General features: G+C 44.3%; 1 protein-coding gene across 4 annotated transcripts; it reads right to left on the bottom strand.

Annotated features, from left to right (window-relative positions):
* Positions 1-6425: 6425 nt before the first annotated feature.
* LOC147897219 (uncharacterized) lies at positions 6426-55328 on the bottom strand. 4 transcript variants are annotated; one of them, XM_087381443.1, is made up of 11 exons: positions 55108-55328; positions 54587-54863; positions 39950-39993; positions 20380-20518; positions 20072-20210; positions 10935-11698; positions 10324-10714; positions 9037-9322; positions 8776-8934; positions 7690-8166; positions 6426-7610 (listed from the first exon to the last, which is right to left on the bottom strand). In XM_087381443.1, exons 2-11 carry the CDS (start codon positions 54756-54758, stop codon positions 7293-7295), a joined length of 2889 nt encoding a protein of 962 aa, XP_087237569.1. In that variant the 5' UTR covers positions 54759-54863; positions 55108-55328; the 3' UTR covers positions 6426-7292. The 4 variants fall into 4 exon arrangements, with proteins under 4 accessions (XP_087237569.1, XP_087237570.1, XP_087237568.1 ...); XM_087381444.1 differs by having other exon boundaries at positions 6427-7610; positions 10324-10699; positions 10935-11701; XM_087381442.1 differs by having other exon boundaries at positions 6427-7607; positions 10935-11701.
* Between the last annotated feature and the right edge of the window lie 16761 nt (positions 55329-72089).

Here is a 72089-nt window from a genome sequence, read left to right on the forward strand (position 1 = left end):
AACAACCTTATAAACCCACTTGCCAATTGCATTCTTGTCTTTAGGCAAAGGCACCAATTCCCATGTAGCATTTGCTTCCAAGGCATCCAATTCTTCATCCATGGCTTTCTCCCATTTTTCTTTTCCCATGGCTTACTCAAACGAAGTGGGTTCTGGTTCATGTATCACTTTGACCATATAGGCATAGTAAATGGATGTAAATCCATCATATTTCAGCCTATCCACAGGATATCAAGCTCTGGTATACCTGCGCAAAATAGATTCACTACCAGGTGCTCTCAAAACATCCCTTGTCTTCCTTACTCCAGGTGTAACAACAGAAGGAATACCCAACTCATCATCAAGGCTTTGTTCTGAGCCACTGGATTCACCATCCACATAAGAGTGACCTGCATTCACATCAACCATGGGTATGATCTACTTCCTCTTTTCCTTTTCATGATACTTTCATACCACTATCTGGATTGCTTTGAGCAGATCCTCCTGATCTCAATCTGCCTGTCCATGGCGAAGTATGTGAACCACTGCTAGAGGACACTATAGGTCCACTAATATTTTGTGATTGTTGCTATGAATTCTATGCAGTTTTATCATTTTGGGCGTCTACATCGTCAATCACATTTACTGGTTTATACCAGCTGCTCATCTCATCAAAAACAACATCTCTACTCCCTGTAAACTTACGAGTAGAAGGGTTATCGCATCTATACCCTTTCTGCTACAGAAATAACCAATAAAGATGCACTTCTCAGCTTTTGGATTCAACTTGGATCTCAACTCATCTCGCACATGAACATAGGCAATGCAACCAAAAACTTTCAAATGAGAAATATCTGGTTTCCTACCAGTATACCTCTCCTCTGGTGTCATGCCATGTATTGCTGCAGTGGGAGTCCTGTTCATTATGTAGACTGCTGTAGCAACTGCTTCAACCCAATAATAACCTGACAGGTCCTTTTCGTTGAGCATGGCACGAGATACCTCTCCAATATGTCTGTTTTTCTTTTCTGCAAGTCCATTTTGCTGTGGGGTATGGCTGCATGAATATTGTTGCTTTATGCCATGCTCCTATAAGAACCTTGCAAACTCATTTGAGAGGTACTCTCCCCCTCCATCTGACCTTAGGCATTTTATTTGCAGACCTGTTTGTTTTTCAACCATAGCTTTAAAAGCCTTGAAATGCCCAAATACTTCACTTTTCTTTTTCATAAAATACACCCAAACTTTTTAGCTGTAGTCATTAATAAAAGTAACAAAATAATGACAGCCTCTAATAGATGTAGCTTTAGTAGTCTACACATGAGAGTGGATTAATTCCAATGGCCTCTTACTCTCTTGAACATGTTTAGGAACGGCAATGGATCTCCGGAGCTGTGCATAATCCTTTCCTAGACCATTCAAGGTCACAGAAACTAAATCATCATCTTTCACTGGTGACCCAATGGAAGCAAGTGCATCTACAATCTTCTTCACCTTCATGTGGTATTCATTGATGCTCATATTTTCTCTCTGCACATTATGCAACTCCTGCTTGAGCTTGCTTGAGCTGCATTTTCCTGGCTTGCGTATTTGTGCTATACATTTTTTTCAAAGTATCCCATGCCTCCTTCGGCGTGCTTGCATCCTGAATATGCACAATCATAGAATCTGAAATATTGATAAACAGCCAGTACATAACTTTTCTGGCTCTCTCATGCCATTCTTTAAATGCCTGCAACTCCTGTTGATTGGGAACATTAGGAATAACCGGTTCTTGTTCAGCTCCAATAATGAACTCCCAAAAGCATTTTTCCTTAAGGAAATTCATCATTCTAAACTTCCATGCTTGGAAGTTGTTCTTGTCAAGCTTTTCAAATACTATCTGTGAAAGAGCATTAGACACCATTACAGAACACTGCAAAAATATTCTGTCACTGCAAAAAACACATCTTCTGTCTCACAAAGGCAAATCTGCAAAACTGACGAAAGTGGTATTTGACCACACAGTCACTTTCTAGTAACGATTTTGCATCAACAGGGAATAAGAATGATTCTATCACTCCCAATATCTCTGCGCACAGGCATATGATGCAATTTCTGCGACAAGTTTTTACCGACCTACAGAACAGTGGTCGCACAGCAAAAACAGGGTACTTTTCTTAGTGCTTGTGGAAAACTTTTGTCACCAAAACGGGCCGCGAAATGATCTCGAATCAAAAAAATAATATCACCGAGAGCGTCGCCCTCGCTCATAGCATGTACTGCCCTCTCACCACGAAGGGCGTCCGAATCTGAGACAGTGCACTCTTGCACTTTTCGGCTATGCTACTTGGAGAGATTTACTCCCAAACTCACGAACCGAGCTCTGATATCATGTGAAGAGAGTGGGAGAGAAGGAAGAAGTCTCACTTGCAGCTTTCTCACGTACACAATGGGGGAATATACACAAAGGTGGAGGCTGAAAACAATTGTCCTCTTCTTAGTTATGAAAGTCAAAAGAACTCTAAGTACAAAAGAATAGATGAACCCGATATGTGGATCTCAAACCAAACTCAACTAACTAAGGTGGCATACTAACTGAGCCACTAACTAGAGTACATAAATATAGCTGTCATCCAGCTATTATTCATGGACAATGTACCAATCGCATCTGCAACTAACAAGCCGGTGACATAAATGCACAACGGTCACCCTGGCATATCACAAGTGGAGCTCGATATCTCAACAAAACTGTCGTTCTTGTGGTCTTCTTCAAGTGCTTAACATTGGAAGAACATTGAGAGCTTAGCATCTTGATAAGAGATTTATCCCAACTGAACTTCAAACTGAAATTGCATTCTCTCATCTATAGCTTAGCACCACTTCATACCTCAAACATCATCTTAGCATTTACTCTAGCATCAAATTTTTAAAAACTGTCAAAAATGCTTGCAAGGAAACAAAGTGACTTGGAGGCTTGAATTCTCACTCCACATATCTTCAGATTTGGGGGTTTGTAAGCTGAAATGAAGTCTTTATCCGAAAGCCTTTAGCAAGTGCATGTCTCATATTTGAGAATGTGTCAAGTTTGAATTAACAGATAGGAGATGGTTAACATGGACCACCTGGGTATTGCGATTGCATTAGTCTCAATGATGCACAAACCCATTTTGTAGCTTCAATGATGCAAGAAGAATATGAAAAACTTAAGGATATTGTGTATAATATGTGTGAAAAGCTAAGACAAGGACGAATAACATAGAGATGCTTTGCATGACATGCACGGAAGGCTAACATGAGAACAAATAGTGTGTTTGTTACCCTTGATACCACACATCACAAATTGTCAAGTTGAGATATATAAATGTCTAATGCTAACAAAAGGATAGAGGAGCAATTTATCATGTGGCACATACATGGGTACCACCTCAAACTCTCTTCTATGAGCGTTAGGAACATTCAAGGCATGTTTGAGAGATTTGAAACACTTTACAGAACGAGAAAAGAAGACCGATGAAACATATTCTCGGTTACAAGCAGTTTGCAAGCAACTCCAAGTGGACCATGATCGAGTTCTACATCAGTATAACGAGCAATGAGCAATTTAAAGGTGGCCCAAGACACCATTGCTTCGTAATGACAAACTCATGGTTCAACAAGAGGAGCAAATCAAGACCTTGAAGAACATGGAAACCGAGTTGTAATAAGCCCGTGGGAGAACGTGATTTTGACGCAGAGGATCACTAAGCTACGACAAATCCACACCCTGCTGCAAGAGCTTGACCAACCAATGGAACACACCGACAATCTGAGTCGAGACAATAGGTGGCAACAAAAGTGTAGCTATAACGGTTCCAGTGTCACCCCCGCAACAAGTTCGTTGAAGGGCACTCTGCACCCTAGCTATAGTCCTGGAAGATCTCAAACTCTTTTGCTATTGGATCTCGAGTCCCAAGTGGGAGAGGCAACATCATCAGCTCGTCGCGTCCGACGACGACTAGTAGTCAAACATCCAACCCTAGACTCATGCTACTCAAGAACTCTTTTCATGTCTTCATACAATTTGCTTGTTCGGTGTGTCACCCCTGCATGAGTACTCCGACATCTCTCTCTATTTGCTTCCATACAGATTCATAGCCCTACATAGCAACCCATGGATTGCAAGAGTGAGCATCTTCGTCTATGAACTCGTGTGCATCGAACTCTATCAAGGGTGACTAGTCAATCAATGAAAAAGACCAGCAACAAGGTCTTCAATTGACAATTTATAGAACCCTTCAAGAGTGTCCAACCACATGGGACTCCCCTCTTGGCTTACACTCTTAGCAAAGCTTTGCCCTTCTTGCCAATAGTTTTACAACCCCAATCGTCTTGCCTTTTGTAGATCTCCACCACATTATTATCAAACTCTTTAGCAATATCCATTAGTTGGAGTGGAGATGTGTCACCATGCTTAGCCTCAACCAACTTTCACTAGTAGGTAGCTAGTCAACACTAACCCCCTACTCACTAATTTTCAAGGGTTGGTATCTCCAAAGCAACAAGAAGCTCCTCACACATCTTACAAGGACAACTATGAACCTCTCTTTTTAGACTAACAAGTATCCAAAATCTGAGTGAGCCACACATTCTATATGTGAACCAGCCCGTTGAACAATCTAACCTCCAATTGTCCAACAAATCTAGGCTCGACCCCACAAGATTTAGCTTCATCCCAGCATATAGCCTAGAGCCAAGTAGCTTCATGAGTGACATTTAGTTATCGCACTTGGTAGCAAAAATGATTTTGTGTTGTTTTAAAATAAGTGGGCACACATAAAATTTTGAAGCTAAAGACATGCTTTGAAAGGGTTTGCTATGAAATTTCCCAGAAATCTATTGCCCTCAAAAAGCAAGAAGATGAGATCAAATTTAAAGGCAATTGCAAAAAAAACTATTGTTGTCCAACTCACCAAGGACTTCAGTTCATATAGAGCCTGCGTTGTTCTCAAGTCCCATGTCTTGCTTCTATGCCGACCTTAAATTTAGAATGCCCTTTGTCCATCATTTAAACACAGCAGAAATCATGTCTTCTTAACATTCTTAGGAACACGTTTCATATCTCACACTTCCATGCTCACCTTACAAATTAGTATGTTTGCGTCCAACACTTGCACAAGGCAGAAAACAATTGTTCAAAACTTGTACAAAAACCGGAGTCCCCTCGAGTTGAAACTCATAAGGATTCATCATAGATATGTATCCTTCTGTGCTTCATGAAGCTGGCAATCACTATTGGAATGCAGGTATTGGCTAGCTAGGTTCATCAATTTCAATCGCCAAAAAAAGGACTTATGTAATGCAACAGATGAAGATAGTACTTTCCTTTAACAAAAGATACCATATCAGCAGGTTTTCCACCTTGGTTTGCCAAAAGATATCATTTCAGCAGCTTCTTCACTCCACTTTGATAAAGTGCACTTAGATTGCAGTTCAATTTTTTAGTAGCAGCCACAAATGGTTACAAGCATGCCCATAGCCTACATTGAGGAAAGGTCTTGGAATTAGAGTCAGGATGAGCACCCAGTGAAGTATTTTGCAGCTGTAGTTGACATTGAATGTTTTGTCTCATCGGTTCATAAGTCGTCAACCCTGTTCCAATAGATTTCTAATTTCCTTACATGTGGGGGACGAGTTCTGAAAGAGAACTAGGGTCTAAACTTGTGCAGAATTCAGAAAATTAAAACGTGAAGATTACCAAATGTATGGTAGTGGGTGTAGAAAAATAAAGCCACAGCCACTCCAAAATCATTCAGAAAACCAGCATATACCATAAAGCTGCTGAAATTATGGGCAGCCTTTGTTGCCTTATAAAATCCTTCGTTGCTCTATTGCACTGCATCAAATTGCATCGCCTGAGACTTGGCCTTTCTCTAGTTTAGAATGCCCGAATAGGACTGTCCTCCGGTCCAGTCCTATTCATGGGGATGGACAAAGACGAACAATCATGAACTTTTACAGAAACTACACTTCCTAAACAGTAGAAACACCACCAGGTGAACTGACATGCCACATCACTGGGACACTCAAAAAAAGAACTGAAAAAAAGCTTTTGAAACTATGATTTCTTCAATAAAAAGGCATAAAATAATAAACCTGGAAGCCAATGAGAGCAGACAGATATCCAAAAGTGTTAGAAGGAAACAACGGGAGACACTCTAATCATGCTCAATCAATATGACAGACAAATCAGTATCAAAACACTGACTTGTTCTGTCACCACTGACTGCACACATGACATACTTTGGTTCAGCAAAATAAGAGAAGCGCACAAAAGGAAACAAGTCTATCATGGTCAAATTATATGACAGACAAATAACTATTAAAACAGACTTGTTCTGTCACCACCAACCTGCACATGGCATAATAATTAACCATATGCTAGTAATAAAATTAGTGCAGCTCAAATCTGCACCTTGCCTCACACTCAATCCATCCTGCTAACATTTGACTGCTAATCTCACATTACAATTCCAGAAATTCACTTTAAAAAAACTTGAGCATCAGCGCCATGCCTCAGTTCAACAATACAACATCTTATCGCTGAAGGCATTGGTTCAGCAAGATAAGGGAAGTGCACAACACAGAATTATCCTTGAGAGATCCCTTTAAGATGCATTCAATCTTACAGCAGTGACATCCCTGATTTGAGAACAGACAGAACACTTAAGGCTAGTTCTGAAGTCAATACTAAAATCAGTAACTTTGCTCAGCAGATCGATCTCCTTTCAGGAGGCCTCCCAAATATTTGTATTCATTCCAGAAAATCACTCTCTTAACCAAAACATCAGCATTCCAAGAGCAATTGGCAGATTCTAGACAAATCATGCTTCCAACATCTCTTGCAAGAGACTGTTTTTTAAAGAGGACGCAACGACTGGGAGAAACTATGATATTTACTTTGACCAATAAATTAAGAACTCAGCTTGGTTTGGTGAGATGATGGAACACGTTAAAACTAATCAGGATAAGTTACCAAACATCATTTGCAACAATGGCTTGTCTCCCAAAGAGACCATACAGACCACTTAAGTTATGCATTCAATCCCAACATCGTCACTCCCAACTTAACCTTGCACAACAGGAAAAACCAGCTCTGCAACAGAGAGAGAACGCCATGGAATACACCACATTCTTGACAGTGGAGACATCATGAAGTATGTCTAGACTTTCCTTTTATGTTCCCTGTCACCTTGTACACTCTCTTAAGCCTGCTATTGATAAAATCTGTCAGAACCTAGACACAAGATCTCAGGATTACCACATGGACCATGGAACATGCTTGTCTATGAGATCTAGAACCCATTTGTCCAATTCTGGTGACCTCGTTGGCCTTGCTGATATGATTCAACTTGTGTCCCTGAAACACCCCCAGAACCCATGACTTGAGGCTGTTGAAGTGATTGGTGTGAGCTTGGGCTAAGTCCTGACTGTTGTGGATGGTACAAACTACCATATGCAGCTCCAAGGTGAGAATGGGTATGCAGAGATTGTGTTTGAGAATATCGTGTTTGTTGATTTTGGCCAGGTATGTTATGGTAAGTGTTACCTTGCACTCCCGGCATCTCTCGAGACAACTGTCCCTGAAGCCACATGGCAGAACCTTCCACCTGCTAAGAGATGACAATCTCCAATTCAGATATTTCATATAAATGAAAAAGAAAAATAATTAAACACTTACAAAGTATGCACCTGTTGAGCTTGCATATACAAATTGGTATCTTTGTACTGAGATGCAATATCATCAAAGCCTGCTGCATTTGCTACTGTTGCAGAAGGATTGAGAGCATAGCTTCCTGTTTGAGAATTGCTGAAACCCCCATAACCAATAGTACCAGTCGCAACAGCATTATGCATTCCATCACCTAAAGTTCCACCTGGCTTATACTGAGGCACAGGATATTTCACAGTAGCAGCACCCACAGGGGGGACCTGTTGATAGCCTCCAGTTCCAGTGTAATTATGTTGATATGGACTTTGCAAATATGAAAATCCCGGAGGCACATACTGGTAGCTGAAAACATTTGCAAAAGGCCCCATTGGCAGGGCAGAAGGTTGAGCTGCATAAGCATGGACAGGAAGAGAACGCTGAGGAACTGTCACAGCTGTCGGCGACTGTAACGTTTGGCCAAGAGGATTGGAGCTTGAAAGTATCGTGGTATTTGCACTCTGAAGGCAAAGAACCTAATGACATTAGCACCAGACTCTATATACCTTTGTAAGACTAGAATATATCCAATCATACAAATTTAGATTTTTGTTCTAAAGTCCAAATTTCTACAAAGAAAATAAAAGATAAAACAAAAATTAGAAAAATGAGGTAACGAACTTTTTTAAAAACAAAAGGTAGACATACTTGGCAAGCAAAGCAACACTTATGTCGTCATCAGTGCCCAAGCATAAGCATCTATACTGGGTTTCTAAAGACCCACGGAGTCTCTTGGGCAAACCCAATGGTTGCTAAAATATGTCAAATAAACAAAAGAGAAAGAAAACAAGAAATAAAGAACGAAAGGAAGAAGGTGACTAAGCAAAAATAAACAAACAAATCCAGAAACAAAATCGACCAAAAAACAGGAATAAAATCTCTCTCTCTCTCTCTCTCTCTCTCTCTCTCTCTCTCTCATGTAGGAATGAAAGAAAGAATCGACATAATGAATGAATTATTTAAAACATAAAAACTAAATGAACCTCTTACACTGCTTCCTACGAAGATGCAAAATTAGCACCAGACGAATCACACAGTTGCAATAATGGAATATTGGTGAAAGCATTCACCTCTTGCAAAGCTGCATTCTGACCGGTTCCAACAGATCCACCTGCAATATATCTTCCGCCTACAGATGATGGCAAAAAGGTTGAATAACGAGTTGCTATTTCTGGGCCTGAGCGAAACACTCCACTATAATAAGTAGCCGTAGGATCTGAATAAGGTTGCTGCATAAACAACAGCAGTTGAGACTTGCATCAATAAAACTGCAGACTTAGCAACCTTGGACATCTGACAACATGAAACATCAAAAATTTTAATAGCCCTACCAAAACACTTGGCAGACGACTTGTGTCTTGAGGGCGAGATGCACTTTCAATTGCATATTGCCCTGAGTGATTCGGAGGAACAAGATTCACCCCCCGGTAGCTTGAAGTAGCGGTAAACTGCAAGCTGTGCTGAGATGTGGCCTCGGGCTTTGTAAGTTCAGATTGTGATACCAAAACCATGGGATTGCTTGACACAGTACTGTCATCACTTCTGTCCACAATCTCCACAGAGGCCGACTGATGACGTTGATGGTAATCCAAAGTGCTTGAATTTGTACTTGGCATACTGAAAAGAAAAATAAAGTCAGAAATTGCACATGTTTATCACAAGGTATTACGTTGATGCTTCTTTGATGTTTAAAGCAGAATTCTGTGATTTAAATGCAAGCTATGACACAATGCTGAGAACCACTGGTGGCCAAAAATGCCTTGATATCTCAGAAAGCCAAAGCTGAAATACAGAATGGTGAAAGTGTGGCCCTTCCGGATTTTTGAGAAAGTCACAGGTCAGCAACCTATTACTAGGTCCGGCCAAACCTTTGAACGTATGCACGTAAAATATTCAAGACATATAACCTGCAACTCTCAAAAGAACACTCCTGAGCTATGTCCATTAAGTGAGCATAATATGACAAACCATCGTAACACACACTCCCAGTGTTATGTGTGTCTGAAAGGATGGGAAACACCTTGAAGGTCGAGGGACAATCTTGTACAAGGCACACATAATGCAAAGATAGAAAATTGCATTCCAAGAATCAAGAAGTTTTGAGATAGAGTGCTAAGTTTATCATGAAGTTACAGGGTGCCTCTAACTTCATCATTAATTTACAGACATCCCTCTGGCTACCTCATATGCCAGATCCTGCTATCAAAGAAACTGAAACTTTGGAAGGACATGCACAGAGCTATTTTCAGATCCATTTATGGGAACAACCTTGAAAGTTGCAGAACAATCTAACAAGGCATATAGAATGGAAAATAGACAAATACATTCCAAGAATCAAAAAGTTTTGAGATAGAGTGTTAAGTTTATCATGAAGCTATGGGGTGCCTCTAACTTCCATCATTCAGTTACAGATATCCCTCTCACTACCTCATATGCCAGATCCTGCTATCTAAGAAACTGAAACTTTCGAAGGACATGCACAGAGATACTTTCATGTCCATTTATATGTTTCATGTGATAAGAAACTTGCTACCCTTTGCATCACAAATGCTTTGAAGGATGGGAGGGAGGCCTAAACATATGGAAAGCATGAATTATGAATATAATCAAAAAGGGACCTTAAGGTGCTTGGTTGAGCAGAAACTGCTGCCTCGTTCTCAACTGTGCTACTACCAACTTTGACCGAAGTGCTTTTCGTTTCCAATGTTAAGCTTGACGGAAAAGTCTCAAATCCTGAATCAAAGCTTCCAAAGCTCAACCTTGTACAATCTGTTTCAGAAACTCTTAAATGATCAGGTATAATGACTGGTTGGTCATCTCTCATTATCAGCTCTTGCAATTTTGTAGCAGTTGCAGATATCATCCCTGCATCTCCTGAAGGTGAAGGAGGGCATGAAGACGCTCCATTCAAGACCACACTAGCTGAAGGTGCTTCATGAGTTTCCAAGAAAGAAACATCATGATCTGTTGTTGGCTCTGAATTCCAATCCATGACTGCTGACACAAAAGCTGAATATTGGAGTTAGCAACCTCCTAAACCAAAGCATATGATGTACAGTGAGGCTATTTAGCCAAAACATTGCTGATATTCAAATAATGAATTCAAGAAAAGGGAGTCAACAAATACATTGCAAAACTAGACATTTTGGGCAGCATTCAAGAAGGACAGAGCAGACCAGCGACAGAGGTTTCAATCAGAAAAAAAGACGAAACAGGCATAATAAATGACCTGTCTGGTTTCCAGCAAATTGCTGTGCTTGGTACATAGGGATTGTAGTAAATTGGCTCCCCAGTACTCCAGCCTGTGAGGGAGACTCTGTTGACATCCTAGATGATTCAACCAGCCCCAGTGAATGACCTTGAGTCCCAGGAAAAGCACCCAAGCTCTGAACACCTTCCAACTGCTCTTTCAAAGATGGTGTTGGAGAAACAGAAGAGTTTGTGGACTGCAATATTCGTACATCCCCATTACCATCTAGTGCAGAAATAACACTGGTATTGTTTGTTTGAGGAAGCTGTGAATAGTGAGAATGGGTAGACAAGTCCACATTTCCTTCCAGAAGATCAAATGATGACAGCCTATCACCAGTGGATCTTTGATTTCCAACAGTTCCAACTTCTCGCTTGACCACACCTGCAGAGCTTCGTGCACGAGGATCCAATGAGGGACTAAGCACAGGATCTGAAGCAGCCAAGTAGACACCCGGTACTGGAGGTACCGGGTGGAGTTGCTGGGTGCTCGTAGAAGCTGCCACTGAACCAGAGACACTAACACTTGGTTGTGTGGATACCAAAGGATTTGCTGAACATGCACCACTTGATTTCAGCACATCAGCCATTGTAGGATGCCCAGAACCTGCAAGCCAAGCTCCCTGAAGAATCGTCGGAGTAGACGATCCTGAACCTGCAAGCCATGCTCCTTGGAGATTTGATGGAGGTGCTGAGTGCGACAAGTCTCCATTTAAGTGTGATGAGGATGAAGGTAAAGGACTGCTGCTGCCGTTTCCCATAAAAAATTAAAATAATAAGCAAGCCATGGATGCAATAGAAACATTGACACATCTGTGTACAAATAGCCGAGTTTCCAGTGACCAGTGAAAAGCCAAAAGGGAGAAACAATCAAAACTAAAAGAATGAAATCCCAGGTTTGTAACAAAGTTAGCACCATAAACATACAGAAAACATATGTGGCCTTCACTACACCAGAGAAACACTCATAAAGATTCAAACTAGAAACTCCATTGCATGCAACACGGACTGCCCGTACCCAAAAATACAGCAAACAAATAAAGGATTTTGTAAAGGGAATCTTATGCAACTATAATAACTAAATATTTTTTGAATATTTTGGGTAGAGTCACTGCCTGCAGTAGCCAAACAAGAGAAAATAGCACACAACCTTGCCTGTGACTGGTTAATTATTAATAGAGGAAAGGCCAGAAAACACAGATGACATACAAGCCCAAAGATGAGAGAGGAAAGGGAGAAATATAAAGACAGACAAAAATATAGATGTTCTAATGACCCATCAGGATTTATTATTTAAGGACAGCAAAAAGTTGATTTTCATCATAGGACATTAACATGCACTTCTAATTGAGTACATGTGGAACACACTTTAAGATTTGGTTTGTGACGTTCATTACAGTTTGGAGGTCCTAATGCAAAAAAATAACCCGATAAAAATCAAACCAAATGTCATCTCTTTAAAAACACACGTTTTTTATTCAGGCACTCTACAGGATTATGACCATAATTTATATCCCGGTAAGACAGAGCCCATTCAAATATTAAAATAAAACTCAGCTTTTTGCAATTGCTAGATTTACACTTTTCTTACAATGCCATGACTGCAAAGATTGTCATCCTTAAAGTCCAGATTGTCATCCTTAAAGTTCAAGGTGTCATTGAGGAGGCCACAACATGGAGACCGAGGGACCAGGGTATATTGCTGCTTTGTGGATTTCTGCAAGGCGACACACTGCTACGGGCCCATCTTAGCAAACGTCTACGAGAGATTATTTGGGCAGTTCTGACACATTATAGAGGGTTTCAGGTAGGGTTGAGACAACTATAGTCTATTAGGTGGACAGAGGAGGTCTGAAGCACTGTCCGTTGACACAAACTTTATTGGGCCTCTAGATACTAGGAGGTGCAAGGTCATCTCTTGCTGGCTCCTTGGTTTAGATTCTCAATTACATCAGGATGGACTTCAAACCTTTTGTGAGATACATGATTTGAAGCCAAGCTTGGTAAAACCAAGCTTATGATCTGCATCATATACGAGGCAATCACGCATAGAGTTTCGACGGATTGCCAATAGAGATCGTTGTGTCTTATATGTTGATAAACTGAAAAGAAAGCATGGAGTGAACACAAACTCAGAATTCTTGCTTATAGAATGAAGAAAGATGAGGTCCTTAAGTAGGCACCTCTTACATGATCACTGACATCACTGATGACCTCTGAGCTCCACAATCATCTCCTCAATTTGCTCCTAGATTCTCTCAATCATCCTATGTGGCTTCTATCACCACCTAACTGTGCTTATGGGCACCTAACTGTGCCTCTAGCACACACACATAGAAACCAAGGTGTGCCTGAGGCATACACCTTGAGATATCCCAACAAAAGCCCCCCTCAAGGGAATACCTCAGGCTATGTCAAGGATACAGCTGGCACAAGGTGTCACATGCCATCTCATGGTGGTCATGGATCTATCAATGGCTAGAATCTCAAGCTAGCAAGGGTTCCCATGGGTGTAAGGTAAACAAAAGGGATACAAAAGACCTTCCAATGGTTATCTCTCCTGCATGTACATGCACACAATGTCTGCAGGAGATACCATGGAGCAAAAACACATACACATGGCCTACATCATATGGTGACCAGAGATGTTTACAAAACACTATAGTTTATTTCATTCATTTTGGAGGACTCTCCAAGCTGAGTACCTTGACTCAACAAAAAGAGAGATCTGGGGCATACATGGAGATGATTCAAAAAGCATAATCTTCAAAGGATGCCTCATCTTGTGGAGGCACATCAACTGAAAGTAGATTGGCATTTTCTGTCTTTGAAGTTGCTTCCTTTTTGGCTCTACAAAACTTTTCATGATGATTGTTTTTGCCACAGTGTTTGCATGGATTGATCTTGAAGCAGTCTTTTGAGAGGTGATTAGTCTTCCCACAATGATTGCAAGGTGAAAACTTGCCCTTCTGGATTTTTATGGCATAGGCAGAATCATTGCCTTTCCGGAGTTCCATGTGCCTTTCGTCTTCTTGAAGAGCAGAGATAAGACCTTCAAGATTAGGATTAGGAAGATTTTTCACAGTGGTAACAACATGATCATATTCTTCAGGCATACTCTTGAGCAACACTGCCATAGCATCATCTGTAGTGATAGGAGAGTTGATAGAAGCAAGTTGAGTCATGAGACTCCGCGTGTCATTGACATGGGCAGCCAAAGGAGTGCCACTAACCATCTTCAATTCAAAGAAAGCAATCTTAAGTGATAATTTTGAGATGTGAGAGCTAGCACCAAAAATAATGTCAAGCTTCTGCTAAGCTTCTGAAGGAGACTCTAAGTCAAAGATGTGATGAATATAGTCATCTCAATGATGCCATATGCTTTCTCCTCTCTAGCAAGATCTCTTGCCGGGCGTGTCAGAGCTGAGGATTCTCTAGCATTGGAGGCTGTTGAAGAAGAAGTTGAAACCGGTTTGACAAGCCCCCAGAGGTTTTCCCTCATTAATGCAAACTTGACCTTCATCTGCCATGTGTGGAAGCCCTTACCATTGAACTTATCTATATTCAATATGGTAGCCATGAGAGGGTCTAACCCAGGAATTGGGCAATGTCTTCTCTCTTACAAGGCTAGAATAACAACTGAAAAGCTTCAAAGTATAAGCATTTAATGTAGCAAAGACTTGTGACCAAATTTCAATCAATGATGCTTTCACTTATATGCTTCACAGAGGTGGCTAAATGAAAGTTTTCCAAGCAAATCTAGGTGTAACAACTCAAAGCAACGTTGTAGCCACAGTTGTACTGATGCTATTTAACACTTTAAAACATTAGAAATGCTAAAGTAGCATCTAATGTAGCATCAAACTCACAACCTTGTCAAAACTGTCCAAAACAGAGGCCTGAACTTGGAGGGCTTGTATCTCACTCTCCAAAGCAAAGAGAAAGGGGCTTTCTGAAGCAAAAGAAAGCTCATATACCAGAGAAGATCCACTGAGGAGAAGAGGCGCAAATCCGCGTCACGTCGCCATAGCTAGCTTCTTCAAATTCGACTGGTTTTTCTCTGTTTTCTCCTTGAATATGCAGCCATTGCTGCTCAGATTTCAACACAAGATAGCCCAAGGTATGGAGAAGCTTCCCCTGAAAGGAATTAGAGAAAGAAGGAGCAAGCACAGAGAAAACGTAGAACAGAGATTCGACGATCTGCGCAAAATGGCGACCAGCAGAGATGATGATACTTCAATTCCTTGCAAGTGAAGGTTCGCCCCTTTGAGAGGTATCTCCAGCAGGAAGGGCTTGGAGAATGGAGGAGAAACGGAGGAGAACAAGCTTTAGCAAGATTTGGGAAGAAGGGGAAGAAATGGTGAAGATGAAGAAGAAGAAGATCATGTGGCACAAATGGGCTCAAGGGGGATCAAAGGGCTCTGATACCATGTTGGTAAACTGAAAAGAAAGCATGGAGTGAACACAAACTCAGAATTCTTGCTTATAGAATGAAGAAAGATGAGGTCCTTAAGTAGGCACCTCTTACATGATCACTGACATCACTGATGACCTTTGAGCTCCACAATCATCTCCTCAATCTGCTCCTAGATTCTCTCAATCATCCTATGTGGCTTCTATCACCACCTAACTGTGCTTATGGGCACCTAACTGTGCCTCTAGCACACACACATAGAAACCAAGGTGTGCCTGAGGCATACACCTTGAGATATCCCAACATTATACATATCTAGGCGTGCTCTTCTCCATTCACGATAAGGCCAGCTATGTTGATTAGATTGAAAGCAAAGGGTGTGTCGCACTTGCCAGACTCAAGCACCAGTGCTTCACTCTCATGCATTGCAGCTAATGCTTGTCATTGCTAGGGCCTGGATCTATCAGAGGCAGATTGGGCTCAAGTGGAGAGGCTCCAAGCTCTACTACTTGCACGGATGATCTAGAGTAAGCAATTAGTCCCACACTGATCATCTTGGATGAGTTCAAGGTTGCCCAGCTTCAACAAATGATCACATATCTCCATCGACTCATTTTGGCTCCACGCAATTGCAAGTGGCCTTATCCGCATCCATGATAGCAATCAAGGGAGATCAGAGATGTGATATGCTCAGACATGCAATGGTTTGTGAGTCTTGGACTTCACATGAATAGATTGTCGCCTTTTCAATATAGTCTTGAGGACCCCTCAGTTCCACTCATTTATTACATTCGAGAAGATATCATACAACTACACACGTACAAGACTTGGTTAGCACCTAGAGAGCTTCCCATGAAGCTCATCTTTTATAGAAAGCACTATCAATAGATATATCAGAGGAGGTTTTATCAAGTCAGAGGAGCACTTTGCTCTTAGATGTCCCATGTACTACGAGATCAAGAATCGTTATCACTGCCTCTTCAAGGATGGATTTAGACCCCTACCCAATCTCCTCTCCTACCCAGATCAGAAATGCTTAGCAACCTTCATTCATGAGGTCATTCATGAGGTCATCCGACACAGGCAATCTTTGCTCTGGACATATAGGTTCGATCAGGGTACCAAGTCAAACTCCTCTCAAAGCATGATCACTAAGTTTTTCCAACAAGATAGCAACTATCAGTAGGAGAGGCAACGAACGCGAGGACCCGAGCCAGAGATACAACAAACTCACCAGCAGATTGAGGCACAAATCATATTAGGGGATCTTCCCTCTATGCTCACTAGACCGGAGACACGACCCACATGCGTGGCAGTGGTGCTTGTTCGCCGCCGCAAGGCCACAACCAGGAGACCACAACGGGCCACGCATGCCGACAAAGCCAACGCTCCATCACATGCTTTATGCCACTGCAAAAGCCTCACACAGCAACGCTCCTTTCTCAGGATTGATGCCTCGCCTCAGAGAGTTTTCCTCTCTGTGTATTGATGCAATACTAGTAATGTTCATGGCTATGATCATGATTACGGGCTTGGTTCTTTTTTGTATTCATCACGGGTGTTGATGCTCGCCCAACGGCTCCACCCCTCAAAGTGTATCAGGTTTCTTTTAGTCTCATAGACCTTTGGTCTTCCGAAGACTTCTAAGAAATTCTCTTTATTGCTAAATTGTCTTTCTTTCTTCATCCTCATGGTCCATCCAAATCAAAGACGGGTATCGATTTTCCTTCAAGAGGTGGTACGATGCAAAGAAGATACGGAAACGAGATCATGACGCTCAATCGAAGTCCAACCAAAAGATGATTACTGTATTCTTTTAGACCATTTACAAGGAGGCAAGAACCTCAATTACAGGCAACATATGTAAAAGAAGAATGGAACAAACGCCACTTGAGTCTTCACCAAGATATTGCAAGCCATTCTCTCTGTCATCTAGCCAAAGCTGAAAGCCTAAGAATATAGAGAGAATGGAGAGACCGAGAAACTTCCCTCATAGGCATAGAGGGAAGAAGGTAAAGTATTTCTTTTGTAATGATCAAGATAGGATGTGATTGACATAATTGAGCTAGCCATAGCAAGTGCGCATGTAGTTAGAGGGACTTTACCCTTGACATAGAGGGACTCAATAGGCAAAGTTGGACGAATCATATACCTAGATGAATCCAAGAACATTCCCAAACTCATCCTCTAAAAACACAACATAGTGCAGTTTCAATCTCACGATAGTCACTCATAAGATTGAAAACCATAAACTCCATCACGCATAGCAAGGACTAGCTACTATGACATCCCCACTGACGTCATCAGCGCCCAACAGTGGGTGTAGACCATAGTATAAAAGTATGCTCTCACACATACAAATCCACACACCCACACATACTTGAGCATCCATTTATACAAAGTCTTTGTACTGAGTTTCTGTCGGCACTCCGGAGGTGAAGGGCAAACTCAGCCATGACGAAGGCTAGCACTAAAGGAAAAGGCTAATCAAAAGGCAGTCCAAATCTCTTCATTCAAGCTACAACTACTTGTGAAGTCTAAACGATTTCATTTTAGTCTCTCCCAAACGAGCATCTAAATCTAAATCTAGCTGATAGGGCAACGCACCATTTAAGATAGAAAGAATTATCGCAATACCAACAGGCCGCAACTTGGACAAAAACTTCACAATGTGAAATTTGCATGTCCGCTAATACGGCAGAAGCATATACCTAGATAAATCCAGGAACATTCCCAAACTCATCCTCTAAAAACACAACATAGTAGTTTCAATGTCACGATAGTCACTCATAAGATTGAAAACCATAAACTCCATCACACATAGCAGGGACTAGCTACTATGACATATTGATGTAATTGTTTAGATTGTGAAAAACTTACAAGGCAAGCCTACCTAGTGGTAGCAATGTTAAGCCCCTTTACAAGGAACCAAGCACCTCAATTAGAGGAAACACATATAACAGAAAAAGGGAACAAACCCGATTTGAGTCTTGACCAAGATATTGCAAACCACATCGCTTACGATTGAGTTCCCCACGTCGAAATTTGTGGAATTGCTTAGCATCGGTGGAGAACATGTGGATGCAAAGATGCCTAGTATAGTGAAGAAGAAACAAAGGAATCTAGACAAAACAAGAGAAGCAATGGGAGCACTTTCAGGAGCTCAAGGTGACATTGAGTTTGGGGCAATTACTACACATGGCTCATTATGCGAGCGCCTTCAAGGAGTAACTATGAGATTTAGGAGGAGCAATAAATAGTTTTGCTATGATGCTCATAGCAAGGACTCTACTAGTCAAGAAATAATCAAAGAACTGATCATTGATGGTGGATCAGTAATTACCTTGTTCTTGAGCAGCCGAGAGACACCACAGACCTACCCGTGCATTAACACATGGATGAGGCTTGGGATCTCCCCTCCATGTTTGCTAGCCCAGAGGCACAAGCGACTTGGATGACAATGGCACTTTGTCCGACGAAGAGCTACTACAATCACTATGATGGTCCTTTGTATGTTGTAGAAGGAACCATATCCACAGGGGGCTGAGAATGGACAGGAGGGTCTAAGCTGACAAAAGGCTCCGACAGAGGCCAGCGTCGCTGAAAGAAAACACCCGTTATCAACCTGCGTGGGGTGGTCGCCTACCATTGTATATCTATCTCTTTTTCCATGGCTTTCAGATGTTGGTTTTCTTCTTGGGTGTAGATGCTGGCTTAGTAGCCCACCCATTCACGTTTTTTCTCATTATATCCGGTTTTCAGTCCAATAGACCATTCTCCCTTTCGAAAACTTTAATAAACTTTCTTTCTTTCTTTCTCTCCTTGTATTCACATTGATTGCATTTTATTCCTGCTATTGATTAGTGTACCAGCCATGCTCTGCTCCCTCCTAGATTGCACTTTCTGAAGCATTGCCTTTCTCTATCGAGCACATTCGACACAGCACGAGCAAGGGTTTGAACAAATAATAGAGAGACAGAACAATAAAAACTATATCGTATGCAACCACTAAACATGCAGAAGTTAAAGCCCGAGCAAGGAGAGACAGATGATGATGATGTGTGAACACTTATGATGTCAAACAACAAACAATGTGCGAAGAGCAATGAAACATCTACAAGAGAGTATCTGTACAAAGAAACAAAGGACAAAGGATTTAACCGACAATAGAACAGAAGGCACATGCAAGCAGAGAAATGGAGATGGAGACGCAGATGAACAGAGGCAAATGATTAAAAACAAAGTAGGGAAGAGATGCAAGAAACATCAAGTATGCACATGCACGCAGCACAGAGAAATGGTGATGGAGATGCAAACAGAGAAATGGAGATGGAGACGCAGATGAACAGAGGCAAATGATTAAAGACAAAGTAGGGAAGAGATGCAAGAAACATCAAGTATGCACATGCACACGGCACAGTTATTACAGCCAGATAGAGACAGTGAAACTTATAGAGGCTGACAGAGGAGCAAAAAGTGTCTGAGTAGAAATGCTTGAACCTTAGACAAGATCTGAGACTATAAAGAATTTGTGCATGACTTGTTTTTGCATCTCTGGGGCATGAATTGTTTGATATAGGATGTGTATGTAATACCTCTCTTGAGAAACATACACTGAAAACAAATGCAAGTCAAACTGAATCTTCACCCTCTTTGTCATAAAAGTGTTAGAATCACAATTGCAGCAGCTTCAAAAACCTTACATCGTGTCTGTAATTGAACTCTTAGGCTGAATAACTGGTTGAGAATAAGATGAGCTCATTGAGGCTGAGCTCAAGCCCTTGCTGCTAGGAGGAATCCCATTTAACCTGGTTGGGATCCTACCACGACCCCCACTGACCTCTACATTAAACAAAAAGATGAGAAATATCACAATTTCATTAAAAATTCACTACAATTTATTTAAAGATAGAAGTATACAACAATCACCAACAGTTGATATTGATAAATCTTATTCCAATAACTCTATCAACCGGAGAATGAACAAGCACTGTAGTAAAAGCATGCATACCATTTGTAGTGAGCCTGGGCAACGAGCTCCCCCTTGCAACCCCACGACCTGATGCTCCATTTGCTCTTGTATTCCTACCAGAGGGTCCCAAACTGCTAGGTCGTAACCTGGCATCTGATGACTCCTTATTACTTGCATTCTACAAAAAGTCAAAATAAATCATAAAATAAATGCAGCCTTCTAAACAAATTCCCCCATTCCATTGAAGCCTGAATGATACTAAATCAAATGACCTTCCAATTTCATCTTACAAATTGTGTATTATGACCTCTATCAAGAAGTATGTTACTATATCCCTATAACTATGTCAAAAGAAGAATTTAGCTCTTGTTAGTAGTGAAATTTTTCTTCACATTGGATTCTGTGACTCCATTGATTTCCTACTCATTCATCATCCATGTATCACATCTCTTTAATGAATTGTGTAAAAGGCACCAAGGTAGGGCACCTAACCTGTGCAAGTTCATTCTGTATCAGATTCATGCCTTCAATGTTGACCTGCTGTTCACCTTGTGTGCCTTTATAAAAGAGTTCAGATTCTTAAATGAGCACATCTTCACTTCGCCTAAACTAACATATCTCCAAAGAGATTGTCTATATAGCAGCAAGGGTAGGGTAGGGCATCCCTAGCCTCTATGCAATGTAATTAAAATATGAGTTCTGTTGGGGGGAATACAATGGAGGGAAAAAGCCCAAGTGTACTTGCTAGAATGATAGAGAATGAAAGTACAAATTTAGCCATATAGGCCTAACTTAGGTCTAAATGTCCTAAGTGTACTAACCCTAGATACGACTAGTACTTAACTCTACTAATAGACCAAATTGCAGCAGTGCTAGGCTCCCTGGAACCAATTCACAGCAGGTCTGCGTGCTTTGGAGTCAATTCACAGCAACTCTGGGCACCAGGTAGGGCTGGAAACCCTAATCGCAGCAAGTAGATGATCTTCTAGAAGGGCTGGGAACTGCATTGCTGCAGCTGCACTCTTTCCAGGCACTTGTAAGCGGCAAAGAGTCAAAGATATGATGCTGGAATGAATTGCAACTCAGCCTGGGAGGAGTAGAAGTGAATCGCAGCAATAGAAATAGTCTGGGAGAAAGAAAGAAAGAAAGTTTATTAAAGTCTTCGGGAGACCGTGAAGGTCTATGAGACTAGAGATAACTGATACAATGAGCATAACGGTGGTGATGTCAAAACGGGCCAACCAACCGTTTCTACAAAAAAAGAGGTTATGAAGGACTATGTGTCTAGTCCTGATACAAAAAATATGTGTCTACCTCCAGGTGATACAAAGAAGAAGAAGGGGGGGGCACAAAAAAGTGGGGCAGAGGGGGGAGATACAGTATACATGTGCAGGTGGTGATCGTCAGAGACCAATCATAGAGGGGCCGTCAAATGGAAAGTCGGAAAAAACCCTGCGATAGATGATTGGCCTCTGACGTCACGCGGCCTAGTCGAGCTCGATCGTCGGGGGCGGCGGGTGGCCCTGTGGATGAGGGCAACTGTAACCCCAGTGGGGCGGGCCGAGAGCAGAGACGAGATGTCATGGACCTGGATGTGTGAATCTGTCCGCTGACGCAGTTGTCGTGAATCTGGCTCTCGCTCACGTCCGCGTCGTCGGCTAGACTGAGAAGAGGTATCCTGTGGCTGAAAGAAGTCAGTGATAGGCCGTTGGATATCCTCACGCTGTGTGTGCTGCTCGTGTCGCCGTGCTCGGAGAGAAGTATCTCGGTGGCGAGTCATCTCATGTAAGAAAGCAGCAAGGCACCGCTGATCCGGGAATTGTAGCATGTGTGAGAGGGAGCCGAATCCGTAGCGGAAGAGACAGTGGTATCGGCCTCGAATGGCATAATAGATAGGACATCTGAAAGCAAAATGCTCCTCCGACTCGATCTCTTGTAAGTCGCAAAGTGGGCAAAGATGATCCTCTCGTGGGATACCCTCTACGCGTCCACTCTCGATCCGTAATCGGTGTGACGAGACCCTAAACTGACCGAGGGTGGAGCGCATGTGGTAGATGAAGTTGTGTGTAACCCGGAGGTGTGATGAAGCCCTCCTGTGAGATCTGGAGACAGTGTCGGCGGTAGAAGTCGAGCTTCACAGGAAGCTCCGAGTGAAGAAACCATGTCCGCGAGGTGTGGAGCTGGAGCAGATCCGCCCGAATGAGCCAGTTGACCTCCTGGTCAGTGGGGGAGAGAGGAGATGGTGGAGCATCGAGGCTGTACTGAAAAGGAGGCAACCGGTCTAAGTCGAGGCCCAGTCGGGTGAACCAACTGGAAAGACGACTATACCAGCATCGCTGGTCCCCATCAACGGATAAGGCCATAGACAAGGATAGGGCTAACCAAGGTAGGCGGAGGCGACCGTCAGCGGAGGAGCCAAAATCCCTGACTCTGTGGAGGTAGGTGATAGCCTGAAAAGCTGCATCAAGCTGTAGGGGTGAGGCGCCGAACTCTGCTAGAATGATCTGGTGTGGTACCGATGGTTTGCTACAGATCATCCGAGCAAACATCAGTATCTGCAAGCGCTCAACTCGAGCCCACTCTGTGTCTGAAAGGTCGACTCCCCACCAAGGGCTACCATACATGCCTGCTGGGCGGACCAAAGAATCAAAAAGGAGAGACTTGGTCCGCGGGTCCTGGAAGTGGGAGTGGAAGCACTGTCGCTCCGGCCTGGCAAGAGCGGCGTATCCCCGACTGATCCTGGCCTGCATGGTCGGGCGCATCGTGAAGATCGGGCCTGAGAAGACAACGCCCAAGTATGTGTAGGAGTCAACTATCTCAACAGGGTCGCTGGCGAAGAGGGACTGCTCTCGGTGCATAGCGGATCTAGAAGTGTTGAAGATCATCACCTTGGTTTTCCCAAGGTTGACCTTCAAGTCATGTGTATCACAGAAGGCCTGAAGTCCATCCAAGTGTCGCTGAAGACCAATAGCAGAAGAGGATAGTAGTACTACATCGTCTGCGTATAGGAGAATCTGGATGGCAGTCCTCGCAAGAGAGCAGCATGCACCTCCGAGTGTCCTGATGGTGGTCTCGAGCTCGTCGATGTAGAGGCCAAATAGAGTCGGTGACAAGAGACATCCTTGTTTGACTCCGATAGTGCTCGTGATCTCTGGGGTCCAGCTGGTGCCAATCCTGACCTGCCCTGTCACCCACTCATAGAGAGCTACTACTGCCTAGATAATCGCCGAGTCGTAGCCTAACTCTTGCAGACGTCTGATGAGTCGGGCACGAGGAACGGTGTCGAATGCCTTGCGGAAATCCAAAAAGCAACAATATACTCTCTGTCTCCTGTGTCTGGCCTCCTCAATGATCCCTCTAAGTGTAAAAATGTGATCGTAAGTCGAGTGATCCATCCTGAAGCCGGCCTGTCCGGATGCCTTGAGCCCCTGTATCTCTGCGCGAGCACTGACCTCGCCATCTAACACTGATGCATAGATCTTGGACATAACATGTCCAACCATGATGGTCCTGTAATTCCCTGGATCCATGGGATCTCCTGCTTTGTGGATGGGTGTGATAGTGTTCAGGGTCCAGGCTCTGGGGAACCCGTGACAGACAGCTTCATTGAACAGCGTTGCCAGAATGGGGGCTAGAGTTTTGATGCCGTAGGCAACAAACTCTCTGCATAGGCCCTCATGATCCTTAGCTCGATCGTTATGAAGCTTATGTGCTGCGTGGGTGACTCCCTGGGTTGTGAAGAGGATACAAGAAACGGGGCGGGGGGTGGCTGAGAGGTCGGGGGGGACTGATCAGGGATATCATAGAGTGTGCGTGCATAGGTGTGCCAGAGGGAAGTATCCGTGAGGGGGGAGGGGGATCGGCGTTCTAGGAATTTCCTCCAGAAATCCTTGGAGTTGCTACTAAACAGAATGTTCAGTAGCGTATCCTCATTCTGGCGCAGGAAGGCTAGCTTCTTGCGACGGGCTAGTCAACGATAATCCCTGGTGAGACGTGGGTTGGCCCTAGCGTTTCGCTAGGTTGTGAGTCGGAGTGTGCGGCGTAATGCTTTGCACTCGTCATCATACCATCTGTTGTAAGGGGTAGAGCCAGCGGGTGGACGACAGGTGGACCATGCAGTGGAAGGAAAGATGTGGCGGGCTGCATTGTGAAGGGAGTGGGTGATAAGGGTGGCTCGGTGATCTAGAGAGGGTATGGTGCCTATGTGTCTGAGGAGGGAGGCTAGGTGGGCTGAGTAATCAGGTGAGAGGTTATGATCGAAGTGTATATCATGATAGGTAGTATAGTGCGAGCTGTGGCTGGGAGGGGCTCGGGACGCAAGTATATGAAAGAAAAGGTAAGTGTGATCGGCTCCTGGGGGTAAGGGTGCAGTGCGGAAGTCAGTGATCTGTGGGGCTAAAGTAGGAGATCCCAGAATATAGTCGACGACACTGGCTCCTCCGCCATGTGGGAAACATGTGAAACCAGAGGAGGCAGGCCACCGATCTAGTCCATTGTAGATGACCAGATCATGTATACGTCCAAGGTCCAAAAGAGCCTGCCCATACCCAGTAACGGGAGCGCGACTGTCAGCCGAGGAGCGAGGGAAGCCCCAGTCCTCTGTGTCCATCTCAGGTAATAGGACCGGATCTGAGTGGAAATCCAGGAGTGATGTCTGACGTGCACCTGTCCTTGCGTTGAAATCCCCAACTAGGAGGACCTCTCCGCGTCTGGAGAACTCCACAATGTTTGAGTAGAGATCTAGATAGGGGGATACCCCCGTGTCCTCGCGAAGCATCCGTGCAAAATGTGACGTCTCAGGAGGAAAATAGCAAACTGCAATAAAGAGGTCGCGTGTGGAGGGGCGTCGGAATCGGAGCCATAGGTAACGGGCATGGGCATCCCGTCTAACCACGGATGTCAAGCTCGTGAGCGCTGAGCGAAGGAGTACTGCAACTCCGCCTGACCCTCGGACCCCCCCAGTATATCTGGTCTCCTCACGGAATACTGACTCCCAGATATAGCCACTGACCAAGGGGAGAGGGCGCTCGGGGCTCTCATGTGTCTCTGTATAGAAAGTGATGTCGCGTCCAGTGTATGACTCTGAGAAGTTCCCAGGGTCAGAGCAGAGGGTACCATTACAATTCCATACGGTGCATGCCAAGGGTACTGTGTGCTGAGTCTGAGTCTCATAGACCATGTCTCCCTATTTGGAGGGGGAGTCTGCTACCATGTCTGGAGTACCTGGTGGGGCTCGGCGGCGGGAGCCAACTAACAGGCGGCCATCTCGGACGACAACCCACTTCCCCTCCTGACGGGCTACATCTCGCTGCTGAAGCAGGGTGCGCCACTCTTCCACCTGCATAGGTGTGAGATCCTCATCCATGAAGATAGTAGGGTGGTCCCGTAGTGTAGCACGCTGCCTGAGTGCTGTAAGTCGAGCCTGAGTATCCTTGAATCAGATGATGAGTGGCTGTGGGCACGTGGGATCCCGTCTTGTGCGCCATGCATGCTCGATCCCATGCTCGACGAGGCCGAGGGTAGAAGTCACAAAAGCAATCGCGTTCGCTAAGGGGGTGAGTGAATCTGCGCGGGGGATACCTCATACTCGGATGTTGAGAGCCTTACTGGCCCTCTGTTCCTACTCGGCGATGGTGGCTGAGACTGCTGCTTTGGGTGCCCGTCTCGCAACGTCCACCCATCCGGTAGTCTCCGCAATAGCAGTCTGGATAGTAGCGATCCGCTTCTCTACCTCTGGTGTAGTGCGTAGGGCCGCTGTGACTGTAGCAGTGAGAGAGACAACCTCCTGACGGAGGTGAGTGATCTCCTGGCACATGCTCTGAATAAGCTGGTCTTGTGCTACGGTGTGATCCCATAGTCGATGTAGCTCCGCAAAGATGTAATCTATCCTCTCAAGTGGGACCCGGGGGGGTGCGAACTGGGACATGGCGTATGGTTGTGGAGGCGTGGGCGATAGGCTAGCTGTATATGGCAGAGGAGTGGAGAAAGGCTGCTGGGTGAGGGGAAGGGGGGACATAAGAGTGGTGGAGACAAAAGGAAGCTGTGTGGGGGGTGAGGGACTGTGACCCTCTCCTGTGGGGGGCAAGCTGAGTGGTACAGTGGTGGGGGGGGGCAGTGATTGGAGTAGAGATGATGGCTACGGGAGAAAGAACTGCATTGGTGTCCATTGCACCCGATGTTTTCACGGCTGGTTGGCTGTCAATTGCTAATAAACTCCTGGAGATGCGCTTTGTGATCTCTCCCACAATTGGCTTCGGAGACTGTTTGGGTTTGTGGGCCATTGTAGGATTTTTTCAAGTGCACGATTTCCAGGGGAGGCAGATCTTGTGCAGCATTGCTGTAGGGGTGCGCAAGGCCAGTGGCAAGCCAAGGCTTGCAGCAGACAAGGGCCCTCAGACCACGGGAAGGCTGCGGGAGGGTGTGGGGCAGAGGCTACGGGAGGGGGGGGTGGTGCAGAGGCTGTGGGAGGGGGCGTCGAGGGGCAACGAGGGGGCGGCGAGGGGGGGTAGCAGGTGTAGCGGGGGGGGCGGGCGTCGAGGGCAGCGGGGGGGCGTCGAGGGCAGCGGGGGGGCGAGAGGGGCAACCGGGGGGACGTCGAGGGCAGCGAGAGGGACAGCGGGGGGGGGCGTCGAGGGGCAGCGAGAGGGCAGCGGGGGGGGGCGTCGAGGGCAGCGGGGGGGGCGTCGAGGGCAGCGAGAGGGGCAGTGGGGGGGGCGTCGAGGGCGGGGGGGGGCGAGAGGGGCAGCGGGGGGGCGTCGAGGGCAGCGAGAGGGGCAGCGGGGGGCGTCGAGGGGCAGCGAGAGGGGCAGCGGGGGGCGTCGAGGGCAGCGAGAGGGGGAGCAGGGGGGGCGTTGGGGGGGGGGGGGCAGCGAGAGGGCAGCGGGGGGGCGGGGGCGTCGAGGGGCAGAGAGAGAGAATACAAGACACCACACTAGGGCCCAGAAATAAGGGCTGGACCCCCCGAAGGTCTTTATTGCAATAGAATAACCTTTGAACAACTAGCTCATAATGAGCATAAGTCTGAGTACAATCTTGAATGAATCTGGGAGGCCAGGTATAGACTAAAAGCTAGGGCCTGCTTTTTAAAAGCTCCGTTTACAAAAATCCAAGCTTTGAGTCTTTTGACTTCTAAATCTGGTGTTCTAGAGCTTTTAGGTCCCTTTTAATCTTGTGGACCCTCCTTATAATGAGACACAACCTTGTCTTTACTTTTGAGCCTTGTGGGACCTGCTTTTTATGCTTTTCTCCCCATTCTTGGTTCCTTTTTGCACTCTCTTAGGTCCTACACATGCCACAAACAAATTCCAACACTTTAACCCATTAAAGGTTAGCGAAATTATATCTTGTAATAATCCTAGTCCCTTGTGGGCGTCCCCACAGTTCTCTTTTACCAATGCAAAGCAAAAGTAGTAAAACTTATTCTAGTGAACCAAAGTCAGTTTTCTTTGACCATAGTCAATCTAATAAAGACTCTTCTTTATTTCTTGGGAGAAATACCAATTGGTGACACTATATGTCTCCGTAACATCATGATAGTGAACCTCTATATGCTTGGTACGCGCATGAAACATTCGATTGTGCACAATAGCAATCAGAGCTGAAACCTATGAAGCAAGCTAGGATAAAGTATGGCTACAGCATCTTGTCAGATAGATGAACTGATGAGGCATAGGCATGTCATTAATATATTAGTGTCATGCTACAAGGACACCACCTTCTTGCGTCATCAGTTGCAAGTACCACTACCACATGATGTTGGTAAACTGAAAGGAAAGCATAGAGTGAACACAAACTCAGAATACTTGCATATAGAATGAAGAAGAGTGAGGTCCTTATGTAGGCACCTCTTACATGCTCACTGACATCACTGATGACTTCAGAGCTCCACAATCATCTCCTCAATCTGCTCCTAGATTCTCTCAATCATCCTATGTGGCTTCTACCACCACCTAACTGTGCTTATGGGCACCTAACTATGCCTCTAGCACTCACACATAGAAACCAAGGTGTGCCTGAGGCATACACCTTGAGATATCCCAACAAACCCCCCCTCAAGGGAATGCCTTAGGCTATGTCAAGGATACAGCTAGCACAAGGTGTCTCATGCCATCTCATGGTGGTCATGGATCTATCAATGGCTAGGATCTCAAGCTAGCAAGGGTTCCCATGGGTGTAAGGTAAACAAAAGGAATACAAAAGACCTTCCAATGGTTATCTCCCCTGCATGTACATGCACACAATGTCTGCAGGAGGTACCATGGAGCAAAACACATACACATGGCCTACATCATAAGGTGACCAGAGGTGTTTACAAAACACACAAAACACAATAGTTTATTTCATTCATTTTGGAGGACTATCCAGGCAGTACCTTGACTCAACATAAAAAGAGAGATCTGGAGCATACATAGAGATGATTTAGAAAGCATAATCTTCAAAGGATGCCTCATCTTGTGGAGGCACATCAACTGAAAGTAGATTGGCATTTTCTGTCTTTGAAGTTGCTTCCTTTTTGGCAACCATTATCTTGGCAATCTGTAGCAAGGAAGCCATGTTGACATTCTCTTCCTTTGTAGCATAACAAGACATTGCTCCTCTTACCTCCCACCCCCCGCCTCTCCTTCTCGCCCCCTCGCCGCCCCCTTACAAGTTACAGCAGCCTTCTTCCCTCCCACCCACCTCCCGCCCTTCCTCGTCTCGGCCTATGGGCAAGGGGGTGCCTGAGCACTCTTCGACGCAGCCCATCCTTGGCTTTGTCTCCTCACAGTCAGTGTCATCGGGGCCCTTTTCTCAGCTTCCAGGTCCTGAGCCCCACCTTGGTCATCCTTTGCCCAGAGAGTTTTGGAGGCTAGGACCGCTAGAGATTCCGGACAGATACCCGCTTGCTCTGGAGGTGTCAGTCTTGATTTTACAGCCCCGAAAAGAGGGTTCCATAGGAGTGTACAGCTCTCCCACTCGTCCCTTCTGGGGATTTCACTTCTCAGCTAGTGGGGAGGAGCAGTGGACCCCCACGCTCTTTGATCTGATGATGGGGCAGCAGATGTTCATCATGATGGAGTGGCTAGGCCTACAAGGGAGGGAACTGTGGGTCTCCCATGGGAAGACCGCCACTTTTCAGTTTGGTTTTTCTGCAGATAGACGGGGCTTGGGGACAGCTATTTGTGTGCTTCGCCTGAGGTTCAGCTTAAGCAAGCATCATATTGGACACTACAACAGTGCGCGGATAGGCTTGGAGTCGAGGCCGCCTTCTTGATGTAGTGGGCCATCAAGGTAGGCATCGAGCAAGTTACGCCACTAGTTCGGCGCCGAGTGGATTTGGACTACTCCCCCTCCAAACCACCGACGAAGTCACAGAAGTCAAAGGTGGTAGTGCAGGCTCCCTCGCACAGGAGAGCCTTGTTTTCCACCCCCCCGCCTCCCCATGAGTTGGACCATGGTGAGTTGGAACGTGCACGGACTCCACAATCACGCACGTCAGTAACCCCAGCACTTGTTACTTCGCCAAGAGTTACAAAGAGCAGTGGTTGGCAGGGCAATGGATTTCCTTTTGGTACAGGAGCATATGTTTTCTGCCTCGGACATCAGACATAGGCGCCACCTCCTTCCTGGGAGAGGCCTAAAGATCTGATCTCCCACAATGGGAAGGAGTGAAGGGGTTTGCATTTCAGTCTCGCAAGCGGTTGCATCAGAGGTGTATGACCAGGGGGAGCTCATTACAGATAGAGCAGCCTAGATGGGATTACAGATGGGAGATTCCAGGATTGGGATCTTGAAAGTGTATGCCCCAGCTTGTAGACAGTAGCGTCCAACCTTCTGAAGGCACTTGACCGATTGTCTCCTGGATGTAGACTCGTGGTTTGTTGGAGGGGACTTCAACAATTTTGAGTTCGGAGAAGACAGACAAGGGGGTGCTTCTTTCTCCGATGCCCGCGGCGGAGAAGAGTACTTGGGACCGGTTTATCTTTTCAGTCTACGACAAGGACCCCTGGAGGGAGGCTGAGTTCTCTAGGACCCTTGGCAGTCTTAGTTTCTCCTTCGGCCAGCGCTGGCATGATGGATTGCTTGAGAGGATGGATAGGTTCTACGTTGGAGATTGGGCCATGCATAGAGGTGGTTCCACGGGCATTCTTGCAAGGACTACCCTCTCAAACCACTCACTAATTGTGCTTCATTTGGAGCAGCCCCGTCAAGGGCTCCCACAGAGGGGGGGTTCGTATCCCAAATGCGTTGATGCAAGACGAGGAGGTGTAGCAGGTCATATCGGAGATTTGGCAACAGCGAGAGGACACTCCGGAGGGTGGCTAGGCATCCCGGACAATCGAGGCGATTCAGAGGAGCAGTGAGCAGCTCCGAACCAAGCTCTCCACTGTCGTTTTTCCCTTTAGTAGAGAGAGAAAGAAAGAAAGAAAGTTTATTAAAGTTTTCGGAAGACCGATGGGTCTATGAGACTGTGAAAATCCTGATACAATGAGCTGTGGTAGTGGAGCTACTAAACGAGCGTCTATACCAATGCAAAATGCAAAATGCAAAAATGCAGTACTAAGTCCTAAGTACAACATAGTCATGTCGATGGTCGACTATATATCAATCTCAGCATCATCATCAATATCATCATCATCCCCAACAACAACAAGATATCATGATGGATGAGACAGTGGAGGCATGAAGTTGACTATAGAGTGCTGTCGACCACTCAAAGGTGCGGTCATGGCACGTCTCCTGGTCGTAGCTCTGCATCTAACCAAGGCTACTGTGACCCGCGTCGGTCAGAGGGGATGTCTCCAAGTGTGATCTGTGTGCCGACCCTCTGTCTGAGCAGTCGGGTCACGAGCTCCGGGTCACAGTCATGTCAAGGCCTCGCCTCGTTGGGATCCATGTGATCTAGCTGAAAGAACTCCGTGATAGAGCTCTGAGAGGGATTAACCGAGGAAGAAGTCTGCTCCTGTCTTCGTGCTCGAAGTATCCTCTCATGGTGTCTAAGTGCCTCATGAATGAAACCTGCCAAACACCGCTGGTCTGGGTAGGAGAGAAAATGGGCTAAAATCCCATAACTATCTCTAAAGAGACAGTGGAAACGTCCTCGGATCTCATAGTACACAGGACACTTAAAGATGAAATGCTCCTCTGTCTCAACCTCCTGTATGTCACATAGTGTGCACATGCGCCGCTCCCTGGGTAGTCACTCTGCTCTCCCGCTCTCGATGCGAAGTCTGTGTGAAGAGACCCGGAACTACTCAAGAGAGATCCTCTTTGAGTGGGGTAGGTGAATCTGTGTGTATCCTGGTGGGTCAATGAAACCCTCCGCTGTGATATGTAAGAAGTGATCTCTGTAGAAGCTAAGCTTCACTGGAAGTTCACTTGGTTCCAACCAGGTCCGAAAAGTATGTAGCTGTAGTAGATCCTCACGGATAACGTGGTTGACCTCGTGTTATAAGAGGGGAGAGAACGGAGCATCCATGCTATACTAGAAGGGAGGTAGTCTATCCATGTGGAGCCCCAGTCGCTTAAACCATCTCTCTGTATGTGCATACCAGCACATCTGATCTCCTTTTACTGCAAGTGCCATAAAAGAGGATAGAGCTATCCATGGTAGCCTGCTACGCCTCGAGGTATAATCCCCATATTGCCTAACTTGGTACATATATGTGATGACCTGAAATGCAGCATCTAGCTATAAAGGGGGTGACCTAAACTCAACCTGAATGATCTGGTGAGGAACGGATGACTTACCACGGATCATCCGTGATAGCATGAGAAACTGTAGCCGCTCCACACGGGCCCACTTTGTATCCGACAAGTCTGGCCCCTAACAAGGGCTGTCGTACATCCCCGCTAGGCGAGCCACGGAGTCAAAAAGAAACCCCTTGATGCATGGATGCTAAAAGTGTGAGCGGAAGCACTGCCTCTCTAACCTGGCCAATGAGACATACCCTCTACTCAAGCGAGCCTGCATCGCGGGTCTCATAGTGAAGCTCAGTCCGGAGAAGATAACCCCAAGATAAGTGTATGATGAAACTATCTCAACAGATGACCCCGCAAATGTGAACTGCTCCTAACGCATGATGGCTCGAGATGTATTGAAGATCATGACCTTGGTTTTACCCAGGTTGACCTTAAAATCATGAGACTCACAAAAGGACTGTAGTGCGTCTAGGTGTCTCTGAAGCCCCTCTTCTGAGGAAGACAAGAGAGCCACGTCATCTGCACAGAGAAAAATCTGGATCAGCGTGCCCGCAAGAGAGCAACCTACATCCCCTTGTGTCTGCATCACTGTCTCAAGCTCGTCAATGTAGAGGCAAAACAAGGTAGGCGACAAAAGACACCCTTGTTTGACCCCGATGGTACTCATAATCTCGTCTATCCACCCGGATCCTGCCCGAACTCTGCCAGAAACTCTCTTGTAAAGTGCCATGATAGCCCAAATGATCTCCTGGTCATAACCCAAAACCTGTAGGCGCCGTATGAGGCGGGCTCTCGGGACCGTGTCAAATGCCTTGCGAAAATCCACAAAGCAACAATAAACCCTTTGCTTCCGTGACCTCGCCTCCTTGATGATACATCTGAGCGTCAAAAATGTGATCCATGGTTACATGATCACGCCGAAATCCGGCCTGTCCCGTTGCTCTGAGTCCTCAACACTCTGCAAGTCTGCTAATCTCGGAGTCAAGTACTGATGCATAAATCTTGGACATGACATGTCCAATCATAATGGTCCTGTAGTTCTCCAGGCTCATGGAATCCCCTGCCTTGTGGATGGGTGAGATAGTGTTAATGGTCCAAGTGTGTGAAAATCCCAAACAAACCGCTTCATTAAAAAGCTTTGCTAAGATCGGGGCTAGGAGGTTAATCCCATATGCAATGAACTCAGTGCATAGTCCCTCATGATCCTTCGCTCGACCATTATGAAGTTTCATTACAGCATCATTACCCCTCCTCTAGTGAAGAGGGTTTTAAGATGTGGGACGAGGCATGTGTGAGGCTAGGGACTGGCTGATTTGGGATGTCATAAAGTGTGTGTGCATAATCAAACCAGATCTGGGTGCCAGTGAGTGGCGGAGGGGACCGTCATTCTAGAAATCTCCACCAGAAATCTCCACCCAGAGATCTGGGTGCCAGTGAGTGGCGGAGGGGACCGTCATTCTAGAAATCTCCACCAGAAGTCCTTAGAGTTGTTACTAAACAAAATGTTCAGTAGCTCCTGCTCGTTTCGACGAACGAAGTCTAGTTTCTTCTTCCATACCAATCTACGGTATTCATGTAGCATATCTGGTGCGCTCGAAAGACTATTTTTGGTTTCGAATCTGAGTTGACGGCGTAAGGCCTTACACTCATCATCGTACCAACTATTACAAGGTACGGTTCCAGGGGGTGGTGGGCGGGTGGAGCGGGTGGTGTGGGGAAAAGCGTGAATGGCAGCCTCGTGTAGTGAGCGGGTGACAAGGGCAGCACGATCCTCTAAAAGGAGTATGAAGTCAATATAAGCGAGAAGTATGTACAGACGGTCAGAGTAAGAAGATGAGTGATCCCGATCAAAGCGTATATCGTGGTAGGTGGAGTAAGCACTGAGTGGAGTGGAAGGTGTTGTGCGAAGGGAGGTGGAGATGCGAAAGAAAAGGTATGTATGATCAGCCCCTGGGGGGAGAGGTGCTACAATGAAGTCAATAATGCGAGATGTGAAGACAGGGGATCCCATGATGTAATCAACAACACTCAAGCCCCCCCCATGTGGAAAGCATGTGAAACCACTTAAAGCGGGCCATCTGTCAAGACCATTATAGATAATGAGATCATGTATCCTGCCTAGGTCTAATAGGGCCTGCCCATAAGATGAGAATGGACCTCGCCTGTCAGCCGAAACCCGTAGCATACCTACCTCCTCAAGGTCAACATCTGCCAGTAGAGTGGAATCATCTCTGAAATCAAGAAGTGGTACCTGACGGGCCCTTGTCCTTGCGTTGAAGTCCCCCACCGGAAGGACTTCTCCGCGGCTAGAAAAGTCAACGATGGACTGATAAAGGGCAGCAAATGGGGATGTCTCATCATCACCTCAAATATCTCTGGCAAAGTGGGAGGTCTCCGGGGGGAAGTAGCAAACTGCGACAAACAGATCCTGGCTGTCCATGTGTCGTATCCGGATCCAAAGAAATCTGGAATGTGTCTCTCTCTGCTCTACTAAAATGATCCCCCGAAGTGTGGATCTGAAAAGGACTGCAACTCCACCTCAACCTCGAACTCCTCCTGTACCCCTCGTCTCATCTCGGTAGGCAGACTCCCATGTATATCCGCTGACTATTGGAAGAGGACGCTCTGGACTCTGATGTGTCTCTGTATAGAAGACTATGTCGTGGCCTGTATAGGATTCCGAGAAGTTCCCTAGTTCTGACCATAAGGTACCATTACAGTTCCAAATGGTGCAGGACAGGGTCTCGGATATCTGAGTCTCATAGACCCCGCTTCCCTCTGTAGGGGAGGGGGCAAGTGTCCTACGAGGGCCTGTAAGAAGTCGTCTCTCTCGTACCACTGCCCACTTCCCCTCCTTTCGGGCCTGATCCCACTGCTGCAGCAAAGAGCACCTCTCCTCAACCTGTAGAGGTGTGAGAGAGATTTGAGGAGTGACTTAGCCTCCATTGAGCGTCTTAGGGAGCAAAACACGGTGCTGACAGATATGAGTGTGCACGTCTAAAGCTTCAGGACACGAAGTTGAGGAGGATTGAGTATTCTTACCATTTTGCTCGTACTCGTGGGTACAGCAGGGGGATAGGATGAGCCGCCAGTTCTTTCAGGCCATGGGACCTAGGTCGGCAAGTGCCTAGTTGCAGAGATTGAGAAACGCTCATTTCGGACCCTCATGAGATTATGGAGTTAGCTTTGGATTTCTATCGACACCTTTTTCAGGCTGAGGAGTCGTCCCCCCAGGTACAGGAGGCCCACGAGGCGGTATGAGAGCATGTCCCACCTGTGGTCTCTCAAGGCGTGAGCAGCCAATTGGATTCTCCCTTCACAAATGACGAGCTTCAGGAAGCTCGCAGGCACTCCCGACTCAGAAGTGCCCAAGGGAGGATGGGATGTCCCCGATCTTCTTCAGGAGCTTTTGGCCCTTTGTGCACACCCCCCTTCGGTTGGCCTTTCAGGAGATCTTTGACTCAGGAGCACTCCCACCGTCCTTGAGCAGAGGCTAGATTTGTTTGATCCCGAAGGGAGGGGACCCCTCGTACATTCGACAGTGGAGACCGATCACTCTTTAGACACCGCATACAAGATCTTAGCCAAGGTCTTGAGTTTGCGACTACGACCCCATCTAGTCAACATCATCCACGACACGCAAACAAGTTTTGTCACTAGGGAAGCCTTCTCGCTCACCCTCTCTGTGAGACAAGGCTGCCCACTGGCTCCCTTCCTCTTTCTCTTTGTCGCGGAGGCGTTGGGATATTTCCTGTGGTCGCAGACGATTGGCCTCAAAGGGATGAGGCTACGGATCAAACAGGAGGAGGAGCTTCTGGACTCGGAGTTCGCAGATGATACAACCTTGTATGTGGAGGGTTCGGAGGAGAGCCTGCATGCGATCAGGGGGGCTCTTGAGATATATTGCACCGCCTCAAGGGCAAGGATCAGTCGATTTTCTTTCAGTGACTGAGGAGTCCTAGGAGATTCTTTGGTGGGGCACATTGGTAGGCTTCAGGTGGATCCCGAGTAGCCAATCGACAAGGTACTTGGGATGCCGTGTGGGCATTGACATCTCCGCAAAGTAACAAATAGCCCCAGTCCTTGAGAGCATGAGGCGCAAGCTTCTTTACTAGAGCTCAGCCAAACTCTCTCGAGCAAATAGGGCCTTGGTGGCTAACCAAGTCCTATTGGCCACAACCTAGTACATAGACTCTTGCTAGCGTTTTCACAGGGGTTGCATGGGACAGTTGAGACACTTGGTGCATACCTTCCTTTGGGCAAGTTCAGATGGCACTCGCGACACCAGCGCTGGAGTTACGTGGCAGACAATGATACTACCACAAGAACAGGGAGGCCTGGGTATTATAGATCCAGAGATGCACAGCAAAACCCTATTGGGCAAGTTGATAGTCAGGGGTCTCACTACAGGCATGGAGCCCTAGAAACTTCTCCTACAGCGCGGTCTCTTGAGGAACACCCCCCGCACAAGTGGTCAATGGCAACCGTCCCACAGGTTTCAGAGGCCCCCCTCACGGGTAAGGGCTCACCCCTGATGAGGAGTCTCTAGCCCCCGATACGTAGAGGAGTTTGCACGCCAGCCTCTTATCTGGTACCCACAGGTCAGAGACCAAGATGGTTTGATGCTAGGGCAGCGGCTACACATTGGCTAGGCACAGTCAGACAGCGGCTCGGCTCACTTCCTACGGACATGGTCTAGACTCCCAGTAGAGGCAGAGGCACGATTAGAGGTCCTTTCTCATCTGAGAGGGGCCAGCCAAAGGATGGTGGAGATAGAGGCGGCTATCCCGGATTCTTGGAGGAAGGGACTGCAAGTCTTCACTCTAACACACTGGCTAGGACAATTCTCTAGGACGGGTGTACCCCTGAGGATTCAGTTATGCCCGCAGCCGCCAGCCCCACGAGCGCGTGGTTCTATGATGTGGGACCGGGCGGACTACTGCAATCCTGGATCACAGGGCATCAAGAGATGGACGGGGTGTTAGGCCAGGTGGGTTTGCAGAGGGTCAAAGTAGTGGGACGTTCGGGCAAGGAGTGGTCAATCGACCCTTCTTGCATCACAGATCTAGATTCCCCCCACTAAAGACTATGGTTATGGGAGGGACGCCCTCTCAGCCAAATACAGTGGGACCCGGAGAGTGGTTATGGCCGGTCAGAGCAGGTCTCTCAGAGAAAGTGGAGGAGGTGCCTTTCTTCTCGTACACCACACGGATAGGACGTCGCATCTAAATGGACACAATGGCTTGGACCCCTTCACGGGAGAGACACTGGAGTGTGCAATAGGTGCCCGAGGAGGTTAGATCCAAATTTTGGGCTCGCCTGTGGTCTAGCCTGTGTCCACATAAGATATCCTATTTCTTTTGGATGGTCGCACACGGTGGTCTCCCAGTGGGCCCATGGCTTGAGCAAATGCGGGTGGATGGCAACTGCCACAGATGTACAGTCGGAGCTATGGAGACTAGTCCTCACTGATTATGGAGCTGCCCAACAACTCAGAGGATCCGGCTCGGAGCACTTCGGATTGTGGCACGGCTTCAGAGCACGCACAAAGATTTCACGTGGGCTATGGCAGCTTGGCTTACATAGGGGGGCCACCCCTTCTCCATAGACACAGTCTCACCAGCTTACCGGATACAGGGTCGGAGCATTCAGAGCATTGAGCTTCACTTGGCTACTCCCCCCCCCCCCTTTTCACCATCCCCCTCAGTCGAGAGAGGATAGTGTCTATACCGGTACCAAAGCTAGAACTTATTGTCTTATGGATTGGGCTCTACACTGCTAGGGTTTTGGCATTCGCCCATTACTGTTGGCTGATGTCTCAGTGGCCAACGTGTATAAGGTCTTAATGCCTCCGCCTTGGACTTCAGACGGGCAAATCAGATTTGGTCTATGAATCGTAATTCCAAGTGGTGGCGCAACAGATTGCGGCAACTTTGGAGCTGCAAACTTCCTATTTGTCAACAATTTTTTCCATGGCGGGTGATGTGTGGGGTTATTCCATTTGGCCAATTGCTTGCACGGAGACATATTGCTCCTGCTATTTGTCACACATGTTGTTACATCCACTACATAATGCACGTATATGGTTTACTAAGCCCCAGGCCTAGGTGGCAAGGATTTAGGATTAGATCTTAAGTCAGCGTGGGGTCTACTCTGAGGTTAGGATTAACCTAAGGATAGACCTAAGCTAGCAGATGAGGTCTAGATCACTAGGAGTAAGCTACCTTGCTATACTTGGCAGTGGAGTGCTAGCCAAGTGAGGGTAAGCCAAAACAGGCTGAGGCTTGAGCATAAAGCAAGGGATGCTTGCTTTAGCATAGCCTAGCTAAGAATAAGGCTAAAGTCAATAAAGCAGGATGCCTAGCCTATAAGTATAGGGTAGGGGCTCATCATCAGGGTCATAAGGATGCAATCCTCGATGACCAAGACCTATAGTGGCCAGAGAGCAACAGCTAGGGGAAGGGGCTTGTGGTATGGGACGTAAGTCTGGACTCTGAGGCTGGCTAGTTCTCTCCAGTTAGGAATGGCTCTAATACCAATGAAACAACCCTCGTCAGGTCTAGTCAACCCTAGACCTAGACCCCCTTGGGATATCCATGTTAGCTCCATAACCAAAAATCGTATCAGCACACAGGCCAAGCCTGCAACCCTACTAGCCAAAGAGTAGCAACTAGGGGAAAGGGCTTGTGGTATGGGACGCTAGTCAAGACTCTGAGGCTGGCTAGTTCTCTCCAAGAGGTTTAGACCTCTAGCTCAAGCTGGGTCAGATGAGCCTACAGCTGGGAGGTGAATTGCTAGTGCCAACCCTTATGAGGTCAAATGCCCAGACCCGGATGGGTTGCTTGCAAGCTTGGCATGTGTTCTGATAGGGTTTCTAGTTATGAGCTGACGTGGATACCCCACCAAGGTCTAGGGTTGACCAGACCTGGTTTACTTGTCTGGCTCCAAAGAGTTCTTGCTTCGCCTTTTCTAGCATTGCGCTACAACTCGTGACGTTTTGTTTTTAATGCAAGTGTCTCCGAGCTTGGTTTCCTACTGCTTCCTTTGGCAAGCTTTTTTGGCTATTCAGGATTTACCAACAGAGGAGAAAATTTATCTTTTCTTCACTAGGATTCGATATTGGGGACTCTAGACTCTTAAGGAAAGACAAAAATCATGCAGTCTTTGGAGATTCAACTTGTTCCAAGTTTCACTACTACAGAGTGTCACTCAGGCAATCTTTCTATGATTGTATATGTGTTCGTCAAATAGATCCTCTATTTATCTGTCTGACATTGACACCTTTTGATGCTGTAACTGCATGTTCCCTCTATTGGGGACTGCTTCTTATGATATAAACATATATGGATTTCATCAAAACACACAAAAAGGGTGTGGGTGTGCCTTTGTACGCACACGCTTTTATATTTGTATGCATTAGTATTTTATAAATGCTTGCATACAATGAATGCAAATACATCATAAAACTTTCACCTAGCATGTAAAATGACGTAAGGTCTCATTTGCTCTCAAAACCGTTTGAAGCAATATAGCATCCAAACATAAACACGCAATCTTTTGGACTGTATAGAAAGAGAAGGTAGTTTGAAAATTTTCCCTCACCTACAAAAAATGCATATGCATGTATGCATGCGCAAAGTCCAAACAACTCAGCAAGCATAAAGGATACAAAATATTAACAAGAATTGTTGCCTTGCCTAGCAATTAAGTAAAGGATAGACTACATATTAATTTTATATTATGAAGACGTACATATGTTTATACTATTTATCCAAAAAATAAAGTAATTAATAATAGTAAAACAATGAACATTACATCCTTTAACAACACCATCATAAGCTAGCGGGTATAAAAGGGTATACGAACTACAAGCTTATATCTTAGACCTAGACTAGAGTTCAAAAACATAGAAGTAATATTTAATTACCTCTTTCTTCTTGTCTCGCTTTCGTTTTACGACATGAAACTTTCCTGCATGTTTTTAAAAAAATATGTTAGCACCCTTGCCAACAAAGGTACAAAAGAAACCCTAGGAAAAAAAGGCTTCTAAAAACAAAATTCATTACCCAAATTGGTAAATGGACTACAAAGAATTAACTTTCCAACTTTTTCCTTTCAAAGAGAACACAATGAGTGAAGCACAATTGGTCCTTGTTCACTAGAGTCACTATGAGTCTTGGGAGATCAATAATGCATAAAGGTACCATTAAAATCACTCAATAATAATTATTTGCGAGCGTTTTATCCACAAAATTCATATTTTCAATCTCTTTGATCATGTGGGAAATCATGCATCACGTAATATACTAAGATATTTCTAATCTTAAGAAGCTCCTTCACAACAAAAAGTAAATCTAACAAAAATTCTTCAAGCCCCATAGAGACACTACAGTTACATGTAACTAGTTTTTGGACAAGACTCAAAATCTTCAAGTATCCCACGTCCATGCTAGCACTGTACACTTTGTGATGTACTAATGCGGATGGGTTTTTTGAAGGACACGGCCAGCACAATGTAGCAGGGCTATGGCAGTTGAAAGACCTTCATGCCGAGAGTCATACAAGGATACCGTAGAGAGAGAGGAAAAGAGAGAGAGTGCTCAAGACACGCTACTGCATGAACTCAATGATACTAATTGATGTTCTTAGTCTTCAACTATAATGCTTTTGTAGGCATAAGCCTTATCTTTTGACTCATTCACACCTCAGTGAGTGACATGTGGCATGGACAATGACATCATTCAATATGTCACTCAACTCACCTTATCCACCCAAAAGGGTTAACACACAAAAGCACACTTATACATATAAGGTGTTCACACCCACACACAAATAGGTGGATACATACACACATGCGCTGTTGACACATAGGGTGGTCACAAATATGCATACAAGACACAAGACTTCAAACATACCCAACAAAAACCCCTTCAGAGCGAACGTTGAGTGTCCCCCTTGACGTCAATGGTGTTGCCTTTTCTAACATCTGCAGCAAGCTACATATGCTTCGCATAAAACAAGCAGAGGCGTGTTGTAAAGCAGGCTCAAATACCATATGTACAACAAGGCCAGCACCGTGCAGGACGGCTATGGCAGGTGAAAAACCTCCATGCTGACAGTCATGCAAGGATACTGTAGCCATGTAGGCATGTGGCATGTATGTAGTCATGCAAGGATAATGTAGCCGTGTGGCATGTATGTATGCATAAGGGAAGATCATCATGGATCTGGCCTAGCATTAGGGCTGCCATGGACAGCATAGCCCCAACACATGGGCAACTTCTGGGCTGATAATAGCAGCATGTAGAGCTGCCAGTGGGCAGCATATAGGCTGCCACGAACGCAGCAAAGGTAGCAGTACAAGAGAGCAGAAGAAGATCCTGTCTTTCCAAATCACAGTTGATTGTAGATATCTATATCTAATAAATCTTTTGTCTAGAACCGCTCAGGGGCTAGCCTTGGTCTATTGCGAGATCTCTAGACCTGTCTAGAACCTGTTTATGCTCATGGGTTAGACTAAAGCACAAGTACTTGGAAGAAAAAGGGAAGCAGACAGATGCAAGATAGGAATCGTGCTAGAACAAACTCGCAATCCCCTTGAACTGAGAAGAAATGATATATACAATTAATCTAGGATTAGACAAGGGGGAAAGTTTTTAAAAAATAAAAATCTTAAACTAGTGATTAGGATTAAATTAATTTAGTAAAGATCATGTATGTAATCCTTATCAACCAAGCATAGCCTTGAATTATTAATTAATATGAATTTAGTTAAAACTCACACAAATGCTGCCAAGGCACCTCAGTATGAAGCCTAAGGATAGCTTCCAGATTTGCCTCACATGTGTTCAGCTTCTTGCTACATTGTGGAGTGTCAGTGGCTTTACAGTGAATGAACTTGGCATGGGCACAACTATCCTATCCGTAGGAGAGGAGCCTTTCTGCCCCCTCCCACCAAATGTGGCCTGATCTTGCCTGTTAGAGGCCGACCAGAGTGCCGACCTGGTGGCAAGCTGACTGATCAGGCCCTATATCTGGCCCCACCAACTGCCTTGTGGCCGACCTGCTGAATGACCCGTGGCTTGGGCCTATAAAGCTCCTCAGCCATGCCATTGTTTGGCCTATATGCAGGGCCATTTCTTGTCACACATGGACCCTTCTCACTCTTGCATCTTCTCCTGCAACAGCAGCTGTCTCTGTTGCAGCTCTCTTTTGCTGCTGCCTTTGCTGCTTATGTAATAGCTCATATCCTGCCCATGTGGCAGCTTTACATGCTGCCACAATCAACCCATAAGACGCCCATGTGTCAAGACATATGCTGTCCACGTGGCAGCCCTAATGTTGAGCCAGTATGCCCCGAAAACTAGTTTGTCTTGTTGGAAGCTTTTCACCCTCCACCCTAACAAACTTGAGTTTCAGACAAGCTACTATATTCAACATAAATACGTAGAGAGTTACATCCCCTTGGTCTTTACTTTGTTTTTACTTTGTTGTTGCTTGCTGACAGAATAAGCCAGGTACCTTCTAAAAGCACCCCCATTAGCATGCGTATGAATCTCTGAGCCAATGCTCTAGTGAGTGCCAGTTACAACCTCATACTCTGCCACTGAATTGCCATTCTCATCGTCATCCCTCATGATGAACATATTCTGGTTCTCAGCACAGAGCGACCTGTCTTAGGACATGAGGCCTGTCACTTTTGCTCCTCAGTGCTACTTGGGGTAACCTCTAAGAACGCTCCTCGTTAGCTCATTGATCAGATACCGCTTCTTGTCTGGATTGGTTTTGGATTGCTCCTCCCTTTTCTTTTTGAGCAGCCTTTTTCTTCCGGCAATCTTTCACTAGATGTCCAGGCACGTCGCAATAGTAGCAGGTCTATTTTTTATTCTTGCTTTCCCTATCTGCAGAGTTTCCATTCTTGTAGGCATCATTGGTTTTCTTTTTATTGAGCTTGCCTTTCTCCTGCTTGCCCTGACCTTTAACTTTACATTTACCAGTGATGGTAGCATTAAACTACTATTCATCACGATCTTCCTAAAATAGACTTTGCCTTGCTCCCCATTAGGCAACTTGTTGAGCATGAGAGTGACCGATTGATCTATAGCGGCCAGTTGATCCTTCAATTTATCTTGATGGACGCACATACCTGGTTACCTTCCTCCATCTTTAGCATGAACATTGGACTTTGAAGCGTCACTATCCGAGCTGTATTACTCAGTTCTGAGACAATGAACAGCAGTAAAGAATTGCAAGATAGCTTGATATATATTACAACAAAATGTAGGTCAATTTCACACAATAGTACTTCACGTGTTGCGAGCCTGCAGCAGATCTGCTGCCAAAATACATCAGTATAAAGGCTAAGTTATAGATTCCGAATCTGCCTTGCACCCTCTTGAACTGTAGTGTCAATGGCTTTACAGTCAATGATCTTGGCATGGGCACAACTGCCCTATTTATAGAGGAGGGGCTACTGGTCCCTCTCCCACCAAATCTGGCTGACTGGCCTCAGATACAAACCTGGTCTGTTATTTGGCCAACGGGACTGCCAAACTGCCGCATTGCAGGCCAAATGGTCAGACTCTATATCTGGCCCAACTGACTGCCAAATTAGCCGACCAGCAGTCTGCTAGACAAGCCATGACTGGGGTCTATGAAGCCCCTCAGCCATGTCTGCAGATCTTCAAGCCTCTTCTCTTGCAGCCGCCTCTGCTATTTGAAATTTTTGTTTCACATATACATAACCAGACCCATGCTCATTGCTTGGGCATCAATCACCATTAGATTGGATCTCCTTGCCCATGAGAGCTGAGGACATCCTTCGGGGCATGTTCTGGTGATATGGAAGGCCAGGGCTTACTGTGGTCCTGACCTGAAAATTCACCCAGTCCAGGCTAGGACATCCTTTGGGGTGTGTTGTAAGGGTAGGGGATGCTAAGGCTTATTGGCCTAGGACTAAGCTCAGGCGATGGTCTTGAACTTAAGCTCGGGGATAGTCCAAAACACTGAGTGGAAATCAATGAAATTTTTATTCTATAAATCTTGGAATAAGGAACATGATCTCGATCCAAAAAACTCAGCAAGAAACAAGAGCTGAGTGATTAGGCCTCAAAGAACTTGAGTAAAATCTGCCCGTCAGTTTTGTCAAAATTACTTACCACTAGTAACATCAATATCTAATAGATAAATGTAGAAAACCTAGGTTGAAACACAGGTAAGGGAACAATTTATCAACTCCATGTGCCAGAAACAATCAAACATTCACTAAACACTGCTTTATAATCTAATCACAGCGCCCCAGCCCCTCCAGATATATTTAACCTTAACCCTAAATAAGTTCTAACCCCCATACAATGCATGTCCTTGGTTCGTTAGGGCTAAGCCCCCTTAACCAATACCCTGAATCCCCTATTTGTTCCCTTACCTATGTCAGGTACAAACCAACTATAGTTAGCTTGGGACATAACATTCTTCCTCCCTTAACAAACTTCATGTCATCGTACATGAAAGGAGGGCCATCACTTTCGGAGACTATCCATGCTTTCTCAGAAATCGCCATCCTCTGATCTGCATTTTCATCTAATCAAGTATTCATAGCGAATCTTATTTCTAAGTTGCCGAGATCTTTGATCTAGAACCATCGCTAGTTCATATGAAATGTATGTACTCAAATCCTTGTCATAGACTAAGCTGTCATTTTCTCCAAGCCTCTCCTTGAGACAGCATATATGGAAGACCGGATGAACTCTAATCCTTTTTGGTAACTCCAGTATGGAAGCAACAACATTGATTTTCTTAATAATCTTATAAGGTCCGCAAGACTTTGCCATTATGAAATGCTTTGGTATCTTTACATAAACCCACATACCCTCTTGCAAAACACGTGGTGACTTACCTTGATTTGAAATAGTACCATGCTCAATCCTGAGCACTCCCGAGACTTTCTTTGGCATGTTGAAGCATATCTTGCATATCTTGCACGAAATTGGAAGCTTGTTACTTTTTGCAAGCTAATGACAATAGGGAACCTAGGTCGATACTCATACATAAACATAAATGGGCTGCCCCTTGTGCTTATTTCTATTATAGGCAAAACCTATGAGTGAAATATACCTTTCCCACAAAGATTGTCTCCTAGGAACATATGCCTTCAGCATCTCTTCCATACTCTTAATTGGTTCGCTCGGTTTCACATCCGATTTGGGGTGATCCGAAGAGCTCATACTCAAAGTATTCCAGCTTTTGGAATACGCATTACCAAAAATGTGCGGTGAATTTTGTACCTCTTCCACTGACAATATTCGTGGAGTGACTCCATAAAGTTTGAAAAGCTACACTTGTGCCACCTCAAAACTCTTTATGGTTGACCTAGTAGGCATAAATAGTGTAGTGAGCCTATCCACCACCACCCACATAGCCACCACCCACATAGCTTCGTAGCCATTTCTAGTCCATGTACAACCACAAAGTCCATATAGATGCTCTCCCATTATTTTCAAGTATTTTTAATGACATCAGCATTCCTCTGGCCTTCTGACGCTCGACTTATTAAGCTGAAATTGTTGAAAACTTCTTGCCAAAGTCATGCTCCCACCAATGAGCCCAAAATGAGGACATTGTTGGAAATACCACCTCCCAATCTGTAAGCCCCCATATGAGAAGAGCATGGGGGGGTGAGCCTAGGGTTTGTGAGACTGCCACATGGGCAGCACCATGGTTGCCATGTGGGCAAGGATTAGACAAAGGAAAGAGAAATACTTGGAGCCATCTAGGAGCGTGGATTAGCGCAATGGATGAAGCGACTGGTAGAGGAAAGACCAAGAGCAAACCGGTGGCTAAGTGGAAGGCAACGGGATTGCAACAGATGGAACAACCGTACAGAACAAGTGGCAGGGATATCAGGCCCCAGGCAGGAGGTGAATCAACAGCAACATAGAGGCAGGGTTATCCCAGGGCATACACGCCTGAATAGTGAAGGTTTTGGCGGGGATTGTCGGCAGGCTAATGGCCTATAACAAGCCATGGAGATGGCAGGAAAGGCAGCATCTGGGTCGGCCAGAAAGGAGGGCTGGTTGGGCTGGTAAGAGCCAGCCAACCAGGCCCTGGTTGGGGCAGATCTAGGGGCTGGGCCCCTGCATGGAACCGAGGGCTCATGCCCTAGTTTTGTGGGCTAACAGGCCCTTGTTTTGACCCCACAAGGGGCACATTATATAGGCCAGAGGGGGCAGGATGACCGACCAGCAGGTCGGCCATTTTGGGCCTGCTGGGTCGGTTGGTTGGCCAACCCTCTGGGCCTATAAAAGGAGGGCCTTTGTGCCCTCATATCTCATCACCTGGAGCTGAGAAAGGGCTGCCCACCTAGGCTGGCTTCCGGACAGCAAGGTGGAAGGGATCTTGACAGAGAGACTACATACGCTCGAGGTGGAGCACGCAGGCTCAAGTCTAGAGATATTCGGCAGATGGTAAAAGTACCACGATGGGCATGATAATTTGCACACGCCTCAAAATATGCTGAATCGATGCATGCAGACAATAGCATGCCCATCGGGTATGTGCGCATTCCAATAACACCTCAGAGCGTGTTTTTTGGCGGTTGTGCATGACACTTGGTGAAAAATGGGTAAGATCAAAGGATCACGCTCTGGTAGGACTTTGAACCTCTCTCTCTTTTGTTGTGTCCATAGTTTTGGACAGAAATATGTTGTTTTGATAGCTTCTATATCTGGTTGGATCATTTGTCTATTTATGAGTCTCCACATCTATGTGTTGCACAGTAAGTAAAGAAGTTTGTGATTCCACTCCCCATGAAGAGCATATTCTCTCCACAACATGCTAGAGGCATAAATTAATGACATCAAGTACACACCAGAATTACAGCATCCATTGGAACCTGAAACCCTAGGGCACTCCATGGAATTCGAACTACAAATCATCCAATCAATTAAAAATGATTACATTGACGTCTGTTTACCTGAGTTTCCTTTGGACCAGCTCCACGTATTGTGGACCATGGGATTGAGTTACTTTGTGGTAGTCAACCATTTTGGAAAGGCAAATTTCAGGAATATCTCATATCCAACCAAGTATTCACCATGGGGAGCCCTAGTTCTTATTAGTAATATGAACAATGCGACTTGTGTTGAATAAATTGACTATTAAAACCTTTGATGTATGGATGACTTGATATAGACCATTTACATTTTGCGACATAGTTCACCAAAATTGATCTACTTTCAGGATATCATCAATGCACAAACTAGTTTTCAAACTCAATGTGGCCATTACGAGTTTCTAGTAATGCCATTTGGTCTTACAAATGACCCTGTGACTTTCCAAACAACTTATTCTGTCCATATCTTGGAAAGCTGTGTTCTTGGTATCTTGATTTATAGTAAATTGTCTGAAGAACATGAGCATCACCTCCGCCTTGTCCTGGACTTTTTGAGACAAGAAAAGTTATATGCCAAGGAATCAAAGTGTGATTTCCTTAAGCATAGACTTTTTTACTTGGGGCACATCATTTTTGCCGAGGCATGTACATTGATGAAAAAGATTCTTGCTATTTGTGAGTCGTTATCCCCCGTACTATTAAACAAGTGTAGATTTTTCGATTTCATAGGTTTCTTTCGCAAGTCATCAAAGACCTAAGCAAATGTTACTTCTTAATGATACAACTGCTTTGGGGAGCAAGTTGTAAGAAGGAAAGATCCAGTCCACCTGTGCAATGGAATAAGGCATTGGATGAAGTTTTCAGACTCTAAATAGTGACTATGTGGAGCAACTTTGCTACAAGAGCAGAAGACCTATGGCATTTGAAAGCAAAAAGTTTACTAAGCTTGAAATGAAGTATCTTACATGCAAGAAAAGCATGCCTTGAAAGTTTGGAGGCATTATCTTTATGGCTTTATTGCATGGATTTATCGTCATGTCTTTAAATATATTTGCAATCAGCGCAAAGTTTTGTCATTGAAAGGATAGGGTTGCTGATGCCAGTGAATGAAGTTTCCTATACATAAATCCCATCTAATTTTTATCTTACTTTACAGGGCTTTGCCAGGCTAGCTACACTAATAGATGGAGGTTGCTTATTGTAGCCAACACTCCCCAACAAATAGTAGGAAAAATCACACAATGTAGATCAAATCCCACTCCGTCTTGTGCATACATCTAGATCAATAGACAGTTATGTGGGTCATCTCTCAAGTGAGACAGACCATATACAAAATACCCTCCTCAAAGCATGCCACGTGGACAAGGATGCTGCTCCACCTTGCACAAATACTATTCTTCGCCTTCCTTCAGATGCGTGGCCCTTAATGGCCTTTAGTGTCCACAAGAAGAGTCTTCAAGGTAGGACTATGCTAGATTTCTTAGGCCTCTGGACCCCCCCAATGGGCTTCTATTTATTGGGCTAGAAGCCTCTAGATCTATTGTGTAACCGGCCTTTGATCACAAAGGGCAGTCTCAACTAATGCAAGATTGGAAGGAATGGGCCTTCTTCTAAGGCAGAAGGGAAAGTGTGGGTGCTTCTTCAAATCTCAGACGTAGATTGCTGGAAGGTGATTATGGACAAGGTGTACTAAAGCTAGAAGAGTACTTGCTTGAGGACTCAGTGAGAGTTCATGGTCCAGATTATCTGGAGATACTCTTGGGATTTTTATTTCTCGAGATGGTTCATTTGTTATGAACCTTGCCAGAGGAAGGACAGGTTGAAACAGACCCTGAGAGCATGGTGCTAGGAAGACTCCAAGTTGTTCACTCATTATGAGGGGAACAACTGGAAGATGGCGGCCTCCAGATTGCTCGAGTTCGAAGGTGGGAACGTGACTGAAGGTGGTGGTGCCATCTGGTGCTACCTTGGATGGACCTGTGTACCAGGATGGTTTGCTTGTGCAAGACCAGACCTAGAGGAGCAGGAGCCACTAGTTGAAAAGCTTGGAACCGGAATCGACACTAAATTGGTCTAGAGGGTTTCATCATGGCGGAGCTGCTGGGGCTACGTCATCGACGTGTTGGCATTGGGCCCATCCTGGTGTGACTGGATCTATCTATTGTATAGTGTCCATAGTTTTGGACGAAAATATATTCTTTTGGTTGTTTCTATATCTGGCTTGGATCACTGTCTATTTGTTAGTGAAGCACATCTATGTGAAGCACACTAAGTTAAGAAGTTTGTGATTCCACCCACCACACACACTGTGTGAGCTCATGGGCTATTCTATCAATCTTCCGCTGTGTGTACCCTATGTTGGTCAATTTCAAACAGATTCCGCATTGAGGCTGACCGGATGAAGGCATACCTAGAGAGGGTTGCATTTGCACCCTACATGATAGACAACAATGCTCTATCACAGGTTTCATGCCACCGTAGCACAGATCAATGCTAGAGCAAGACCCTCTTATCCATTCTCAGCCGCAAGGTGGACTTGAATCCTCAGACAAACATAAAGGACTGTCACAATCATACCACACTGCAGATTTTTCGTCCTTCCCATGGGTCCAAATATTTAGTATTTGTCTCGGGTATAGATGCCCATTTATGGCTCCACCCATCAGCTCATTTTTTTTGTCTCATAGATGCTTCGGTCTTTCAAAGACTTTAATAAGCTTTCTTTCTTCTTCTTTAGTGGCTCCACCCATCAGCTCATTGTATCTGGCTTTTTTGGTCTCATAGACACTTCAGTCTTTCAAAGACTTTAATAAACTTTCTTTCTTCTTCTTTCTATAAGGCAAGAAGATCCCAGTAAAGGTGATCGATCCCAAGCGATGAGCATGGGTCTACTTATATAGACCCGATGCCTTTAGTTGTATTTAGAATAGCCCTCAATAAGCCCTAACTTCCATAAAATGCCTACTCAATCATGTCCTTGCTTCATTAGGACTAAGCCCCCTTAACCAATACCCTTAACCCCTAGGTGTTTCCTTACCTAGGGTTGGTACAAATCAACCACAGTTAACTTGAGACATGGCAGTTCCATAAGAGCATTGTATTTCCAATCAAGTATCATTTATAAGAAGTATACCTAGACTTGATTCAAGGTGAGAAGACACTCATTTATCCCATGCGATGTTGCTCATTCCTTTATTCCCTTTATCTCTAAACCTATTTGCTAACCACCAGCTGAATAGCAAACTACTACTAGGACTAAAGATGACACTATGGATTCAACACCTTAAATCCTAATATGAAGCCCCCTGTTGACCAAATCTCATATGCCCTTCAATAAAGACTGCACAAATAACAACTTGATACAAGCTATTACTAAGATGCGACAGGTCAAAAGCAATGCACATCGTTTCTTGAGCTCTACTAGCTAACAAATGAGCACGATCCGTCCAAAACTTAGAGACAATTCACTATGTACACAGAAACCAAAGCACCTCATCTGTTGCTCATTGCTAACATATCATCCATACCCTCTTCATGGAAACAATACCCAACCAACCTTGATAGAGTAAAACAACAGCATTTCAACTTATCCCATTCCTACAACTAGCTTGCCCAAACCTCTTCAAAAAACATAGCCTTGACAAGGAGAGGAAAAATCCCCAAACACACTTACAATACTACATGATAGTGACCTTCAAACAGCCCTCTAGATCAAGGCTCACTAAAGGAGATATAGCCATCTGACCCTTACTACATTGCAGAGGTAGCATGTCAATCATCATGGAGATGCATGGGGCGTTGTTGTGTGGCCCAACTCTAAAAAACTTCCAAGTACAATTAAGGGACAAATATGAACTGAAATGCAAATTCTCTTATCATGCAATGATGAAGGGAGAGAACCCTTGTACAATGACAATCACGCTAGCTAGCCATGAAAGGCTCAAGAGCTAGCTGTAATGGAGAGGACGAGCACACCAAGAACCCTTTGCTGGTGACCTTTGGAGTGGAGGAAAGCTGATATAGGTCCACTAGAGTAAGTCTAGAACCCTCCACAAGTTGCCTCCACCTATGCATCAAATTTGCTTATTTGTAGAAGTTAAGGTTGGTAGACAGCGCCAAATTCACAACACATCTACAAGATCCCTTAATGAGGATCCGGAACAATATCTAAAATGCATTTCATCTTTAGGGAAGTGTCACAATCATACCACACTGCAGATTTTTCGTCCTTCCCATGGGTCCAAATATTTAGTATTTGTCTCGGGTATAGATGCCCATTTATGGCTCCACCCATCAGCTCATTTTTTTTGTCTCATAGATGCTTCGGTCTTTCAAAGACTTTAATAGGCTTTCTTTCTTCTTCTTTAGTAGCTCCACCCATCAGCTCATTGTATCTGGCTTTTTTGGTCTCATAGACACTTCGGTCTTTCAAAGACTATAATAAACTTTCTTTCTTCTTCTTTCTATAAGGCAAGAAGATCCCAGTAAAGGTGATCAATCCCAAGCGATGAGCATAGGTCTACTTATATAGACCCAATGCCTTTAGTTGTATTTAGCCTAGCCCTCAATAAGCCCTAACTTCCATAAAATGCCTACTCAATCATGTCCTTGCTTCATTAGGACTAAGCCCCCTTAACCAATACCCTTAACCGCTAGGGTTGGTACAAATCAACCACAGTTAACTTGAGACATAGCAGTTCCATAAGAGCATTGTATTTCCAATCAAGTATCATTTATAAGAAGTATACCTAGACTTGATTCAAGGTGAGAAGACACTCATTTATCCCATGCGATGTTGCTCATTACTTTATTCCCTTTATCTCTAAACCCTATTTGCTAACCACCAGCTGAATAGCAATCTACTGCTAGGACTAAAGATGACACTATGGATCCAACACCTTAGATCCTAATATGAAGCCCCCTGTTGACCAAATCTCATATGCCCTTCAATAAAGACTGCACAAATAACAACTTGATACAAGCTATTACTAAGATGCGACACGTCAAAAGCAATGCACATCGTTTCTTGAGCTCTACTAGCTAACAACTGAGCACGATCCGTCCAAAACTTAGAGACAATTCACTATGTACATAGAAACCAAAGCACCTCATCTGTTGCTCATTGCCAACATATCATCCATACCCTCTTCATGGAAACAATACCCAACCAACCTTGATAGAGTAAAACAACAACATTTCAACTTATCCCATTCCTGCAACTAGCTTGCCCAAACCTCTTCAAAAAACATAGCCTTGACAAGGAGAGGAAAAATCCCCAAACACACTTACAATACTACATGATAGTGACCTTCAAACAGCCCTCTAGATCAGGGCTCACTAAAGGAGATATAGCCATCTAACCCTTACTACATTACTGAGGTAGCATGTCAATCATCATGGAGATGCATGGGGCGTTGTTGTGTGGCCCAACTCTAAAAAACTTCCAAGTACAATTAAAGGACAAATATGAACTGAAATGCAAATTCTCTTATCATGTGGAGGCACATTCCATCCCTGGTCCAGCCCAGCATGCAGGCGACGTTGTTGGCACCGTTCACCACGGACGGAATGTCCAAAGGTTATAGTAACCCTGCGCTTCCAAGGCATTTTGCCTTGGTCACCTGACAGTATGGCAACCTACTACATAGTCCGAAACAAATTCATTCATCTTAGGCAAGTAAAAACTATGTTTCACAAGAGATACAGTCATGTGTACTCCTGGATGACCCGATCTTGAATCGAAGATCTGACACGTCTAGTATACAAATTTTATCATTTCGAAACAACAAACCATTTCGAATCATCCAATGACCTCCTACCGCCTGAACAGTAGATGGCATAATCCATGAGTCTTTTTTAGTCAGTGAGCTCCCATCCTGGACCTTCTTCCAATAATGACTAAAATGACTATCAGTTGCGCAAAGCCCTTCCAAGGATTGAAATAGGTCGGAGGATATCTCGGTAAATGACAAAGCATTTATCATCTTAATCCGACTTAAGGCATCAGCAACACTATTCAAAGAACCTTTTCTATACCGAATCTCAAAATCAAAGTCTTGCGTTAATTCTACCCACCTAGACTTCCGATCCCGCAAATCATCCCCTTCACACACATATTGGATTCTAATGATGAGTCAACACGACAGGGAGAGAACCCTTGTACAATGACAATCACGCTAGCTAGCCATGAAAGGCTCAAGAACTAGCTGTAATGGAGAGGACGAGCACACCAAGAACCCTTTGCTGGTGACCTTTGGAGTGGAGGAAAGCTGATATAGGTCCACTAAAGTAAGTCTAGAACCCTCCACAAGTTGCCTCCACCTATGCATCAAATCTGCTTATTTGTAGGAGTTAAGGTTGGTAGACAGCACCAAATTCATAACGCATCTACAAGATCCCTTAATGAAAATCCAGAACAATATCTAAAATGCATTTCATCTTTAGAGAAGTGTCTTTGATGATTGGATCCTCGAATACATGAGATGAAGTAGGTGTACGTATGAGATCCGAAGTAGAGGAAGCTTGCAATGCCAAGTAGATGACCTATAACCTAACGTGACCAATGTCTTCAATGTCACCCATGTCAAGGACAAGTTAATGGATCCAAGGGTGGATCCACATTCTGTTATGGCATCACCTTAGAGTTCACACCAATTAGCAACAAAGAATTCTCATGCATGGTGGAAAAAGAAAGATAATTTAGCAAAACAAAAATAAGAATTCTGCCTACATACAGATTTATGTATTGACATATTGGCAGCATTGCCAATAAAAACTGGAAACCTACTTGCAATGGACACAATACATCATATATTTTTGTAGGCTAATCGATAGCAAATGCTCTCTAAATAGGTGAGAGCATCCAATGATCGAATGGACAGAGAGCAGGCAGGACATGCTAAGTGCAATATTACCCAACTCAGAAAGCAAGAAGGGCTAAATCCCAATTGCAATCAAAAGGGAACTGCAGAACACCAGATCACTGTGGGCGCTGGACAATGTTGACACGATAGGGTTGCACAGATCAGTTAGGGGCAAGAGACGAGATGTCTCAAGAAAATTTAAAAAGTCTGAATACCTTGCAAACCTACATTTGAGCATTAACGGCCTTGCCTTGCCTAGGAAGGTGAGATAGATAGAACTTTCCCAGAACATGACAATGCTGAAATCACCATGGCCGACAGCTCGATTCAAATCTGTTTTCAGGATGCAACAGGTCAAAGCAATACTCTGAACGCTGTAGGCACCAACAGAAGAGCAGGACTGAAAGAAAACACTGTGTAACTCAAACACCTGAGATTCTAACCTTGTTGACTTATCTTCATACGACCTTCATAATAGAGACTGGACACAAATCGCTACTAAGTTGTCTACTGGCCAGCAACTGAGCAACAAGCCGTCCAAGACTTACAGACAACATTATATACACTGACACCATTCTAGTGCTCCTTGCTGACGAGATAGAGTAACGCAGAAGAATTTCAACTTGTCCTTGGATCTTGATCACAAAATCCTAGCACCTGATGTTCCCAAACCATTTCCACCAAAAAAAAAAACTTACAATGCTACATTGCGTATGTTCACTTCTAAGTAGACAGGCTGCAATAGAGTGGGCTTATCATTAGATAGCGTGAAGAAAACTTGGCAATAAATACTGAAACGGAAAAAATCGACCTTCACTGAGAAGCCGTTGGGCAGTTTCATCGGGATCCCTGTTGCACTCCTTCAACATGGCGTAGATCTCTTCTTCGCTGTTTGGTACTATTTCCTTCAAACTAGATACTAGCTTCCTGTCACTCGCTGGTATGCCTGAGCCGGCCCCGCTGCCCACTTTAGGGCCGCTCATTTTCAGGTTCTTATGTTTCTGCGTTCAGCGAAGCCACGTAACAGCACTCAACTAGACAGCATGCCGTAAACTTTCCTTGTCCGCGTAAGCGACACTGGCAACAGCCTGCAGGGGGAACAGAGTACCACTGTATTTGTTCAACTTGTCAAGAGAACCCATTTGAAAACTTTTGCGCTCTTTGCGAGGGGGACGAAATGTCTGAGGCAATTATAACGCCTTGCTCTGGATTCCTCCCTCGCCCATAAGTTGGGACCTTGGGCCAGAGGCAGAAAATGGACAGCATTCGGCGAGAAGAGCGCAAAAATGCGAGTTTGCGTAAGACGAAGGGAGTTTGGAAAGAGAACCCTACCTGAGAACGCTGAAATGGAGATCCAAAACAGGATTTTTGAGAAACCGGGAGGTAAGTAGAAACATCGACAGATTTGCCCGGAAAGTTGTCCTTAGCAAGCAACACACGATTGGCGGGAGACAGACGCGTGAATTCGTTAAAACCCTCACACGTCAAGGACACCATTTTTGTTGTCCATATTTGCCGTTTCCCAAAATTGACCTTCACGGACACACACTTGCTTTCCCCCCAAATTTTTGATTTCCACACACCAAGTCCTACTTAGGGCCTCTTTCCACCAGTGCCACATGGCGAATCGTGCATTTGCCATGCCATTATACCATTTGGACTGCCCATTCGGGGTGCGAGATAATGGGACAGAACAACCACGCAACCAGCTTTCACCCCACTATGTTGAAACTCCTAGTAGCGTGTCATTCGTACCAGGGCACCACCCCAGTCCCTCTCGCATGTGGCCTAGATGGTGGGTGCTCATTCCACCAACCCAATGCCACTTGCCCCCGTGTGGATGTGCACACCACCACCCAAGGCCCTTCATGGAAACAGGCCCCTAGCTCATCGCTATTTAGCTTTGCCTTGGCCAAGGGTGCTTTCTGTTGGAGGCAAACATCAATTGGATCAAGTCTTAGGTTTGTGTAGGTTAGGTCAAGGGGAATACTTGTGCCAAGTGGCGGTTGCATGGTTTGCATGGAATGAGATATCACGATTCGTTGAGCTGTAACCTCACCTTTGATCGTGGTGAAAAAAATGGAATTTTCTTCTCGATTGCTCGTGCAAATTTTGCCGTGATGTCTGGCCTGTGATGGATGCTCTTGGCAACTCTTACTTCCATGTACCCTTTGAGACGATATATACTACGGGGAGATGTAGTATGTTGTAGCTAAATTCATCAAGATATAGTCTTTTGCAACTTAAGAATTTCAAGTCTTGTGTCTTTATCATTCCATGCAACTTTGTTGTTTGATGTAGTCTATGGTTTCTTTAGGTTTGCAAGCTTTCCATACGTTGCATATTGTAAATACATCCGTGGGTTCCTCCAATTGGTATCAAAGCAAGTAGCAAAATGGAATCCAAATTAGAGGCAGTGAAGCTCCTGACATTTATTGGAGCTCATTGTCCAGCATGGCAATTGAGTCTCGAGCTAAAGCGGAAAAAGGATTGTGGCATGTCATTTCTAAAGCGAAAAAGGAGTCTAATTCTGACAAATCTACTCAATGGGAAAGTCACAATGAAATGAAAGAGCACTCCGAATCATCAACAGAGCTCTCGAGGCAAAGTACAATCACCATCTTGATTTGATGGCAAGTGCAGTAGAGAGCTGGGAAACTTTGTAAGGCTCCCAACTCAAAAACTCCAAGGTGATGTTAAAATAGGTATTCTTTAGCTTGAAAATGGGTGACTATTTCATTGGGTCTATCTTAAACAAACTTCTTGATTTGAAAGTAAAAGTTGAGGACAACGATATCAAGGCCATCCTTCTCACAAGTCTGCCACCAGTGTATGCTGGCATAGTAAAAATCATGCGTGTAAATGGAGATCAATCTCTGACTAAATAACACCAAAACTATCCCGTAGGGCTGAGGCGCAGTCAGTCATCATCATTTGGGTGTTACACATAGTAACTTACAACTGCTTTGCACCAAACCACTACCCACCCATAATGAAAGCGAAGCCATTCTTGGGCAGGTACAAACATGGCTATACTTTTCACCAAAGAGCAAAGGGTTTGACATCAATGATCGTGACTTTTGCAACATTGATAAATGAACTCCAGTGCTAAATTTGAAAGTCTAGGCTCGCTCAAACTTTAGGCTCGCTCGAATTCTGGTAATCCTTGCAAGTAGGGGTTAGGCAAAGAAGGGTGAGTGGTCAAGAGGACACTTTTTCACAAAAATGATACGAGAGTGTTGCCTAGAAGGATAAACTTATGTCAGGGAATTTATAGACTAGAGCTGCCCATGCTCGCCCGTAGTGCATTAAACGCATTGGGCCATGGGTTGGACGTGGAGGGGTAATCTTGCTCATCCATGATTTGTGAGTGGTGCCCATGGTGCACTAGTCCCTTAACCCTAGTTACCTACATCCACTTAAGGAAACTAAAGGAACCCATGGATCTATTTACAATATGCAATGTATGGAAAGCTTGCGAACTTAAAGAACCATAGACTACATGAGATAACAAGTTGCATTGAATGATAAAAACACAACACTTATATGCCATCAGCTGCAAAAGACTACATCTTGATGGATTCACCTACAACATAATACATCTGGCCATAGTACATATCGTCTCAGAGGTTTTGAAAGCAAGAGCTAACAAGAGAATCCACCATGGGCCAAACACTGCAACAAAATCTGCATGAGTAGCTGAGAAGACAATCCCATGAATTCCACTAGCTCAACGAATCATGATATCTCTCCAATATTCCCATGCATTCCATGCAAACCATGCAGCTACCACATGGGACAAGTATCCACCAATCCGCCTTTGACCTAGCCTAGACAAACCTAAGACTTAACCCAATCGATGCCTCCAAAACCCCCCTCAAACTAAGAGTGGGTACTTCCAAGACCAACTATGAGAAAACTTGTTGCCAACAAACTCAAGAAGGTCTAAATGAAAGACCTCGTATCCAAGTCGATATACAAATGAACCCAAACAAACACCAAAAGCCTCTCACAAAACCAAGTGAGAACATACAAAAGTATACTGGCTGGAAACTCTCCGTAGATCAAAACTTGAATGAACAAACCTCGATCAAAGGCTAACAAGCCTCTATCTTGCTTCATTATAACAAATGTTTGCCTAGAAAACTTGACCATCTCCGACAATTGTCTATGAAATTGCAACTCTGGAGGTAGATAGCAATATTTTCTTGCCCTACCTATTAATAATAGCATGTTTACCAATCTTTGCTCTCAAACAAAAAGAACCATACTTGAACAAGAATCCGATCAAAGGGATTCGCACATGTACAAGCAAATCAAAAAGAGTTATCTCACATCTTCATTGGACTGACAACATCTTTCAAAAATTACATAGTGGATATATCAGAACTCTAGTATGGCTTTTGTAAGGTAGTCTCCAAAATTTAACTCGCATACATATTCCAAATACCAACCGCCAACCAAAATGTCTCCACTGTGGTCTCCAAATTTAACCAATTCCATTGCTAATACTTGGTTAGGTTGGACGAGAAGCCAAGGCCTGGAACAATTCAACCTTTGTAAGTGCAGTGAGCTCGTGCATTTTGTCACTCTATCCCAAAACACCCATGAAGTCAAAGTAGATGTGTTTGCATGGAATGTACATCCCTTTCTTTGCATCTCGTTGCATGAAGTCCTTGCAAGAGCATCGTGGAAACTCTGATATCATCACTATGTATGTAAGGACTTTTGCAAAAGAACTCTCCGTACGCACATGCATTTCATTTGGAATAACTATTTTCTCTTACTAAACTTTAGCATTCAAACATTGAACCTTCTGAATCCCCTCCTGAAAATCTTTACTCAACTTTGATCGCCAATTTACTATTATATTATCCCTTCGGCCGGCGTGAACATCACTCATTGCTACAGCACTCCTTGGCACGTGTGCTCCCTCCACGTTTGGAATGTTGTCCTCCTTAGGCACAAAACTTGCTTGTTGCAATTTCTCCTTTTCATGTGTTTTAATGGAAGTCATGATTGCAACCTTCCACACCCCCGGTGAATGACCAAGCACACCCAAGATAGATTGATCAACACACCAGGTATGGGCTAGAGAGGTATTGCAAAACCACACAAACTGCTCTTTGATACCATTAGGATGTTGTCTTCTACCCTTGAAGCAAGGTGCAGGGCACCCACACTCGCACTTCGACCCATTACATTTATGAGTGCTCCACACCTAGTCTTTGGTTCAACAAATAAACCCAAAGCATGTGACCACACTACGTGGCTCTGTTCTCTTGAGAGCCCAATTAGTGTCATGCATAGCACTCTCTTTGTAGAGATTGTCATGTTCTTTAGCACTTTATGAGCCTGCTCTCCTCCCACCAACTGGCTGCCTGCTGGTAGCATAAATATACTCCAGAATGACTATCATGCTCCATCATTGCAAAAGAAGTGGTAGAGCCTCTTCTCCTTCTAACCTGGGTTTTCTCCATAGATGGCCTTCACATTTCAGGTGTTTGCAGGCCAGCTTCATCTATGACATTGTGAGCCACATCAACAATCTTTTTTGTAGATACATTGCTAGAAGCACCTATCATCATACTCTCCCTCAACTTTTCTAGACTAGGACCTGTCCCTAAATGTTTTCCAGTCATGTAAGCATTGTAGTGTGCACTTTGTAGTATATACAATGCTAAGTCTATAGCACTAGCCTCATCCAAGCTTATATATTTAGCATACCCATGAGTAGCCCACATGCTGGAGTGCCTGGTCTCTGACAAATTCATGACATGGACAAATCCATTATCCTTATGTTGTTCAAGAAACAACCCCCCCCATTGGGAAACCCGAATGTCCCACCATGCCAGCTAATTCTCAAGGTCAAGAAACTCACCATCTTTCACGTGCAAAGGTGTCCACCATTCCTCAGAGCCTCCTTGCAAATCTCTGCACTAGCATCAGATGCTGCTTTCCTCGAATTTTAGCACAGCTGCTTGTGCTCTTCCTAAAATGGTGGTGTAATGCATCTCCTTGTGTGCTCTATCATGCTCATCTCCCAATGGACACTACAAGTTCTCTCCTTACCTTCCATTACATTGGAAGGCCCTCCATTGTATATGGTCATAACTGCAAGCCAATTTGCACCCGCACCATTGGCCATGAAACCTTAATTCCATTAACGAGAACCCATTCTTTATTAACTATTTGTTAAGCAGTTGTCAAAACTTTATTTGTGTACCATTGTCCTCAATCTTGAATTCACATGTAGCAATCATCAGGAGCTCTCTGATGAATGGGTCATAGACATGGCCACACATGGTGGACCATCGTCTTACCCGGTGGACATGATCAAAATGCACCCATTGCTCACCCAAGCTTTCACCTGGTCACATTATGTTCACCAAGCCATGTCCTGCTCCTGGACCAACATGGACATCTTAAAGACATGAGGCTACTGATCTTTTGATAGTTGGCTAGGGAAAAGGATGCTTTGCAGGAATGGACATTTCCAATGCCTTTTCAAATCCAGTATTGCATCAAGACCATTGTCCAAGCCTTCAATCCCATGTTTACTTGATAGAACAACTCTTTGAATCCATTTTCTTTCTGACAATGGTCCAATACTAAGGAAAACGTCATGGAAACTAGTCTCATCCAGCTCCTTTTTGGCATTTTCTTTTCCGCCAATCACCATTTCCATGGCAATATCTTTGGCAACACTAGCCTCAATCTTTTTGCATGACGCCACGAGGTTCTTTTTTGCATGCTTTGATATCATATCATCCACAAATTTTTTTTTTTGTGGGACAACTGCCACCTTCATCCACTGGATGTTCATGAACATCCACCTGCACTACACACCTCATAATGTGTTCCTGGTCATGTGGAATGTAGTAGTAAATGAGAGCACCACATTGCGCAACACATATTGGTATCTCACCCCAATCAACACAAACCAAGTGACCACGTTCTTTATCGATTGGGCCTACTAGACGTGCTTTCCTCAATTTTCCCTTCCAACGTGTCTTGTTACAAAGTTTAGTACTCTTCGTGTAAGGACAATTCAAATTACAACATCGCAAATATCTTGCACATCTACTTATTCGTACTACTCCATTGAAAGAGTCGTGTGCTTGTGGAGGAAAGTGTCGAAAGATGGCCATCAGGCTTTTAATCCATTCCAACCATTGGAGATCCATGAGGAGAAGGTGGGAGCTCAAATACAACATAACCATTGTACATTGTTGGCAACTCCAACATCTCTTCTATACTTTCAGCACTCAAGAAAGCAACATGCAAAGCACTATGGAGTGGTAGGCTCTTGAGCAAGCTCAGCACACTCACCGTGCTCTTTAAAGTGTGACTAAGGAGAATACTACACCAGACTTTGGCTCTAGCTTGAATCCACAATCTTCACCATCAAGCGCCATTGGTTGATGAATGATCCCAACATCCTCTAGTTCTGTCTCCTCTTGAAGAATAATGTTGCCATCTTGCATCCCAAAGAAGTCTCTAACATGTAACAGTGAAACCTCACAAACAAGAGAGTCGTATCTGATCTACAATTCCAGCACCCCATGTTTGATTACAAAGAAGGAAGCCATTAGCACTAGAAGAATTGAGAGACAAAAACTTGGGGGAGAGAATGCAAAAACAAAAGAGCAAAGCCAAGGTGAAATTGTGAGGACAATGGATCTTCTAACAAAAAGACAAGGATTCCAAAGAAGATAGTATCATCAAGATGAATATACCAGGAGCACATTTATGTTTTCAAGCGTCTGCAAATTTGTTCCACCTTAAGCAATGTGGGCAGAAAAGGCAGAGTGGAGAAGTTCCAAACAAAAGAAATTTTATTGCAAAGAATTTTAGCACGAGATCCATTTATGCAACAGAGTTAATTACATATACTAGGCACCATCCTAGCTTGCCATCTCTATCAGTAGAGTGTCTCTCTGCATCTCCTTGTACCTCTTTGCTATCTAAGAGTCACTCAATCTCTAGCTCTTTTGTTCACTCCCACTCTTTGACTAAGTCTCTCACTAGGCCTTGCTTAGTCTCTAACTCTTTCGTTCACTCCCACTCCCACACAGGATACTCCAAAAGTCATAGTCACTTACTAACTCTTAGTAAACTCTCGCTCACTAAGTCTCTCCACATACGAAGTCACTAAGTCTTGCTCCCTCTCACACTCCCTCGCTCTAATCCTCATTCTCAAACTCTCTCAAACTCAGACTCTCTCTAACTCTCTCTCACTACCTCGCATTTGCCACTCTTCTCGTGCACGCTCCCTCTTCCTCCCCAAAATCCTCTCACACTCTCTCTTCCTCTCCAAAACCCATGCTTCCTCTCCATAGCTCATGCATCCTCTCTTCCTCTACATCGCTCACTCTTCCTCTTCCTCAGCATGCTAACATCGCCCCTCACTATGCTCATGCTCCTTCTTCCTCTCCTCGCTCTCCGCACTCCCCCACTCTCCCCACATCCTATCATGCTCCCTCTTTCCCCACTCTCTCACTCATACGATTCATAATCGGAGCTCTACTTTGGTATTCCCTGCCCTCTCATCTTAAGTCAATCTTCCCTGCTCCCCCTCATCGACCATGATCCCCATTCTCCCACAATCTAGACTTTGTCCACCCAAACTCGATGATGCGCCCTCCAACCCATCATTTTGACCGTTTGCTTCCAATAGCTTGGCTTGCTTTGTGCAACTTCCTCACATCAGTTGATTGGGAGTTGATTGGCAAGCCCTTCCTCCGCTTGCCAGGCTTGTTCATTGCACCTTCTCCTTTTTCGCAAGCTAGGTGAGTCTCTCACAGATGTGTATTTCTATAATTCTTGTTGTTATTGTTCATCAATCCAAGAAAGACAAACAACCCCAAAAACATAGCAAATACCTCCCCAAGAAGAACGTGATGTTGCAGGCTTCTTAGAGGCCTATTTACTCAGTTTTTTAACATGTAGCAAGCTTGCCAGCTAGGACAGTCTGATGAACATTTTTTGTATTGTGTAGGGGCTTGAGGTGGATAGGGAGAGCCAATGCCAGAAAAACAAAGTCTAGGAAAACCAAAAAAAGGAGCAAATGGGTCTCCAAGGGAGGTTGCAATCGGGAGACCCACTTGCCTTGTTTTTTGGCCCTTTTTTCGGATATGATTCAGAATGTCTTGATCTTTTTTTAAATGAAAAACAGAAGAGGGGGGGTTTGGGAAGACGTAAAGAGTGCCTTTGAATGGGGCAAAAAATAGGGCAAACAGGCCTCTAAGGAGACCGCGATGTCACGACCTCCTGGCAGTGGTGTTTGGTTTTTTTTTTGCCCATTCAAACATTGAGCAACATGCCCACAAAAATGGTGAAAGGGGGCTTGAAGGAGGCTGCGATGTCGTGGCCTTCTGGGAATGCAATATGGATGTTATTTTGCCCCTTCAAAGGCCACACCAAATGCTAAGAAAAAATAGCAAAAGGGGCCTTGAAGGAGGCCACAATGTCACGACCTCCTAGGAGTGTTGTATGGTAGTTTTTCCCCCCTTCAAAGGCCCCACCAAATTCCAATAAAAAATGGAGAAACTGGGCTTGAAGGAGGCCGCGGTGTCACGGCCTCCTGTGAGTGCTCTTTGGATGTTTTATTTGCCCCTTCAAAGGCTGTGGGAAATGTCTTAAAAAATGGTGAAAGGGGGCTTGAAGGAGGTAGCATTGTCACGGCCTCCTGGGAGTGTTGTTGTTTGGGTGTTTCTTTTGCCCCTTCAAAGGCTTCGCTAAATGCCCAAAAAAGATGGCAAAAGGGGGCTTGCCGGAGGCCGCGATGTCACGACCTCTTGGGAAGGGAACACAGCTTACCAAGTAATCTTCAACAGAGATGAATGCACTATCAGAGACAAATCCAGAGGATATTAGCTATAGTAGGAAAAGGAATCAAGGAAGGCCGCTTGTTCAAAATGCTAGCTTCAGTACTAGATTTGCATGCCATGTCAGCTCAGTTGCAACAGATGCCACTTTTTGTAGTATGGCACGAGAGATATGGACATGTCAATTTCAAAAGCTTGATACAACTCAAAAATCAAAATATGGCAATTGCAATTTCTAAGCTACAATTTCTAGGAAAAGTTTGCGAAGCATGTTGCTTCAGTAAACAACAGCGAACCAATTTTGGCAGAATCACCTCTTGAGCTAGAGGTATTCTTGATTTAATACATACAAATGTATGGGGTATGCATAGGTCTGCAGCATCAATGGTTCACTTTACTACTTGACTTTCATCGACAACTACAACAAATATTGTTGGGTCTACTTTCTAAAAGAGAAATTTGAAGTCTTTTCCAGATTTCAAGAATTCAAAGCCATGGTTGACGCAAAAAGATCAAAGTCACGACATCAAAGAGAGGAGGTGAATACATGTCTTCAGACTTCATGAATTTTCGCATAAGAAATGGCATTCTAAGACAATTTACATGTATAAATACTCCTTAGCAGGATGCAAGATCTGAAAGGAAGAATGGTACTTTAGCAGACCATGCTAGAGCAATGCTTGGTGAGAAGCATCTTCTGAATCATTATTGGGCAGAAGCAATTGCCATTGCAAACTACTTACTTAATTGGCTTCTGACTAACGGCTTCTGACTAAACTGATATAGGGTATGACATGTTATGAAGCATTTACTAGACACAAGCCACGCATTAGGCATCTCTTCATATTTGGTTGCATAGCATATGCCCACGTACATGACAATTTTTGCAAAAAGCTAGATGTGAAGTCACATAAATACATCAAGGTTGGCTATAGTGAAGACAGCGAACCATAAAAGCTATATGATCCCATCAACCGAAAGGTCATTACCTCTAGAGATAAAATTTTTGATGAAGGATCAGAATGGAAAACATCCAATATACTAGAGATCGACACATTGATTACTTAGTCATCTATAGAAAAGGTTGATGAAGAAGAGCAAGAATTGCCAGAGAATATAGGTACTCACAATAGGTGCATGTGAAGCTATATGGCTCAGAAGACTATTGTTAGAAATAGATTACTTTGATAAATCAAAGCCAACAATAGTGTACTATGATAATCAATCGGCTCAAGCTTTATCTAAGAATCCAATACACCACTCCAAGACAAAGCACATTGAGGTCAGAGAGCACTTCATCAGAGAAAGAGTGTAGCTTGGTGACATCATACTGTAGCATTATGATAGCAAACATCAGAGAGAGAGAGAGTGTTACTTGGTGACATCATACTATAGCATTGTGATAGCAAAGGAAATGTTGCAGACATCTTTACCAAACCACTTGGGAAATAGCTTTTTGAGAAGCATCGACAAGCTCTTGGTTTGACGTAGAGGAAGAATATTCCCATTAAAGGGGTGTGATGGAATGTTATGTTCAGTCCTTCTTCAATTCCCTAGAATCATCATCTTGAGTGAAGGCCTACTTCATGATGTTGATCTTGAGGGAAGGTGTTGCAAAGCCATCTCAATGTCATATGTTCAATATTGTGCAGAGCACTAACACATAGAGTGCTATAAAGTAATGGGTTAGAAACCCTAACCCTAACCCTAACCCTAACCCTAAAGGAGTTTGTATATATTCATAATTCTCAACTAAATCCAATGTACAGTTAGTCATTTGTGGTGTGCTCTCTAGCTGTGCCCTCTCTCGTCATCTCCACTCCTCCTCTCCTCTCTCCATATTTGTTCACTAGGTCTTTCCATTGATGTCTAGTACCATTGCAAAATTAGTCGTATATCGTTGGACCTGGTTGACTCGCTCCTGCCACTTCATACCAGGGTCCTTACATAGATCGCGTATAATATCGTGCATGGACATAGCTTCTATCACATGACTACATATGAGCTTCTTGAGGTCCTGCAAAACATTTAGTATGTAGGTAGCTCGAGCATGGACGGCTTTGACAGTTGGTGTATTTTGGCGGTGTTATCCTGCACTCGGTCTTGAAGGTATTGTGTTGGCATTGAGTGTGCTCTTTGACAAAATGGTTGAATTCTTTGGTCATACTTTGAGACTACTGGTTGCACTGCTCTCTTCGTAGACTACGTTCCTACTAGCTGCTCTTGTAGTGACTTGCATTCTGTAGATAAATCCACCTTGGCTCAATGTAGGTTTTTGTTTGTTCTTCAAAAAACTTTGACATCTCCTCCCATTACTGCATCTGAAGGAATAAATTATGCTTGAGTACCCAAGGAGGGATCCAATGGTTGGATAATGCCTATGTTGCATGCACCATATTCCCCCTTAACATTTGCCACTAACCCTCAGTGGTGGCAACCTAACCCTGATGATTATTCTCTATGAGAAAGGGGTCTAAGGGGAATGGTTTTGCCTGGGGTAGGCTTTGTAGAGGCAAAGGAGGTGGAGGCAAAGTAATGGTGGCCAATGTGGAACCACTCTTCTATTGCTTGGCCTTTTGTGAGGGCTTGGCATTTTTGCCCTGCTGATTCGTCTTGGCTTCCCTCTGCACTTGGGGCATGACTTCTCCTTCCCATTGCCTCGTACCCATTTGGCAACTTCCATCTCCACATCCTCCGAGTTTCCCTTCCGGCATTTTCCTCCAGACCTTCTTTTGGTTCCTCGGCGCCCTTGATGCTGTTCCCCTTTGGGCTATCTAATTGTTGCTCAGAGGTGGCCCTTAGTGATGTTCCCCTCTGGCATGATCTCTTGGGTCTCCTCACCCCTTTCCTACTCTGCCTTACTCTTCCTACTCCTTCCTTTGTTCACCATCCCCGTCCTGTGCTGCCTTCTCTTGTGTCTCTTGCTCGGCACCCTTGTCAACATTGTGTTGTTGGTCTGCTCTATCTTCTTGGTTGCTCGGCCCGTCTTGAACATGCACATCCTTGGTGCTTGGCTCATCCTCCTGTTCATTATTCTCAGACCCGGATGTCCTTGTTCCACCTAAGAGAGGTAGCGCATTTGGCCAGGGCACCCGTCCCAACACCAGATGGTGTTGTAGCATGCAAAGATGTGGGTCAAGCTTGCATGGTGTCAAGTCTTTGATTGGTCTTCAAGAGCCACTGTAATCTAGTTGTATCCACTATAGCCATCCATGAATGAGTACATCTCATGGCCTGCACCCTGATCTAAAATTCCATCAATAAAAGGTTTGGGAAATGGATCTGGAAATTGTTTGAGCATTTAATTTTCGATAATAATCCACACAAACTTAGAGTTTGCCATTTTTCTTAGGCACAACTATAATAGGAAAAAGCCAATCACTTCAGTCTATGGCATATATAAATCTAGCTTGTAAAAGTTGATCCAACTTATCTTTGACTTGCTTAGCATAATTGGGATTCATCCTATACCTTTGCTACCAAATTGGCATAGCATCTAGGACTAAAGGTTGACATAGTTCAAGAGGAACTCTCTCAAATCTACGTAACTCCATGCAAACACATCCTTATACCTAACAAATAGATCCCTTGTTAGTTCGAGTTGCTCGATAGATAGGTTGGCACTTACCACTACCATGGTTGGGTGCTCTTGTGTTTCTAGATTCAACTCTATGTAGGTTCTAAAACTCTCTATTCGCTTCCACAAAGACGCGTGATTATTACTGGTACTTTAGCAATCTCTCTTTCTCCCTCAATGTCCTTTGTAAAATTGATGCAAAAAAGATCCTTATGTTTAGCAATATATTCATCGCATAATTTTTGCTTGATGATAGCAGCTACTTGAAAAAATTTCTATCTCACCCACAAGCAGGATATGCAACTCCATTAATCGAGATTCAACATCTTGCAGAAATGGATCTTTAACTTCTAGATTCTTGGGATGACAACAACTCAAGACCTTCCAAGGGTTGGTCGGTATACACACATCTTGACCTTCTATCTTAAAAGTCATCTCCTTTATACCCTAATCATGGAGTACTTTTGCACTTTTTAGCCAAGGTCTCCCCAATAAAATTGGTTAGGCATGTTGCTCCATAGCGATCACAATAAAACTAACTGTATAATAGATGCCACCTATTGAGATGACCACATCTTGTAGCATAACCTTAGGATTAACCAGTGATTGGTCTACCATACACACTCAGAATGGTGAAGGTTTATATGATCTAAACTTCAATCTTTGGGCAATTTCTTCAAAAATGATGTTCACTCTTGGAGCCTCCATCCACTATTACACTTGGTATAGTCTGCTTCTTAATCTTGACAGTGATGACTGGAACTTCTTTGTCTACAACTGGTGTATCAATCACAGGCATGGGGGCTAAGGTTTGCAATTGTTCAATGGATTCCTTGATCTGCTGAGCAAAGAAGTTGCGACAGTATGGAGCTATTTGCATCAATTTGGCAAAAGTTAGACTGACTCACATATTCTTGAATGTTTCCTATGCTTAGGCTAGCTCTGTGCTAGTTTCTTGTGGCATAATGGATTTTGCTTCTTTAGAGCTAGATCTCAAGGATTCTCCTTGCTTGGTAATGAAGTGCTGGAATTACTTGGGCATTTCAACTACTAGCACTTTTCTTTTCAACTCCCTTGCAATCTTCGTTGCCAACTCCATTTGTGCCTTCCAATTGATGTCCTTACTTGAAGTGTCGACTGTTGTCATTACTCCTTTTGATCAAGTAATTACTTGAGCATCAATATTTCTGGCAGCTTAGCTACAACTACTTAGCATTCTGGATCTACCTCTTTCCTTCCAATGTTATTCTTTAATAATTTTAAGTGTTTTGCCCACATTGAACAATCGAAACACAAATGATTTTCTCCACAACAAAAAAATTAATTTTAGATAAATCACTCCTCTTTATCATTCTTACCTTTGTCATTCTAGTAAGACATGTAGGTTTGCCGCTCGATGCTCGATTATCAGTAGAGTTGTGAACTGGTTTGCTGACACTTATCTATTTTTTCATTAAACCAATGGGAAGAGATACAAAAACAAATCAATGCAGATTCATTTATGAGATTGAGCATGCGAACTGGGTATCCCCCATTGTTATAGTCCTAAAAAAGAATGGCAAGATTAGAGTATGCGTAGATCTCAAAAGAGTTAATGCCATGACTTGTAAAGACCACTACCTGCTACCCTTCATTAAGCATGTCCTAGAGAGAGTCACTAGCAAGGAAGCTTATAGTTTCTTAGATGGGTTATCTAGATACAATTAAGTGTCTAGAGCACCACAAGATCAACATAAAACCATGTTTTCCATAAAATGGGGAGTCTATGCTTCCAAGGTGATGCTCTTCAGGCTCACAAATGCTCTCTTTACATTCCAAAGGTTAATGATCATGGCCTTCAAGGAATATTTGAGGGATTTTCTAGAGGTTTTCCTAAATGACTTGTGTGTTCATTCCAATTGGGATGATCACCTCAAGTATCTGAGACTTGTATTTGAAAGATGATGTCTCTACTGGATCTCCCTCAATCCCTTGAAATGCCAATTCTAGGTGAAACATAGGGTTATACTTGGGCACGTAGCTTTTAAGAATGGATTATAATAAGATCAAACATATCTTGGAATTACCCCCCACCAATGCAAAGGGTGTACAAGGTTCATTGGGCATAGGGGATACTACCATAGATTCATCTACAACTATGTTGAGATCGCTCACCCTTTGTATAAGCTGTTGATCATTTTTCATTAGGACAAAAGAATGCCGAATTTCCTATGAGACCGTCAAACTTGTCTTGGCATCTACCCCGATTTTGCAAGCAAATAACCGGGACTTGATATTTCATGTCCATATGGATTGATGCATCAAATTTTGCAATAGGGTGTGTATTGGCATAGCCAGGTGAACTCAACTTGGACTACGTGATATAATTTGCAAGCCACCAACTGAATGATGTAGAGATGAATTATACTATGACCAAGCAAGGACTTTTCATGGTATATGCAATAAATTTTTTCTATGCATTACTTGTTGGCAGACAAGTTTATCTCCTTTGTAGATCACCAGGCTCTCCTTTATCTAGTTAATAAGCCATGCATGGCTAGATGCATCACACGGTGGCCTATTAGAGTTTGATTTCACCATTGTTGTAAGGAAGGGATGTACTCATTTTATGGTTGATCACATGTGAATCGGCATAGGGGTGGAGGACAATCTTCCAGATGACCCATTATTACTAGTTGACTTAGTTTTGGAATGGGATCAAGAGATTGGACACTTCTTAGCTAATGGATTCCCACAAGACAAGGCCCTTAATAAGGATAGGGCCGGGAAGATTGTCAAGGACATCGCCTTGTATCAATTAATAGTCGGACAATTCTATAGAGTGAGAAAGGATGGCATAATGCACCACTGTGTTTGAGAGGATGAATTTGTGGAGATTTTGGATGAAGCTCACTTGAGCATTGCAGGTGGGCACTTTTGAAAGAGTTTATGGCCCACAAGGTGTTGCAAGCTAGACTATGGTGGCCTATGCTCTTTGCAAATGCTCTTGAGTTTGTTAAACACTGTGATCCCTGTCAACAAGTATCCATTTCCCACAACCAAGATTACATGCCCCTAATTGGAGTGCTTATAGATCAACCCTTTGAAAAGTGGGGTATTGACTTTGTGGGACTAGTTAGTCTGAGGAACACACTTCATTAACGACACAATTTGCATATTGATTAGAGTGAGTTCCTTATTGTTCATAGAAAATCCATGCCTTACTACCCTTGAGCTAATGGACAAGTTGAAAGCTCAAATAAGATCTTGTGCCACACAATGACATGCATGGTTGAGGCTAGTCATAATTATTGGGAGCATAAACTCACCATAGCACTTTAGGCATACCGAACGGCATATAAGGTCGCTACCAACTACACACCCTTTAGCCTAGTGTTTGGGGTAGAAGAAATTATGCCTATGGAATTTATTATTCCAAGCCTCAAAGTTGTAATTAGGGATCATATATCACATGAGGCAATTCCAGGAAGGCTAGTCGTTGAGACATTTCAATGGAGTCCTTGTCTTTGCTTGACTTGACCAAGACTATTTCTTTAGACTCATGCCAACAATTGCTATAGATGAATAGGTTATCCTCGGGAGGATGATTGTTGGTGGGAATGCACTGTGACTTTAACCAACAACGGTCGCACCTCAGTCATCTCAATCCACCATGGGACCTTAGGTTTAGTATTTCCTGTGATCTAGAAGAACAAGAAGACCATGAGTCCACCAACCCCAATGGAAGCTTCCTCATCCACCTTAGCTACCAGCCTAATAGCAACAACATCTGCCCCAAAGGTTGATCCCCTTGCAGCTCTAGTCATGAAGGACATCGGATCAACAGAGCTACACCAACCCCTTTAGTGGCTCATACACCTAAAGGAAAGAGCTCTTATTGGCATCCAAAGGACACATCTCTAACATCAACCTTTAAATCTATGCAAGGTAAAATTCATGCAACGTCACCTCTGCACTCACGCTCTACACCAACATGAGTTCAAGTTGCTCAATTGAAGGGAGTTCAATCAAGAAGATTCAAGAAAACAAAGTGGAAACCGAGGTACTAGCCCATATGGTATGCAAATGGTTGTTTATAGGCTCAATGCTTCTACGAGGGAAATGCCTTCATATGGGTGACAAAATCTCTATCTACAACAACTTCACCCCTCATAAGTCTTTTATTGATGCGAAGCAGCCTCATCATTCACAACAAAGACCATAGTTGTGCCACAAGAACCTACCTCTAAAAAGGAGGCAGATACACAAGAACCTACTGTTGGGACCTTGGAGCAAAATATGTATAAGAGAAATGATGGGGTACTCCCTTCTATCCTTGAGTGATTATGTTATAGGAAACAACTACACAAACAGCTGCAACAATCACACAAGATCCTATCCATAGAAAGGGGGTAGCAACACAAGAACCTGCCACAGTAAAAGGAAATGGAGAGGATCACTGGACTCCTAAGTGTTACCCATCAAGGATAGCCTCTACTACCTCCACATAGGCAATGAACACTATTGCAACACAAGAACCTGTTCCTAAAAATGAAGCAGCCCCACTAGAACCTACTGTTACTTTGACACCACAAACACACATGCTAACACGATACTCTAACAAGTACCATAGAAAGTTGTGTAGTTCCTTGAGTTTATGAAGAACTTCAAGCTGTCTTATTATCGATTGATTATGGCACTTGACCCTAGGCAATTTCACACCAATAAGATGATAGGTGAAGTCTAGGAAAGTTAGTTGGTCAGTCATAGTTCATAGCAGGTCCCCCAAAATCAAGTTGCTACTTTAAGGCTAACACAATGGACGATTGATAATGCAATGACTGACTCAGTCACTGCTATAAGCCTAGCATGACAACTTCTGACCTGCTACGCTAATGCTAATGTTAGTCGCTGTGCTAATAATGCCA

Source organism: Dipteris shenzhenensis, chromosome 11 (genome assembly GCF_047967505.1).
Source record: "Dipteris shenzhenensis isolate YYH24624 ecotype China chromosome 11, Dip_SZ_1.0, whole genome shotgun sequence".
Lineage (NCBI taxonomy): Eukaryota > Viridiplantae > Streptophyta > Polypodiopsida > Gleicheniales > Dipteridaceae > Dipteris > Dipteris shenzhenensis.

Coding starts and splice junctions, on each gene's coding strand:
- LOC147897219 (XM_087381441.1), bottom strand. CDS start 54,758: ATGAGCGGCCCTAAAGTGGGCAGCGGGGCCGGCTCAGGCATACCAGCG. Junction 11,702..20,071: donor AGTTCAATTACAGACACGAT/GTAAGGTTTTTG, acceptor GGGAAACGGCAG/CAGCAGTCCTTTACCTTCAT. Junction 7,611..7,689: donor TGTATATGCAAGCTCAACAG/GTGCATACTTTG, acceptor GTCATCTCTTAG/CAGGTGGAAGGTTCTGCCAT.